Source organism: Neoarius graeffei, chromosome 2 (assembly GCF_027579695.1).
Source record: "Neoarius graeffei isolate fNeoGra1 chromosome 2, fNeoGra1.pri, whole genome shotgun sequence".
Lineage (NCBI taxonomy): Eukaryota > Metazoa > Chordata > Actinopteri > Siluriformes > Ariidae > Neoarius > Neoarius graeffei.
The window spans coordinates 114,493,541-114,565,629 of record NC_083570.1 but is presented as its reverse complement, the minus strand read 5'-3'; the positions used below and the strand labels follow the sequence as shown (position 1 = coordinate 114,565,629).

The following is a 72,089-nucleotide window of genomic DNA, read 5'->3' as shown; positions in this document are numbered from 1 at the left end:
TTTCTGCCTTGCTTGTACAGAGTGCCACTTCATCCTGTGCAAGTCACATTTGGATTTGGGACTGAACCCTGCACAGTGCAAATGGTTGAACACCTAGTTTCCTTGACCTTCCCTACGAGGTTTGAGTTTGGATCACCCTTTCGCCCTGCGCATAAGGTATAATTTATCCCCTTTCCTAATTCATTTACACTAATTTCTACCCTTGGGTCGTCTCCCCCACCTTGATACATGACACTACAGTCTTCTACATCATTGCAGACAGCTTCCATCACAGCTCGCCATGCTTGCGCAGTGTCTTCATCCGTTGTGTTGGCGATCTCGAACACGAATGGTTGTGTAACGGTGTGTGGCAGAGTTGAGCAAACTAGACAATTTGACCTGTTAGCTTGTTTAGCTGTAAAATTAGCATACTGCCAATACAAATTATGAGTTGGATGTCTCCCTCGTCTTGATTCTGTGTCAGTCTGGGTTCCCTGTATCGACCACCACACGAATCCTCCCATGAGCCCCATTAGGATCAAGATACTCAGGCCCACGACTGGACCTAGTTTATAATGATTTACCCCCTTCATTTTGTGTTAACTAGGTCTCCGAGTTAACCCTTGCCCTTCTTGACGTGTATTGGTGCTCAGAGGGCGAGCATGCCCTATCAGCCCTCGTCCCACCTCACCGGAGCTTGGAGAAACTCGGGACTTCTGAAACGAGTTTTACTGACTAGATACTAAATACTCTTCTCTATTGAGGGTGCAACAGCGTAACTGTGCTGTCACGCTCAGTCCCGTGGAACTTGCTCGCCACGTGGTTTAGATCAAAGCAGGAAAGCGGTCATGTAGGGCACCTTCTGAATGATAATCGCTTACCTCTCCTCCTGAGTCTCGGGTTACCACTTGTCCCACCTTATGGTTGGGGTTCTGTCCTCAGATGTACTTAATTAACACTTCTTTCTCCTCAAGCTTTAGTCAGCATCTGGGTCACTTAGGCCTTCTTTTCCCTCCTGCTTAGCCGGTTCAGGAACCCTCCTGCAGTGGCTAGCGTGGATCCACGTCACTCTGCCTGTGACTTTCACTGCCGTTGGGGTCGTGAGCAGGACCTGGAATGGGCTGTTCCACCGTGGCTTGTTCCACTTGGTTCGTCGGAAATCCTTCACCACGATCCAATCCCCTGGTTGTAGATCGTGCAGAGGTCCCTCAGCAGGTTTGGGAAGTGCTTCTTTTACCTGTTTGTGGATAGATTTCAAAGCAGAGGACAACGTTGCACAGTAATTCAACATTGCATCATCACACAGTGTGGTGTCCGGCAGTGTTCCTTGAGCTAGCCCTATCCCCGTGTTGGGTACTCGTCCAAACAGAATTTCGAATGGGCTTAACCCATGTTTAGGCCTAGTTTGCATCCTCATTTGTGTGAGTGCTACAGGGAGGACCTTTGTCCATCCTAGCCCTGTTTCTGCACAAGCTTTGCTTAGTTTATTTTTAAGTGACCCATTTTCCCTCTCTACTGCTCCCGCACTGGCAGGATGATAGGCACAATGTTGTTTCAGGTCTATCCCTAGGAATGCTCCTATTTTCTTTAGGGCTGCATTAACAAAGGGTGTTCCATTGTCACTTGAGATTTTGCTAGGTATACCCCACCTAGGAATTACATCTCTCAGGAGTGCTTTGACTACTGCCTCTGAGTCTTGTTTAGCTGTGGGGAATACTTCTACCCATTTTGAAAACATGTCAACTATTACCAGGCAGTACCTTTTCCCTTCACTAGGTGTCAGTTCAATAAAGTCCATTTGGAGGTGATCAAATGGTTTGTCTGGTATTGGGTGTGCTGCTTGAGTTAGTCTGATACCTTGACCTGCATTATGTTGTGCACATATCAAGCATTGCTTGCAAAATTTTGCAGCATAATTTGAAAACCCCTTTGTGAACCATCTCTTTGTTACTTCTGCTACCATCCCCCCTTTTGACACATGGGTGAGCCCATGTGCCAATTTTGCAAAGAAAGGGAACATGTATTTTGGTAGACAGGGACGGCCCGAGGGACAAACCCAGACCGAGTTTGCAAGGATACAGCCTGCCTGTTTCCAGACTCGTCTCTCGTCCTGGGTGGCAGTGCTCTGAAGGTCCGCTAGCTGTAAACAAGGGGTAGAAACCTGAGGAAAGGCAAGGTTAGAGGGTGAACTGGAAGCCGAGGCTGCACACTTAGCTGCCGCGTCCGCCCTGGCATTCCCTTGAGACACAAGATCAGTATTGTTAGTATGGGCAGCACACTTACACACAGCAATAGCTCTAGGGAGTAGAACAGCATCCAACAACTCAGAGACCAATTTATGATGTGCAATGGGAGATCCTGTGCTAGTGAGAAAATTTCTATGTTTCCAAATGGTGCCAAAATCGTGCACAACGCCAAATGCATACCTACTGTCCGTAAAAATATTGACAGATTGCCCTGCCGCCAATTTGCATGCCTCAATGAGGGCACAGAGCTCTGCAGCCTGCGCCGACAGGTTCGAGGGCAGACGTGACGCCTTGAGGACCTCGTGATCTGAGACTACGGCAAAACCTACTTTGTTCTTTCCCGTCTCTGGGTCTCTGGAGGCTGAACCATCCACATAGAGGATCATGTCTGGATTTTCCAAAGGGTCGCTCTTTAAGTCTGCCCTGGGGGAACAAAAATCGTTAGTGAGAGCAACACAGTCATGTGGCTCTCCATCGTCCTCTGTAGGGAGAAGAGAGGCAGGATTCAGAACAGTACAACGTTTCACAGTGATGTTAGGCATATCAAGTATGACTGTGTTATACTTCAACCATCTCTGTGCTGACAAATGTGACGTCTTTTTCTCCAACAGAAGCAGGGAGACAGCATGTGGGACCAAAAGGGTGAGGTTAGAATACCCCACAATATTTCTGGAGGCAGTTACCGCCTTTTCAGCTGCAGCAACTGCACGCAGGCAAACAGGAAGTCCAGCCGCCACTGGATCCAGCCTGCTGGAGAAGTAAGCTACAGGTCTCAATCTATCCCCGTGTTTCTGCAAAAGAACAGAGGTCATAAAACCCTTCTTTTCATCTACAGTTTGAACAAATGGTTTATTGGGATCAGGCAGTCCCAGTGTGGGTGTGGTCTGCAGGGCGCCTTTTAGGGCCAGGAATGCTTCTTCAGCTTCTGGTGTCCATACGACAGGTGATGAAGCAGTGAGGGACGAACCGTGCACGAGCTCTCTCACTGGACTTTCCAGGATGGAATAATTCGGAATGAATGCTCTGCAATAGGAACACATACCCAAAAATGACAAAACTTGTTTCACAGTGATCGGCTTGGGAATTTTCTGAATAGCTGAGACTCTGTCCGCAGACAGCGTTTTTCCCTCCCCTGTGATATCATGCCCCAAGAAATGCACCTTCTGTTTTGCAAACTGTAATTTTGTGAGGCTAGCCTTATGACCTTCCTTAGCGAGGTGTCGCAGTAGCGTTATGGTGTCATCCTCACATTGAGCTTTAGTTGGGGCACAAATCATTAAATCGTCAACATACTGCAGCAAAGCTGATCTCGGTGACAAAGTTAACGAAGCGAGGCTGTCTCTAAGGCACTGGTTGTATATGGTTGGGGACTCACAGTAACCCTGGCACAAACGAGTGAAAGTGTATGGACGACCATCATACATAAAGGCAAACCAATACTGGCTGTCTTTATGTATAGGAATAGAAAAGAACGCATTTGCTAGATCCACCACTGAAAACCACTTACTGTCAGCGGGCACCTGGCCCAAAATGGTGTATGGGTTAGGGACGTCAGGTGTGCGCGGAACAACCGCAGCATTGACTGCTTGCAGATCTTGGACAAACCTCCACTCATCGGGCTGAGACGATTTTCTTGCCTTCTTAACTGGAAAAATAGGAGTGCGCACTGGAGAGTCCGGGCAAGGGACAATTACACCTGCCTTCAGCAACGAATCAAAGACTGGTTTTATACCTGCAATTGCTTCTGGTTTGAGTGGATACTGGGTCTGCCTAGGCCTGAAATCCGATTTGGGGGTGATCACCACTGGTTCAGCATTCTTTATTAGGCCCACATCATGTTTACCCTTTGCCCAAACGGAATTTGGAACTCCCGCCAATTTGGGGTGCACCTCTGCTGGCGTTATGCCTGTGGAAACAGAGACAAACAGGCCACTACGGCTGGGGTCTCCAGGACCCTGGTCATCAGTGGCTAGTATTACGCTGCGCTTAACATGCACACACACAGCCTGACTTTGCTTGTAGACCCCAAGCCTTTGACAAAACAACACACTAGGGTCCTCTGTTCGGGACCATTCATTGTCATTGGCTGCACACTTCTTGACCCACTTCCCCACGTCTTTCCAATGGGCGGCTCGCGGTTTTGCTAATGAGACATGGGGTATAGAATCAATGATGTCAAAGAAATCATGTTGGCAGCAGTCAACCTCAGAGTCCTCTGTTCTGAGGCCGTGCATAACATGTTTGAGAACACTGCGATTAGCATTGATGCAGCTGTTTGGACAACGAGTAAAATGGACCTGCACAGCACAATAATGTTTAGACCAATATGTAGTTTTGAGGGTCAATCTTTCACACGTGTGGGGGTCTGCAAACCAAGTCTTTTCAAACTCTACATCTTGCCCTTGGTGAACATGTGCTGTACAATGCAAATCTTCCTCTTTCATATAATCTGTGTCAACTGATGAGGTGTTCAAGCGTGCGAGCTGTACAAGGTGTTTTGGAGTTTGTGTGAGCTGATCTGAGCAGAGCCGCCAGACATACACATACAGGGGGCTTCCAAATCCATACTGCACACCGCACATTTCACTTACTTCAATGGTTAGCCCATCTGGAGTGGACATGAGATTTACTCCTAATTTGCACATTAAATCACGTGCTAACAAATTTACTGGACATGTATGTGAGATGAGAAATGAGTGGGACGTAACTATTCCTCCCTCGCTTTCACACGGGAGGTTGACTGAGAAAGTTTCGGTTACAGGTCGTCCTGAGATGCCCACTGTCTGAATAGAATTTGAGCTGAGCGGTGGGTCTACTGGAAGTACCCCATGTTGTATCACTGAGTGTGCTGCTCCAGAATCTACTAAAAAGGTTAACACATGCCCACACACAGTGAGGGGCATACAAGGGAGTTTAGAAAAGGGAGTAGTTGTGTATTTTAACAAACTTAATGCAACTTCAGGTGTATTTATTTGGACTGGTATATCGGGCGTTTCTGTGTAATCTTGCTGTTGCATGCAGGTGCTGCTACTAATGTGTTTAACGTTATGTGAATGCTCCTGTCTATGTGTATGTGTATCATCAGGTGTGTGTGTGTTACCTCCCCTGTTCTCTGTGTGGGGCCCGTTCCCGGAGTCCGCCCATCAGTCTGCTTTGCTGTACTCCTCACAAGGCTTCTGGCTGCTTCTGTGGAGACAATTTCGAGCAATGTGTCCCTTCCGATTGCAGTTGTAGCAGGTTACGCCTTTAATCCAGGACGGGTCGCCCCAGGTCATCCTGCCTCGGCCCCAACCTCGACCTCTTCCTCTTCCTCCTTCTCCAGGCTGAACCGTCTGGAAAAGAGTGAGAGTGGCGGCGTGTAGGTCTTGGTCTCTTTGTGTCGACTTTGTCTTCTCCTTCTCCTTCAGCAGCTTTTCTGCATGCACAGCGTACTGCTCGATCTTGGTGAGACTGGTGGTTTCCCACAGGAGACAGAGCTGCTTTACTAACTTGGCCACTGCTGGATCCATACCGCTCATGAAACTGTTCCGCAGGTGCGCTTCCCAGACCTCAGGATTGCCTTCCACTCCAGCCAGGGTCGCGGGTCTGGTCAGGCCACTGTGTTTCTCATGCACAGCAGTGAGACGGGTGAGAAATGCTGACACCCCTTCTCCATCTTCTTGCTTACACATACTGATCTTAGTCATGTCTATGTTCAAAGGAAAAGCACTATCCAGACGAGCACAGAGAGCAGTGATGGTATCTCTATACTCACTATTGCCAACTGCACTCCAGTCTGGTGTAGTCATTCGCTGGTCAGCTTCCGGCCAATCTTTGGAAACTTTGCTCCAATCTATACCCATCTTGACCATGAGTAGGCGGCGAAGTTCATGGGTGGTCGGTCGGAATTCTCTGCAAAATATCAACAGCTCATTACCAAATGTCTTTCCTCCTACCTCTCTCACATTGGGAAGAGAAGCCATGCTTTCCTTCATGTCCGCTGTCGTCCAGGGTCTGTGGACTAAAAGCACGCCACCAGCTCCAGCCACTTCCACCATTGGAAGATGAAGGACTTCAGACTTTAGATTATGGCCTTGTGGACCCACTGGTGAGCACGTGGTCAGGTCCAGGAGAGTATCTTTTCCATCGCCATATGTAAGACCGGATCTCGTGTGTGATGGAGAAGCGAGGGGAGGTGCTGATGCTGGAGGCGGCTGGTAGGCTGGAGGAGATTCCAGAGGCTCAGTTTTTCCCTTCGTCTCAACTTCTCCCCTTCTCTGTGGGTGAGGCGCTTGTGGGAATGATGCTCCACCTTGCTGAAGAGGCAGTGTGTGTTGGGGTGGTGGGGCAGACTCCAGGTCAGGGTCCATCTGAAATTTCAAACACTGAGAAGAGGGTGAGAGCCCTGCCTGTCGTTTCTCTCTTTTGTACTCTCTCTTAAGTGTTTCTTCTTTCCATGCAGAAAACGCCCTCCAGTCCCCTAAGAACTTAACATTATCTGCAGGCTCTTCTTTTTCCTTCTGTTTCAACTTTTCTTCTAACTGTCCTATCTGCCTGGGATTAAAACTGCCCTTCTCAGGGAATCCTAAGTCCTTTACCCATATGTCAAACTGTGCCAAACAATCCTCGCCATATGAGGTTTTCATAAACTGGATGTTTGGGCTGTCATAGGAACAGCCACTTCTTACTATAGCACATGTAGCTTCAGGCTTACCTGCTCCTTCCTTTCCTTTCTCTAACTTGCTGCTTCTGTTCCCCATTGTACACTGTTATATTAATAGGCTGTGACAACAGTGGCTGAGTTTCTTTATCAGGATCACAAAAAGAACAGGTTGGACTATGTCCAAAAATGCGACACAATAAGCTTTTAGGTGTGTTCTTATTAGTAAACAATTTATCTGACATTTGCCTTAAACCAAAGTACAGTAGGTATCATTTAACACAACAACCTCAAAGACAACTCGCGCATGTGTACAAAATCTGTTTCTCTGTTTCAGAATTTGGAGGAGGACAGTACTCTGTTAATTCATCAATATTTTGTGTGCACACCGGTGTGTCTTTGCGTTTTCGCGATCGAACCTCTCTATCCCGTTCCCCAGACGGGCCAGTTGTTCACACAGAACAAAGAGAGCAAGATTCAATTCCCACGAATCGCTGAACGTGAATCCGTCGAAACACGCACCCGTACTTCCCCTCCTCAAGTAGGCGAGCGATTACCCAGTCGTCACTTAGGCGGATAATTCTCTTACACAACCCAATAAACTACTCGCAGTTTATTGTCTCAAAATTGTGTTTTATCCATTGTCTGCAAACATATTGATGGTACCACAGTTTAGCAGTCCTCCTGAGCTCGGACAAACTTCTGTCCGTCTCTTATATCATTTTAAATACTGTTTCCACTAATTTCTTTACACAAGAATGCAAAGTTATCACTTACTGGTTTGGTGAGCCCTGACGGTCTGGTCTCTCGTCCGAGTTCTCAGCTCCACACCGTAGCCTTGGGAGTGTTCCGTCGTCCGAGGATCAGACGCATAGGGCCCACCCAGGGGATGCCAAATTGTAATGGAAATTTCTAATAAACACTTCAGAACGCTTAACAGTCGTCTTTTCAGTCATTTATTAAAGTAAATTATACAAAGGTATATAAGAAAGAAAGAAAATTAAAGCATCACCTCTAGTGATGTGAGAGTACGCGCGCGCTCTCTGAGTTGTGTTTTAGTGGCTGCTATCTATTATACTCTAAAGGCATTTGCTTACTGCTTGCATCTTCACGTGATTGGCTCAAGATTTTCTATGAAGCTTTGTTAGAGCGTGCACCTGGCGTTCGGGCAGATGGGTAGTTATCAGAACTCAGGCACCCTGCTTATCACCCCCAAGGTCAGGAAAGGTGGTTACATCATGAGAAGATGCAAGCTAGGTTGAACTCAAGCACCCTGCTCATTACCACGAAGGCCACAGAAAAGCGATTACAACATAGGAAAAAACATCTTTCTCAGTATAGGCCACTTGAGCTCAACATACAGAAACACAGAGAATAATAATGTTCATCCATTAAAAATTCCCTCACACTATTTATGGAACAGACCTTTCAGTCGGTTGTAAAGCTCTCTAGGTGTCTCACCAGGCTTTATGTCGGGCTCTCGGAACAGGCGTCGGTATGTCTCCTCATTAATTTCATATTTTTGCAGGATGGCTTCTCTTACCCGATCATAATTCATGGCGCAGTCAGGGTCCATTGCCACATATGCCGCCCTGGCTTTCCCTGTAAGGTGGGGGACCAAAATCACCACCCATGCATCTCTTGGCCAACGGTACGCCCATGCTAGCCGCTCAAATGTAGTAAGATATTGCTCAATGTCCTCCCCTTCCTCCAGTTTAGGGCTGGCACGCCTTGACCACTCAGGTACTGCTACTGCCAATGCCACTCCCCCAGATGACTGGAGTGGTAGTGTCACTGACGCTGATGGTGCTGCCACCGCTGCTGCCCCTGATGGTGGTGTTACGACCGCTGCCGCTGGTGTTGGTACTGGTGCTGCTGCTGCAACCGGTGGTGGTGGTGATGGTGGTGCTGCTGCTGCTGCCACCGCCGCTGGTGGTGGTGGTGCCTCTGCCGCTGCTGGTGGTGGTGGTGCCGCCGCCACTGGTGGTGGTGTGGTGCCCGCTTATCTGCTTCGAAGTCATCACAGAGCTGGTTCAACTGGACCTGGATGCCCCTCCAGCGCTGCTCTTGTTTGAAGGCCTCCCTTTCCTGGTTCTGCAATGACCGCTCCAGGAGCCGTTGCAGAGCAGCCAGCTCTGACTCCTGCATATGACTCCCACCTGGATCCATGACTCCAGTATCCTTGTGATCCTCTGCTGGATCTGCATCCTTGTCCAGGTCATCTCTAATCAGTCGGCAGTAGGCCATCTCTTGCCTTGTCAAATACCGCTTCCCCTCTGACTCCAGTGTCTCTTGGCGTTTGATCCCACTTCTGACACCAAATGTGAGGGACCAAGTGGCCACCTCACTCGCAGGATGCCGATACGGTTGGAAGTCAGGGGTACAAGGAGTAAAACAAGGTGTCCAAAATCGCAAAAACAGGTTTCAGAAATAGATGTTTTTTTATTTATAAGTGCACTTTCCACCAGCAAACCAAAATGTCCAAAAATAATAAAGCTCGGGAAGTATTTAAAATAACAATACAAAAATACTAAACACAAAATCAAAATACTAGGCTTCAAAATCACTTGGCAACAAGACTACACAGCTCTCTCCAGTAAACAGCTCCTCCCTACACACACCCCAACTGCAAAATGAGCGGAGTTTAAATACACCCATCCATTCCCTCAAAATTGGACCAATCATTGAGTAATAGGATGATTGGCCCATACCACTCTAACTGACAGGTAAATACACTCAGTTAAACAAAATCTAACGCATACAAAACAATACCATAGAACCCAAACATAAACCACACACATTATAAACACTATTTACAAACATGATACATATTTTGACACACACAAAAAAAAAATACAACACAATATGCACTTTCACACCCCCTTCACAAACATTCCTCCCCCCCACCCAAAGTCACAATGATTGGAGAAATACTACCAATGTGGCACGCACTTCCGTTTGGCAGTACAGCTATGGTGACAGAGCATGGAGGAAACATGAGACAAGTATGGCGTTTGTGCACATGAATGAACCGGAGATTTAGACAGCTACAGTGGTGCTTGAAAGTTTGTGAACCCTTTAGAATTTTCTATATTTCTGCATAAATATGAACTAAAACATCATCAGATTTTCACACAAGTCCTAAAAGTAGATAAAGAGAACGCAGTTAAACAAATGAGACAAAAAATTATACTTGGTCATTTATTTATTAAGGAAAATGATTCAATATTGCATATCTGTGAGTGGCAAAAGTATGTGAACCTCTAGGATTAGCAGTTAATTTGAAGGTGAAATTAGAGTCAGGTGTTTTCAATCAATGGGATGACAATCAGGCAGAGGTGGAAAAACTGGATTGACAAAGTAAAAGTCCTGCTTAGGTTTTCCTTCTGCCTGTGCTCTCAACACAGGTGATTTCACCAATTAGCTCATCAACCTGGCTTAGGGGATGTGGTAATTAGGATCAGTTGGTTCATTGAATTGGCTGGAGCAAAAATGTGGCAGGGTTTTTACTTTCTGCACCCGGGTTTTTCCACCTCTGCAATCAGGTCTGAGTGGGCACCCTGTTTTATTTAAAGAACGGGGATCTATCAAAGTCTGATCTTCACAACACATGTTTGTGGAAGTGAATCATGGCACGAACAAAGGAAATTTCTGAGGACCTCAGAAAAAGCGTTGCTGATGCTCATCAGGCTGGAAAAGGTTACAAAACCATCTCTAAAGAGTTTAGACTCCACCAATCCACAGTCAGACAGATTGTGTAGAAATGGAGGAAATTCAAGATCCCCAGGAGTGGTCAACCAACAAAGATCACTCCAAGAGCAAGGTGTGTAATAGTCGGCGAGGTCACAAAAGACTCCAGCATAAATCCTAAGCAACTGAAGGCCTCTCTCACATTGGCTAATGTTAATGTTCATGAGTCCATCATCAGGAGAACACTGAATAACAATGGTGTGCATGGCAGGGTTGTAAGGAGAAAGCCACTGCTCTCCAAAAGGAACATTGCTGCTCATCTGCAGTTTGCTAAAGATCACATGGACAAGCCAGAAGGCTATTGGAAAAATGTTTTGTGGACAGATGAGACCAAAATAGAATTTTTTGGTTTAAATGAAAAGCATTATGTTTGGAAAAAGGAAAACACTGCATTCCAGCATAAGAACCTTATCCCATCTGTGAAACATGGTGGCAGTAGTATCATGGTTTGGGCCTGTTTTGCTGCAACTGGGCCAGGATGGCTTGCCATCATTGATGGAACAATGAATTTTGAATTATACCAGCAAATTCTAAAGGAAAATGTCAGGACATCTGTCCATGAACTGAATCTCAAGAGAAGGTGGGTCATGCAGTAAGACAACAACCCTAAGCACACAAATTGTTCGACCAAAGAATGGTTAAAGAAGAATAAAGTTAATGTTTTAGAATGGCCAAGTCAAAGTCCTGACCTTAATCCAATCGAAATGTTGTGGAAGGACCTGAAGCGAGCAGTTCATATGATGAAACCCACCAACATCCCAGAGTTGAAGCTGTTCTGTAAGGAGGAACAGGCTAAAATTCCTCCAAGCCAGTGTGCAGGACTGATCAACAGCTACCGGAAACGTTTAGTTGCAGTTATTGCTGCACAAGGGGGTCAAACCAGATACTGAAAGCAAAGGTTCACATACTTTTGCCACTCGCAGATATGTAATATTGGATCATTTTCCTCAATAAATAAATGACCAAGTACAATATTTTTGTCTCATTTGTTTAACTGGGTTCTCTTTATCTACTTTTAGGCCTTGTGTGAAAATCTAAAGATGTTTTAGGTCATATTTATGCAGAAATATAGAAAATTCTAAAGGGTTCACAAACTTTCAAGCACCACTGTATATGGGTGTAAAGTGTTGCATGAGAGTGGGTACCTCACCCTAATGCCGGAGGTGTTAGACTAAATGCTTGGCACGGAGATATCTGTGTTATGGCTGGTTTGTTTATTAGCGCGACAAGCACTAATTGTTTTTAATGATGAGGGTAATGCAACATGATGAACAATGAGTTTGGGAACACATACCTGAGGGCTGTAGGTCAACTGGAGACAACTTTCATGCTGCAAATAGTGTAGGCAAACTTTAAAAGCTGTGTGTATGTGGGTAGCATGTGTGTAGTGTGCATGTGTATGCATGCATGCAGGCGCTCAATGTCTCTCGTAGGCCCTCCTTGTCTCGCGGTGCTACCATGATACACACAGTTAATCAAAGAAGGAAAAAGTCCACAAATGTCCATAATTCATATATAAACACCATAAAATCTATAAAACACTACACTCGTGAGAAGGGCAAAGCTACCTTCTCACAGGGTCATTGTTATGCTGAAAGATGAAATTCCTCTTCAGGTTTCTAGCAGACAGCTGAAGGTTTTAGGCCAAAATCAACTGGTATTTAGAACTGTTCGTAATTCCCTCTACCTTGACTAAAGCCCCTGTTCCAGCTGAAGAAAAACAACCCCAAAACATGATGCTGACACCACCATGCTTCACCTTGGGTATGGTGTTCTTTGGTGATGTGCAGTGTTGTTTTTGTGCCAGACATACCTTTTGGAATTGTGGCCAAAAAGTTCAACCCTGGTTTTATCAGACCATAACACATTTTCCCACATGCTTTTGGGAGAGTTCATGTATTTTTTTTTGCAAAATTTAGTCGGGCCAGGATGTTTTTCTTTGACCCTACCTCATAGTCCAGACATATGGAGAATATGGGAAATTGTTGTCACATGTAGTACACAACCAGTACTTGCCAGAAATTCCTGCAGCTCCCTCAGTGTTATTGTAAGCCTCTTGGCGAACTCCCTGACCAGTTTTCATCATCTTTTCATCAGTTTTGGAGTGAGGTCGAGTTCTCCGTAATATAAATGTTGTCCCATATTTTCTCCACTTCTTGATGACTGTCTTCACTGTGCTTCATGGTATATCTAATGCCATGGAAATGTTTTTGTACCTTTCTCCTGACTGATACCTTTCAACAGTGAGATTCTTTTGATGCTTTGTAAGCTCTCTGCGACCATGGTTTTTGCTGGAGGATGCAACTGAGTAAATGTCTGAAATTTATTCAGGATTAATCAGAGTCATTTCAATTGATGGCAGGTGTGTACCCCAAAAATCTGAATCCTGTAATTAAATCAAAAGGTGCTTCAATAAAGTATTAGTTTAAGAGTGCGCACACTTATGCAACCAGCTTATTGTACATTTATTTATTTATTTATTTATTTATTATGTTTTCCCCCCTAACAGATTTGTTTGAATTAATTCAATTGAACTGTGCAGGTTATAGGTCACATTAAAGGAGGGAAAAGTTTTGAAATTATTTTTCATGGTCTCATTTTTTTTACATCAGAAAAACCGATCATTTTAACAGGGTGTATACACTTTTTATAGCCACTGTATATACATTATAACCATCAATACTGATATCTTTATCCAAAAATGGTTTTACTGAACCAGATTTCAGATAAAACCACTACATCAGCATCAGTTGAATGCTCCCATATACAAATCATATCCATTTTAGTGACCAGACTGTTAACATTCAAATCGATAAAGCCAAGACCCGACCTTAATTTAAAATTGGCAGGTATGTTAAATTTTATTGCAGTATCTGGGCCTGAATTAGGTTGCACAGAACCAGAGATCAAGAGCAATATAATGATTAGACACCTCTGTTGAGGTGATTTAGTGGGGTATTCTCTCTATGTATTTCTGCTGTAAAATCCTGAAGACAATTTAGAGAGATGACAAAGTTATATTGAAGAGCCATGACACTGATCAGACAGGCCAAGCCTATAGTGTCAAAGGAAGATAACAGATGTGGGGGCGACAGGTTGATCCCTGACGCACAGCCAAATGTGCACATTCCCCTGCATGTTGCATCCAGGTTGAATAGCAAGGGATGGGAGTTGTCAGCCTCATGGAGATTTTCTCCAGAACCACACAAGAATCACAATACAGCAAGGAGCCACAACATTTTAAGTTAAGCCTCACTCACAACCCACCATAAGTGTTTTGGACATGTACGGGTCGCAGAGTTTGGTAGCTCGCAGCCGTGCCGCAGGGTCGCGGTGAATCCGAGGGAAAGTTAGGGTGACTTGCATTTTACCAGTTTCCTGCGCTACGAGCACTTGTGAAGCATGTGTGATGCATGCGATTGTAACATGCTAATCACTCATAACTTGCATGTGACGCAAGCCAGGAGTGGGTATAAAACCATCGTGTCTGTAGCATTCTGCATCTGTCTTTCGACTGAACAACATTGGATATTTTGTGGAAAAAATGTAAAAATTTTCAGTTTAAAGTTTAGAAAATGGGACCCAAGAAGAAGCAAGCAAAAGTGAAGTAACCCAGCCTGAAACAGTAGAGGGGGAGGAGGAAGAATTTGATGATGATAGTAGCAGCACCGGCAAGCCCTGCACGGACAGCGAGAAGTATGCCTTCGAGCCGGCAGAAGGCACAGCACCTCGCCAGAGGGATTTTCAAAGGTAAATACAGATGCTTTAAACATTCATTTCAGTATCTATATGCTGATGTAATAAATATTACTGTGGCAGTGGGGGCGTGGTCAAGCATCAGTCTGTGACCGGAGGGCGGAGTCAGGGAAGGTAAGTGGCAGAATCACTACACCTGAGGTGAATTAACCTGTTTGTGTGTCTTCCCAGGAGCCGCACCCTATTTAAGGAAGAGAGCGAGAGCAGAGCGGGCTGTCTCCCGACCAGAACATGTGTGTATGTGTATATAGAAATATATGAATAAACGTGTGGAAGCAGAAAAGCTGTCAATAAAAGCGTGATCGAGAACACAGTACTGGCCTGCCGTGCTTCTGTGCTCCACCCACATAGAACGCTTGTTACAATTACATATGCTCATTTTCATGTATGTTTCAACTAACGACACCCAGAAGTGAGGACACTGCAATCCCACCTTCTTGATATCAAACAGCTGTTTTGATAATTTCAGTCAGGATTTCGTGCCAACCATAGCACTGAAACAGTGCTGATTAAAGTTATAAATGACATACGTCTTAATACTGATGCAGGCAAAACATCGGTCCTGGTGTTACTGGACCTCAGTGCAGCTTTTGATACTGTCGATCACAACATACTGCTATATCGACTTGAACACTGGGTTGGGTTGACTGGTAAAGTTATCAACTGGTTAAAATCATACTTAAAAGATAGAAGCTTCTTTGTTACCATGGGAAATTGTACCTCAACATCAATGTCCTTGACCTGTGGTGTCCCCCAGGGGTCGATTCTTGGACCATTACTATTCAACCTTTATATGCTCCCACTTGGACAAATTATCAAGAACAACTCAATTTTGTATCACTGCTATGCAGATGACACCCAAATTTATTTTGCTCTATCACCTAATGATTATGCCCCCCTTGAATGTCTCTACCAGTGTATCGACCAAATCAACGACTGGATGTCACAAAATTTTCTTCAGCTGAACACAGATAAAACAGAAGTAATTCTCATCTCATTATCTCTAGCCGCTTTATACTGTTCTACAGGGTCGCAGGCAAGCTGGAGCCTATCCCAGCTGACTACGGGCGAGAGGTGGGGTACACTCTGGACAAGTCGCCAGGTCATCACAGGGCTGACACATAGACACAGACAACCATTCACACTCACATTCACACCTACGGTCAATTTAGAGTAACCAGTTAACCTAACCTGCATGTCTTTGGACTGTGGGGGAAACCGGAGCACCCGGAGGAAACCCACGCGGACACGGGGAGAACATGTAAACTCCGCACAGAAAGGCCCTCGCCAGCCACAGGACTCGAACACGGACCTTCTTGCTGTGAGGCGACAGCGCTAACCACTACACCACCGTGCCGCCCAGAAGTAATTCTATTTGGGAAAAAAGATGAAAGACTCAGGATTACCACTATTCTTGACACAAAGGGGATTAAAACAACATATATGGTTAAAAATCTTGGTGTTTTCATTGACAGTGAGCTAAACTTTGACAGTCACATGAAAGCAATCACTAAAACGGCATTTTATCACCTAAAAAACATTTCCAAACTAAGAGGACTTATGTCAAAAAATGATCTAGAAAAACTTATACATGCCTTCATCTCTAGTAGGGTTGATTACTGCAATGGCCTTTTCACAGGCCTGCCAAAAAAGACCATCAAACGACTTCAGGTGATTCAAAATGCAGCGGCTAGGGTTTTCACATGAACAAAAAGAACAGAGCACATTACTCCAATTCTAAGGTCCCTTCACTGGCTTCCAGTAAGCTACAGAATTGACTTTAAAGCATTGCTGCTGGTGTACAAATCCCTAAATGGTACAGGGCCCAATTACCTCTCTGATATGTTGCAGTGGCCTAACCCAATCAGATCTACCAGATCGCAGCAGCAAAATTTACTGGTAAAACCTGTTGTTAAAACAAAGTGTGGTGAAGCAGCTTTTAGCTACTATGCAGTACAGCTATGGAACCAACTCCCAGAGGACATCAAAAATGCTCCTGCTGTTGGCAGCTTCAAATCTAGACTAAAGACCAAGCTGTTCTCAGATGCTTTCTGCTAACTGATTAATATTGTCATCTTTACATGTTTTTAACTTTCTTAACTTTTACAGTCTCTGCATGTTTTAAACTTTAGCCTTTTTAACTTTTATTCTATTTTATTCTGCTGTTTTTTTTACTGAACTTTTACTTCATTTTATTATTTTATTTCTACTATTGTTTAATTCTTATTATTTTTCTTCCCCATTTATTTTATGTAATTTTATTTTCTATTGTTTACTGTTTTGCTTTTACTTGTGTAAAGCACATTGAACTGCCACTGTGTATGAAATGTGCTATATAAATAAACTTGCCTTGCCTTGCCATCATCGCTGTCAGGCCATTATGCCATGCTCAGTGATCAGGACAACGACATCCTGGCACCCCGTCCCACCACTCAGCAGGAGTAGGAGCAGGACAGTAGTTCAGAGTCAAGGTGTGTTTCAGTGCTCAAACTGTTGGGCTATTTATTTGGGATTTTTTACAATGTAAAAAATGTAATGTACAATGTAATGTACAATGTAATAAAATGCATTATTCCCTTATAATCATGTTTTATTATTTGACGTTTGCATGGTAAATTAACATATACTCAAATAAAAACAACAAATGAGATGGTCTTCTTCCCTTCTACAATGCTACACACTACATGATCAGTTCCTTGGTTCCTCCCCAATATATATACCCAGAGTCTTGCCCCTCGTGTCACGTGCGGGTCACATGCGCTGCGTGCAGGTCGCGTGTGCTGCGTGCAGGTCACGTGTGCTGCGTGCACACCACACATAGGGGTAGAAAGTGAGATGTATTCTGTCTTGTGGGCCACACAAATAACAAGTGTGGAATACATGTGTAATACTTCTGAGGCACGTCACTCATACAATGACTGTACAATGACTCATGCATCTTACTGTCATCACAAAAAGCCCCTACGAGCCATGCTGCTGACTTGGTTCAGGCGTACAAAAGGAGTATGGGTTCTGTACATAATGTATGTGTTCTTGATTTGTCGCAAGACCCGTAGAATTTGCATGCGCAGGACCAAAAGTCCCCCCATGGCAGTCTGCGACCTTCTATGGCGCTGAACACACGCAAGTGTCGTGCAAGTCTCAAGCACGGTTTTGCTAATTTTTTTTACCGTAGACCACCCGTAGCAGCCTGTATGTCGAGTTGTGAGTGAAGCTTTAGATTAGTGATGCTTAGCAATGAAGGCTGAAGCTGTAGCCGATAGTGAAAGCTGAAGCTGTAGCCGATGGTGAAGGCCAAGACTATAGTGGTGGTGGTTAGCAGTGAAGACTGAAGCTGTAGTTGGTTGTAATTAGCAATGAAGGCCAAAGCTACATAGTTTTTGGTGAAAGATGAAGCTATAACTGATATCAGCAAGAGCAATAGCTACCAGTAACACAAAAGGCCTGCTTTACAGTTTCAGAAATCGTCACCAGATTTCCACTCACCCACCAACACAGCATGGTTGACCCAAGCCAATTCTAATTATAATTACTGTCTCTGCAGATGGTGGCTATTCCCTGAGACTGAGTCCAAGTAAGCTGGCTCAAACAGTACAGACCATGAGCAGCACAAGCAATTCAGAGTAAAAAAATATATATATATCCCAGAAAATCAGATATAAACTTCGACAAAATGGGTTTATATTCCATTCCATGAACTCCAGACTCAATAAAAGATACTTTAAAAGTGAATAATCAAAAGATTTAAAAAAATCAAAACCAACAACAACAACAAAAAATCAAACAATGACCAAAAATGTAGGACAAGACAAAATTGCTGCCATCTTGGAGGAACGAAACCGTAAGAGGAAGTAAGGAAAATGAGACTCTTAACTCAGACAATCAAGTGTTTACTGAATGATTAATTAATGAAAGATTAATTAAGTATTACAAATACCTAGGTCCTGCTAGGGCATATGATACTCCCCCACCCCCAACTCTAGGATCAAAGACACTGTTTAAATCCATAAAGAATTACATAAATTGTGTATGTATAACAGTAAATATATATCTACAGTACAAATCGCATTTATATATTATCTGTACCAAGATACAGTATACAGTATTTCATGTCAAACTTTGATTTATTTTGAATGAAACAAAAAACAACAAACAAACAAGCAGGAAAAAGGTAACTTGGAGCATCAGATGAAATGTTCCCTCTTTTCTGTATTTTATGTTTAGCTGAAGCAGGCACTTTATTGTTGGTGACAACTGATTGGGAAAACTGGCAAAGCGTTACAGTTGTGTTGCTATTAAATCTACGGAATTGGTCTGAGTCAGTGCCATATCCATGCAATGAGGGTTAATGTTTAGAACCTTAGAGGGATCTGTCTCTTGAAATCTTTAACCATCTAATGTGACACATTTTGGTATGTCTCATGTTGCCATCCTTTATACATTTTAATTTTATTTCTCTTTTCAAGTTCCAGCATGAAGTTGTATTCAGCACCCCCTCTGTGTGGGGTTGAGTTCATACTTTGACGATATGCTTTATCATAGTAATGGTACCATCTTCCATCAGTCCTTGCCCCAAATCCAAAGACATTCACCTGTGAGAGAAAAAGACAATTATTGATTTAAAACCCATGATTTCAAAACATACTAAAGAGGGTGGCATGGTGGTGCAGCAGTTAGTATTGCTGCCTCACAGCTCCATTGTCCCAGCTTTGATTCTGAGCTCAGGTTATTGTCTGTTTGGACTTCCTGGCCAGGTTCTCTCCTCTGCAATGTCCATTACTAGTGCATCTCAAACAAACAATTAAAATATCATGAAAAAGTTCTTTTTTCCATAATTTAATTGAAAAAGATAAACTTTCATATATTCTATATTCATTACACATAAAGTGAAATATTTCAAGCTTTTTTGTTTTAATTTTGATGATTATGGCTTATAACTAATTAAAATCAGAAATTCAGTGTCTCAAATTATTAGAATATTTCCGAAGTTCAATCAAAAAAGATTTTCCAACACAGAAATATCCAACTTCTGAAAAATATGTTCACTTTCACAGTCAGTATTTGACTGGGGCTCCTTTACCATGAATTACTGCATCAGTGCAGTGTGGCATGGAGGTGATCAACCTATGGCACTGCTGAGGTGTTATTGAAGCCCAGGTTGCTTTGATCATGGCCTTCAGCTCATCTGTGTTTTGGGGTCGGGTGTTTCTCATCTTCCTCTTGACAATAGCCCAGAGATTCTCTCTGGGGTTCGTCAGGTGAGTTGGCTGGCCAATCAAGCACAGTAATATCATGGTCAGCAAACCATTTGGTAGAAGTTTTGGCACTGTGGGCAGATGCTAAGCCCTGCTGGAAAAGGAAATCAGCATCTCCATAAAGCTTGTCAGCATGACCCATGAAGTGCTCTAAAATCTCCTGGTAGATGGCTGTGTTGACTTTGGACTTGAGGAAACCCAGTGGACCAGCACCAGCAGATGATACGGGACCCCAAATCATCACAGACTGTGGAAACTTCACAATGGACATCAAAAACATTGGATCCTGTACCTCTCCACTCTTCCTCCAGACTCTGGGACCTTGACTGCCAATGAAATTTAAATTTTACTTTCATCTGAAAAGAGGACTTTGGACCACTGAGCAACAGTCTGGTTCTTTCTCTACTTAGCTCAGGAAAGATGTTTCTGACATTGTCTCTGGTTCAGGAGTGGCTTGATATTAGAAATGTGACAGTTGTAGCCCCTTTCCTGAAGAAGTCTGTGTGTGGTGGCTCTTGATGCACTGATATCAGCCTCAGTCCACTCCTTGTGAAGATCTCCAAAGTTCTTGAATTGACTTTTCTTGACAATCATTTCCAGGCTGTGGCCATTCCTGTTGCTTGTGCACCTTTTCCAACCAGCCTTTCCAGCAATGACCTTCTGTGGCTTACCCTCTTTGTGGAGAGTGTTGATGATTGTCTTCTGGACAACTGTCAAATCAGCAGTCCTCCCAATGATTGCGGTTGTGTGGACTGAACAAGATCAAGAGATGCATGGTATTTCTTGTGTTTTACTCAAATTTGAAATGAAATACTCATATTTAGAGATTTTTAATCTTATTTTTTGCACTGGAGAAAATAATTATAAAAAATTAAAATAGAAAAAAAGACTGAAACATTTTAAATTTGTGCAATTGTGCAATGAGTCTAGTATATATTAAAAGTTCATCTCATCTCATCTCATCTCATCTCATCTCATCTCATCTTCTTCCGCTTTATCCGGGACCGGGTCGTGGAGGCAACAGTCTAAGCAGGGAAGCCCAAACTTCCCTTTCCCCAGACACCTCAGCCAGCTCCTCGGGAAGAACACCGAGGCGTTCCCAGGCCAGCCGAGAGACATAGTCCCTCCAGCGTGTCCTGGGTCTTCCCCGGGGCCTCCTCCCGGGGGGACATGCTTGGAACACCTCCCCAGGGAGGCGTCCAGGAGGCTTCCAAAAAAGATGCACGAGCCACCTCAGCTGATTCCTCTCGATGTGGAGCAGCAGCGGCTCTACTCCGAGATCCTCCCGAGTGACTGTGCTTCTCACCCTATCTCTAAGGGAGCGCCCAGCCACCCTGCGAAGGAAACTCATTTCGGCCGCTTGTATCCGCGATCTTGTTCTTTCGGTCATTACCCAAAGCTCATGACCATAGGTGAGAGTCGGAACGTAGATCAACCGGTAAATTGAAAGCTTCGCCTTTTGGCTCAGCTCCTTCTTCAGCACGACGGACTGGTAAAGCGACCGCATCACTGCGGAGGCTGCACCGATCCGCCTGTCGATCTCACGCTCCATACTTCCCTCACTCGTGAACAAGATCCCGAGATACTTAAACTCCTCCACTTGAGGCAGAACTTCTCCACCAACCTGGAGAGGGCAAGCCACCCTTTTCCGGTTGAGAACCATGGCCTCGGACTTGGAGGTGCTGATTCTCATCCCAGCCGCTTCACACTCGACTGCAAACCGCCCCAGTGCATGCTGAAGGTCCTGGTTTGAAGAAGCCAACAGGACAACATCATCCGCAAAAAGCAGAGATGAAATCCTGTGGTTCCCAAACAGGATTCCTTCTGGCCCCTGGCTGCACCTAGAAATTCTGTCCATAAAAATTATGAACAGACCCGGTGACAAAGGGCAGCCCTGCCGGAGTCCAACATGCACTGGGAACAGGTCTGACTTACTGCCGGCAATGCGAACCAGACTCCTGCTCCATTCGTACAGGGACCAGACAGCCCTTAGCAAAGAGCCCCGAACCCCATACTCCCGAAGCACCCCCCACAGAATACTATGGGGGACACGGTCGAATGCCTTCTCCAGATCCACAAAGCACATGTGGACTGGTTGGGCAAACTCCCATGAACCCTCGAGCACCCTATGAAGGGTATAGAGCTGGTCCAGTGTTCCGCGACCAGGACGAAAACCGCATTGTTCCTCCTGGATCCGAGGTTCGACTATTAGTCGAATTCTCCTCTCTAGTACCCTGGAGTAAACCTTCCCTGGGAGGCTGAGAAGTGTGATTCCCCTATAATTGGAGCACACTCTCCGGTCCCCTTTCTTAAAAAGAGGGACCACCACCCCAGTCTGCCACTCCAGAGGCACTGTCCCTGACCGCCACGCGATGTTGCAGAGGCGTGTCAACCAAGACAGCCCCACAACATCCAGAGACTTGAGATACTCAGGGTGGATCTCATCCACCCCCAGTGCCTTGCCACTGAGGAGCTTGCAAACCACCTCAGTGACTTTGGCTTGGGTAATGGATGAGTCCACCTCTGAGTCATCAGCCTCAGTCTCCTCAGTGGAAGACATGATGGTGGGATTGAGGAGATCCTCAAAGTATTCCTTCCACCGCCCGACAATGTCCCCAGTCGAGGTCAACAGCTCCCCACCTGCACTGTAAACAGTGTTGGCAGAGTACTGCTTCCCCCTCCTGAGGCACCAGACGGTTTGCCAGAATTTCTTCGAGGCCGACTGATAGTCCTTCTCCATGGCCTCCCCGAACTCCTCCCAGTTCTGAGTTTTTGCCTCCGCAACTGCCCGAGCTGCAGCACGCCTGGCCTGCCGATACCCATCAGCTGCCTCGGGAGTCCTGGAGGTTAACATGGCCCGATAGGACTCCTCCTTCAGCTTGACGGCATCCCTTACTTCTGGTGTCCACCACCGGGTTCGGGGATTGCCGCCACGACAGGCACCGGAGACCTTTCGGCCACAGCTCTGAACAGCTGCATCCACAATGGAGGTAGAGAACATGGTCCACTCAGACTCAATGTCCCCCGCCTCCCTCAGAAGCTGGGAAAAGCTCTCCCGGAGGTGGGAGTTAAAGACCTCCCCAACAGAGTGCTCGGCCAGACGTTCCCAGCAGACCCTCACCATACGTTTGGGCCTGCCAGGTCTGTCCAGCTTCCTCCTCCGCCAGCGGATCCAACTCACCACCAGGTGGTGATCAGTTGACAGCTCAGCCCCTCTCTTCACCCGAGTGTCCAAGACATAGGGCCGGAGATCAGATTAAATGACTACAAAGTCTATCATCGACCTCCGACCTAAGGTGTCCTGGTGCCATGTGCACTTATGGACACCCCTATGCTCGAACATGGTGTTCGTTATGGACAAACCGTGACTAGCACAGAAGTCCAATAACAAAACACCACTCGGGTTCAGATCAGGGAGGCCATTCCTCCCAACCACGCCCCTCCAGGTGTCACTGTCGTCGCCCACGTGAGCATTGAAGTCCCCCAGTAGCACAATGGAGTCCCCAGTCTGAGCACTCCTCAGTACCTCTCCCAGGGACTCCAAGAAGGCCGGATACTCTACACTGCTATTTGGGCCGTAGGCACAAACAACAGCAAGAGCCCTCTCCCCAATCCAAAGGCGCAGAGAGGCGACCCTCTCGTTCACTGGGGTAAACTCCAACACATGGCGGCTGAGCTGGGGAGCTATAAGCAAGCCCACACCAGCCCGCCGCCGCTCACCACGGGCGACTCCAGAGAAGTGGAGAGTCCAGCCCCTCTCGAGGAGCTGGGTTCCAGAGCCCAAGCTGTGCATGGAGGTGAGCCCGACTATCTCTAGCCGGTACCATTAAAAGTTCACTTTTTAAATAACTGATGGAAAATATTGAACTTTATGATATTCTAATTGTTTGAGATGTACTAGTCAAGATTCCACTCAATTCTGTGGTTTACTCTGATAGGCCCCTTAAATAATACTTTATGAAGCACATTTTGCTTGTAATACCATAGTGTATTGAGGTAAAAGTCTACTGTGGCAGCGGGGGTGTGGTCAAGCGTCAGTCTGTGACTGGAGGGCGGAGTCAGGGAAGGTAAGTGGCAGAATCACTACACCTGAGGTCAATTAACCTTTGTTTGTGTGTCTTCCCCAGCAGTGGTGGTTGGTAGTCTGTCAAACAGGGTAGGCTGGTCGGTTATGATATTTCCAGATTTTAAAAGAAAAAAGAAAACACACATAAATTTTGCCCATACTCTTGCCTCTGATCTGGCCGATTGTTGGCAGGGTCACAAACTGTGAAATAACAGGTTCTTTTGGCCCATTAGCCTACTGTCCAATATACATGATGGTAGTGTTGGGGGGTATATTTTAACATTTTGTATTTTAAAATTGTGGCATGTTGTTTAAAAATTGATCATTATTGAAAGCAGCTCTTTGTCAGGAACATCAGCAGTAACAGCAGAGTCTTCCGGAAACCACTGACCTTGGGGAGCCAAACATAGAGCTGGGTGCCACACATTTCATTCAATGACACTTTCCCTATATTTTACTTATTTTGACTGAGAAATGTTTTATTGACAATTTTGATAACCCTTCACTTTTAATCTTGGCCTGTAGTGTGAAATGTTCTCGGCTGTGTTTTTGTTTAAAAATGTTTTCCAAATTGTAGAAGTGTTTAATTCATATCCAGAAAAATATATATTCCAATATAATAATAATAATAATTAATAATAATAATAATAATAATAATAATAATAATAATAATAATAATAAGTTCAACTTATATAGCGCCTTTCAAGAAACCCAAGGGCGCTTTACAATTATAGACAAAGAAAAAAAATAATAACAATAATAAATAAATAAATGAATAAATGAATGAATAAATAATAAAAAATAAAAAGTCCACCAAGTAGGAGTCAGGATGTAATTCCAGTGGTGTAGCAGCCACAGTACCACCAAAAGGCGCATGAAAACGAGTCCCACATCTCCAGCATAGCTGCCGTGATGCCGTCAGCCACATCACTCAAACACCACGGCATGGATCCACAAAGCGAGCAGAGAAGCTCCGCCACGCAGAGCGCTGGTGTGTCCCAAACCGCCTGCACAGCCGCCGCGACACCACCGAGCAACATCGCTCGGAACATCACGCCAAGCATTAAAGCGCAGAGCACTGGACAACCATGAATGTTAAATGAGCAGCGAGCTCACTGCAGTCCATAGCTGGGAGCGCAGGCATCGCCCACAGCGAACCAAGGCCTAGAGGGAACCGACGCCCAAAACTGGGTCCGGAGCTACACCACAACCGGCGGACAAAACACTCAAACAAACATCAAACGACACAAACACACAGAAAAAATAAATAAATAAATAAATACAATGAAAATTGAAAAAGAAATAAAATAAAAATAAAAAACTCTGGTGAGAAGCGGCAGCCAGAATGCGCATGACGTATATATACTCAGCATAAACATTTTAAATAGATTCTATATTTTTGGTCCATCCATGACATATTACTAAAGTAGCCTATTTACTGTTGTTGATGTGGGTCACTTGCTGTTAGCCAATTCACTTTCTCGTACCAGGAGAGCTGAAAGGAATGAGTATTATTCCCTACCTTTTTCACCAAGTCAATTTGAGGCGTTGGTCTACCCTGCTCTTTAATTTTAATTTTTTCCTCAAAAGGAAGACTGGCAAATGGCTTTGCCAAAATTAAATCAGTAATGCTTGGCATCCGTGTGCAGCTTTCTTGCTAGCTGACTAGCCCCCTCAAGTTCAAGTTCAGTCACTCAAATAAATGAAATTTCTGGAACTAAGATAGCAAACTTGACAACACTATATTTACACTTTATTTACAATGAAAATATATACAAACTAAAAAAGCTGGTAGAAACCGTATGTAATGAATGAAATCGAAATGTAAGCTGATCTCTTACAATACACCACAGCACTTGCGAATCCGCATGGGACTGAACTGAAATTCACTGCTGCCTGTCTATAGTTGAAACGAGCTGTCAATCAAAGAAAATATCCAGCCGCTTTCACCAATCACCAGTCTCCTCACAGAAATTGCCATGTCCCTCCCACTGTGAGGCTCGGAGTCTGTGGGCGGGCATTTTCGCAGTATTTGTCCAATAATCGTCTTGCATTTTGAGATTGACAAGCGCATAGCTCCCAAATGCCATTGAAGTCCACTGAGGCTGGGAGTCCGGGGGACTCCGTGGGCAGGCATTTTCGCAGTATTTGTCCAATAACCATCTTGCATTTTGAGATTGAAAAGCGCATAGCTCCCAAATGCCATTGAAGTCCACTGAGGCTGGGCTGCATCGCGCTGTCACGAGGGGGAAAACTCACACACACATTAGGCGAACTAGGGAAAGTTATAACGGAATGATTTCGCACTGTAGTTGGGTTGAGCACATATATTTCTATGATTCTGGATCTGAAATAGCAATGTTATACGGTCGGCTATAACATAAGCCTAGAGCAATTCATCCTAAATGATGTTCATCATTTTTAGAGGAGGCTGAGCCTCCCTCGTTGTCTTAGAGCAATCGCCCGTGTTCCCCAGTGACCGCACCCTATATAAGGAGGGAGAGAGAAGAGGAAGGGAGCTCTCTCCCAAACCAGACGACTAATGTGTGTGTGTCTGGGTGACTGGGAGGGTGTGTGTTAAATGCTGAAAAGCTAAATAAAAGAGTTTTGACAACTCAGTTCTGGCCTGCCGTACTTCTGTGCTCCACCCACCTGCTCAAAGTCTTACATCTACACTGTAGCCCATCTGGATTCTGCAATTTTATTCCACTCTTGCTTGCAAAAATGCTCAAGATCTATCAAATTGCAAGGGGATTTCCAGTGTACAGCCCTCTTCAAGTTTTTTTTCCCCCCACTGTCAGAGTGCAGGCACTTACAGATGTAATTGCAGGAAGAAGCAATGAACAAACAGTTTAGAGCCAAATCGAAAAGGAGAAATCATAGTCAGTAGGTGGGCAAGGGTTGGTCGATCAGCAAATAGAGTAACGTAGACAAAACCAGGAAGAAGAAACGTGAGAAGGATAGCGAGAGTTAAAATAATGAGAGATCAGGCAGATAATACAAAAGCTTGGTATGGACTGGAAAAGCAGAATGATACTTCGCAATGAGGCAGAGTTTGAGAGGGGCTTAAAGTGCATATTCTGGACCAATGTCGTTTTTTTTTTAATCTGAAAGCATGTCCCTTTACACACTCATCCAGAAGGGTAATTTTGCACAAGGCCATCTGTATACAGGAGAAAAAAATAAAATAATTTGCATCTGGAAAAATCCCAAGGGAGTCTGGAGCCAGATTAGTGATGTTAGCTGTGGAACCGCCAGTAGGCTGTGCGAGCTTTGCACGGTTTCAGTGCACGGCCTATGTAGACCAAGCACTCCCATTTCTCTCTCATTGTCCGGTCTTTTTGAAATCAATGAGTATTAATCCCATCAAGATTGGTGTTGCTACACCCTCCTACGATACATCTGTTAACCATTTAAATAATTACGTGATAACATTGAAGAAATTTGCAGAAAACCACCAGGTCGTTTTCTCATAAACAAACCAGCGCTGACATAGGATTCAGAAGGAGGTGTCCTGCACGCGGAGTCACAAAAATCAATATTTCCCGGGAAATCCAAATGCCAAGTTTTGTCAGAGGTAGACAAATTCGCCTCAAATGGCTTGATTTCAACTGAATTTTTCTGGTATTGCGCAAGGTAAAAAATTGCACAAAATGCAAAATGTGACAGATATTTGACCAAAGTTTAATATAAAATAAGGGAATTACATTAATCTTGTTCCTGAATTTACCCGTGATATGCACTTTAAGTAGCATGGTGGTAATTGACCTAATGACAAACAGTTGAGTTCAGTACTCTGGTGACAGGGGGTGCTGTGGATCTTGGTCATTGTAGTCTTTGGTGGTCTTGTTTGTAGTTTGGTTAGCGCTGTTGGTTTCAGCACTCCTACTGACAGAACCCTCCCCAAGGAGCTATACTTTTCTTGGGACGCCCTCTGCCCTTAGGTGTGGGTTTGTCGGGATTTTGAGCATGGAACTCCTGTTTCATCAGGGGCATCCTTAGCACATACCTAGCTTCTCTTTTCAGGCCCATAGCCTTCCCAATCTACCAGATATTCAATTTGACCTGTTGTGCGTCTGGAGCCGAGCAGTCAATTTATCTGGTAGATGGGTACTCCCTCCAAACTTAATGGTTGCGGTCATTGTAGTCTTTGGTGACCATGTTTGTAGTTTGGTTACCACTGTTGGTTTCCATGCTCCTACTGACACCCATGTTTCAAATGGATTTAACTCTGGGCTCTGAATGGACCATCTTTTTCTTCTGAAGTCATTCATTCGTTTATTTTACTTGGATCAGTGTTTCGTTTTTGAAAGTATTTATGCTGAAATAGTTTGGCATTTGGAGCCATGCATGATTCCTCAATCTTGACTAGAACTCTGGTCATTGAAGAGAAGCAGCTCTGTAGCATGATGCTGCCACCACCATGCTTCACTGGAAGTATGGTGTCCTTTGGGTAAAAAGCTGCCATGCTTTTAAGCCAAAAATAGAGAGTATTTTTTAGAATTATTCCTATCAAGTTCTTCCTTGATATCAGCAGACCATGATACGTGGCACATGGTGATTTGTGTGGGCTTGGATTTTAATTTTATATATTTTATGTGAGTAACGGCTTCTTTTTTGCCACACTGTTCTTTCACCCAGATATGAAGAATATGAGGGATTGTTGTACATGCAGGGAGTGACCAGTACTTGCCAGATATTCCTGCAGCTCTTTTAAAGTTGCTGTAGATGTTTTGAAAGAATTCCTCATCAATCCTTTCTTGTATTTTCAACCCATTTTGGAAGAACATTGCGTTCTTGCTAATATCACTGTGTTGCCCCATTTTCCTGACTTCATTTATACCCCACTCCTAGTCAGCACTTTTTGACAAAGCATTCTATCAATTTCCAATATGGCTTGTAAACATTTTTCTGTATTCATTTTTTTTTATTTTTACTGATGAAATATAACATAATTTGGTGTCCAGGGATCTCTCATGAAGACACTCTGGCAAATGTGCAGAACAACTATGGTAAAGTGGTGGTTTTACCTGGTCACAAATATGCAGGGCCAACACGAGTGTGAGGAAGCCAGTGGAAGGATATCTCCCATGTTCTCTTGACCAGTTCTTGTAGACATATCTCATGAACTCAGGACTCATGATCATCACCTATAACAACAACCAGGGAGGACATTGTCAAAAGAAAATGTATTGTTTTTTGATGTTTATACAATATGAATATTTTAATGCACCAGGCATTGAAACAGCACTAATCATAGTAAATCACTGACTGCTTTAATGAATCATTTAAGAGGCATATCATCTTATCATGGAAAAATTAGTTTTCAAGTAACCCCAGGCCAGATAATTATCAGCCTGTCCCAGTATTTAATTATGCTGAGTAGCATGACATTTAGTCTGGCTTGGGTAGCTCTAAACATTTAAGGAATTAGTTGTCATTTTGTAATATGAAAAGCATTAAATGGGTTATTATTAAAGATGTTTACTCACCTTGTCTTTGTTTGCTTGTATTGTACGTTTAACATTGGTATATGTGCTAAAACAACACAACAAAAAAAGTCATCATATCAAAACAAGAACCTGCTAGAGTAGCATGATGTACAGATCAGTTTCACTTCACAGCAGTTGTGTGCCCTCACCGTGTAATGTTTTTGGTGGTGAAGATACTAATGAGCCACTCCATGTCCAAAACTTTAAATGGCAGCAGCACCAGATGGGTGGAGTTGTCCAAGTCCATAGCACTCTCAGGGTACATGGCTCGGTGTGTGGTTTTCAATCCAACATCCCTCTCATAGCCTTTAGTGGGACCCTGATTCATCCTATGTCATAATATAACACTTTGCCAAGGTTTTACATCTGTATGTACAAAAACTAATGGTCTTTCTGTTTATCAAAGTAGAGATAATGACAAATTTAGGTAAGCAGGTAAGTTGGTGTGTGGATGCATAAGAAAGTTGGGTTGATAGGTACTTTCTTTGGGTGGGGATGCAATTTGTAGGGTAGGTGGTTGGGTAGATCAGTGAGTGGGTTGGTAGGTAGAATAAGTAGATAGGAAAGCAGGCAAGTGGGTTGGGTAGATGGTTCAGTAGAAAGGTAAGGCAATCAGTGGGTGTGTTTTTTGGATGCATAAATAGGTAGATCATGTGGGTGGGTCCATAGGAAGGTAGGATTAGTAAGTAGGTAGGTAATCATTGTAAGTTCTTCGATCAAACAGTGCAGCCTATTTGTTGGTACCTCAAATAGTGAAGACTTCAGCAGGGACAGAAGTAATGACTGCATTCATCATGAACAGTCTTGCACTCAAGTATCAATCAATGAACAGCTGATAACTTCAGTAAAATAGACTTCATGTTAAAACTCTCATGAATTTCCTGGTGACACAATTTCACATTTTTACCATATAGGAGGCAGTTATAGAAGTGAGCTATTTATATTCAAGCTATCCATTATTACCCAGATAAGGATGGGTTCCTCTTACAGTTTCTTTCTCATGTAATTTCAAGGAGTTTTTTCCTTGTCACCGTCATTTCAGGCTTGCTTATTATGGATAAATTCATGAATTCATATTTTAAATTTTATATCCAGAAGTTATCTTCTTGTTAAGCCATTGTGCAACAGGTGTCTATAATTAAAAGTGCTATACAAATGGAAGTCAATTCATGTCAACTTTATTTGTACAGCGCTTTTAACAGGCATTGTCAAAAAGCAGCTTTACAGAAAATTAAAACTTTAAACATATGAGCTAATTTTATCCCTAATAAATTTATTTATCCCTGATGAGCAAGCCTGAGGCAACAGTGCTAAGGAAACACTCTTTCACACGACATGAGGAAGAAACCTTGAGAGGAACCAAACTCAAAAGGGAGCCCATCCTCATCTGGGTGATAACAGATAGCATGATGAAAATAACTCACTTCTATAACTGCGTCCTATAAAGTCACCAAGTACAACTGCGCAACCAGGATATTCATTATAGTTTGAGCATGAAGTCTATTTTGCTAAAGTTATCAACTGTTCATATAGAGCATAAAATTGACTTGAATTGACAAGCACCTGATAATGAAGTCATGAGAATCTATTAGTTGACCATAATGGGATCCGATCAGGTTGTCCGAGTTGCCCACCACAGCGCAGGTTCTGCAGCGGTCAGGACCAGCATCATTGTAGTGCTCCTTATCAGGGAAGTGTAAGAATAGAGGCTGCACAACATCTCTGTATTTCATTTTATGGTATGGTTGTAGCTTCTGAGAAAATATAAAAGAGTGTCCTGCTTTAGTATTTGCATGGATATAGCAACCTCATTTAACCTTCTGTACTGCAGTAGAATTCGAGAACAATGCAGCATTTCACTAAGAAGAGCAAAGAAGTTCCTTTTGTCTTTTGTAAACAGAGTTATCCATCTATCTATCCATCCATCCATTATCTGTAGCTGCTTATCCTGTTCTACAGGGTTGCAGGCAAGCTGGAGCCTATCCCAGCTGATTATGGGCGAAAGGCAGGGTACACCCTGGACAAGTCACCAGGTCATCGCAGGGCTGACACAGAGACAAACAACCATTCACACCTACAGTCAATCTAGACCCACCAATTAGCCTAACCTTCATGTCTTTAGACTGTGGGGGAAACCGGAGCACCCGGAGGAAACCCATGCAGACATGGGAGAACATGCAAACTCCACACAGAAAGGCCCCTGTCGGCCGCTGGGCTCAAACCCAGGACCTTCATGCTGTGAGGTGACAGTGCTAACCACTACACCACTGTGCCGCCCCTATTTGTGATATCATTTTGTAAATAATTACACAGCAAGTTATTTATCAAACACTACTAAACCACATAGATCATAAGAAGTCGGCTGAGAAGTTCATAATTTCACCAACAAGATAAATCAAAAGATTATGATTTGTTTTCTCTCTCTCACTTGGGTTTGTGTTTCATGCTGGAAGGTGTACAGTGGTGCTTGAAAGTAGTGAACCCTTTAGAATTTTCTATATTTCTGCATAAATACAATATAAAACATCATCAGATTGTCACACAAGTCCTAAAAGTAGATAAAGAGAACCCAGTTAAGCAAATGAGGCAAAAATATTACATTTGCTCATTTATTTATTGAGGAAAATGATCCAATATTACATATTTGTGAGTGGTAAAAGTATGTGAACCTTTACTTTCAATATCTGGTGTGACCCCCTTGTGCAGCAATAACTGCAACTAAATGTTTCCGGTAACTGTTGATCTGTCCTGCACACCAGCTTGGAGGAATTTTAGCCCATTCCTCCATACAGAACAGCTTCAACTCTGGGATGTTGGTGGGTTACCTCACATGAACTGTTCACTTCAGGTCCTTCCGCAACATTTCGATTGGATTAAGGTCAGGACATTGACTTGGCCATTCCAAAACATTAACTTTATTCTTCTTTAACCATTCGTTGGTAGAATGACTTGTGTGCTTAGGGTCCTTCTCTTTCTGCATAACCCACCTTCTCTTAAGATTCAGTTCGTGGACAGAGGTCCTGACATTTTCCTTTCAAATTCGCTGGTATAATTCAGAATTAATTGTTCCATCAATAATGGCAAGCCATCCTAGCCCAGATGCAGCAAACCAGGCCCAAACCATGATACTACCACCACCAACATGTTTCACAGCTGGGATAAGGTATTTATGCTGGAATGCAGTGTTTTCCTTTCTCCAAACAGAACGCTTCTCATTTAAACCAAAAAGTTCTATTTTGGTCTCATCCATCCACAAAACATTTTTCCAATAGCCTTGTGGCTTGTCCACATGATCTTTAGCAAACTACAGATGAGTAGCAATGTTCTTTTTGAAGAGCAGTGGCTTTCTCCTTGCAAACCTGCCATGCACACCATTGTTGTTCAGTGTTCTCCTGATGGTGGACTCATGAACATGAACATTAGCCAATGTGAGAGAGGCCTTCAGTTGCTTAGAAGTTACCCTGAGGTCCTTTGTGACCTCCCCGACTATTACACACCTTGCTCTTGGAGTGATCTTTGTTGGCCGACCACTCCTGGGGAGGGTAACAATGGTTTTGAATTTACTCCATTTGTACACAGTCTGTCTGACTGTGGATTGGTGGAGGCCAAACTCTTTAGAGATGGTTTTGTAACCTTTTCCAGCCTGATAAGCATCAACGACGCTTTTTCTGAGGTCCTCAGAAATCTCCTTTGTTCATGCCATGATACACTTCCACAAACATGTGTTGAAGATCAGACTTTGATAGATCCCTGTTCGTTAAATAAAACAGGGTGCCCACTCACACCCGATTGTCATCCCATTGATTAAAAATACCTGACTCTAATTTCACTTTCAAATTAACTGCTAATCATAGGGGTTCACATACTTTTGCCACTCATGGGTATGTAATATTGGATCATATTCCTCAATAAATAAATGACCAAGTATAATTTTTTGTCTGAGCACCTCTCAGGTGCTCAGACTGGGGACTCCATTGTTCTACTGGGGGACTTCAACACTCATGGGGGCGACGACAGTGACACCTGGAGGGGCGCAATTGGGAGGAACAGCCTCCCCGATCTGAACCCGAGTGGTGCTTTGTTATTGGACTTCTGTGCTAGTCATGGTTTGTCCATAACAAACACCATGTTCGAGCATAGGGGTGTCCATAAGTGCATGTGGCACCAGGACACCTTTGGTCGGAGGTCGATGATCGACTTTGTTGTCATTTCATCTGAACTCTGGCCCTATATCTTGGACACTTGGGTGAAGAGAGGGGCTGAGCTGTCAACTGATCACCACCTGGTGGTGAGTTGGATCTGCTGGCAGAGGAAGAAGCCGGACAGACCTGGCAGGCACAAACGTATGGTGAGGGTCTGCTGGGAATGTCTGGCCGAGCACTCTTTCGGGGAGGTCTTTAACTCCCACCTCCAGGACAGCTTCTCCCAGCTTCCGAGGGAGGCGGGGGACATTGAGTCCGAGTGGACCATGTTCTCTGCTTCCATTGTTGACGTGGCTGTTTGGAGCCATGGCCACAAGGTCTCCGGTGCCTGTCATGGTGGCAATCCCCGAACCTGGTGGTGGACACCGGAAGTAAGGGATGCCATCAAGCTGAAGGAGGTGTCCTATCGGGCCATGTTCACCTCCGGGATTTCTGAGGCAGCTGATGGGTATTGGCAGGCCAGGCATACCACAGCTCGGGCAGTGGTGGAGGCAAAAACTTGGAACTTGGAGGAGTTCGGTGAGGCCATGGAGGAGGACTATTGGTCGGCCTCAAAGAAATTCTGGCAAACCGTCCTGCACCTGAGGAGGGGGAAGCAGTACTCTGCCAACACTTTACAGTGCGGGTGGGGAGCTGTTGACCTCAACTGGGGATATTGTCGGGCGGTAGAAGGAATACTTTGAGGATCTCCTCAATCCCACTGTCATGTCTTCCATTGAGGAAGCAGCGGCTGATGACTCAGAGGTAGACTCGTCCATTACCCAAGCTGAAGTCACTGAGGTGGTTTGCAAGCTCTTCAGTGGCAAGGCACTGTGGGGTGGATGAGATCCGCCCTGAGTATTTCAAGTCTCTGTATATTGTGGGGCTGTCTTGGCTGACACGCCTCTGCAACATCGCGTGGCGGTTGGGGACAGTGCCTCTGGAGTGGCAGACTGTGGTGGTGGTCCCTTTTTTTAAAAAAGGGGACTGGAGAGGACTTCCAGTCTGCTTCTCTACTCCCTCATGCTGCTGCTCCGCAGAAATGGGAGATATACCCAAGAGAGACATTTGGAGATTTCCAAATTTGTTTGGAGAATTTGGGAGAAATTTGTTGGAAATTTGTTGGAGATGTATCACATTCTTCAACATAGATGTGCCAGAAAGTTCCAGGTTTACATTACCCAGGCAATGCCAGGGAAATGGACAACAAAGAACGACGAGAGCTGTGTCGCTAAATCTGAAGCCAAAACACCGCAGCGGGATCCCTTCGTGGAGCCCTTGCTGGTCGCCCTCCCCTTACTGTTAGGCACCATATCCAGGATTAATACAAGGAAAGGGGGAACATGGAAGATGATATTTTTACTATGTCCACATTTAAGGAACTATTAGACCATCAGAAGGAGTTATTCACAAATATGATCGAGCTTCAAGAGAAAAACTTTCGAACTTTCCTAGAAACAATCCTGAAATCAACAAACAAGAGACTTGACTGCCTTGTTAAGGAAGTACAAGAAATAAGAGATAGCTTCCAGTACTCTAAGAAGGACACAGAAGAAGGGAAATCATCAAGCTCACAGCAAGAACAGAGGATTAAGGAAATCGAAACACAACTCTCCCAACTCAAGGCTGACTCTACAACAAGTGTCAACTAAATGGATTATCTAGAGAACCAATCAAGATGCAACAATCTCCTCATCAATGGAATTCCCGACTCAAAGGAGGAAAGCTGGGAGGAAAGTGAACAAAAAGTAAGAGATATACTCAAGGAGAAGCTCAAATTAGACCCATGCAAAATTGAGATTGAATGGGCACATAGAAATGGCAGGTTCCAGCAAGGTGGAAGTCCATGACCTATTGTCGCCAAGCTCCTAAGGTATAAGGATAGATTGTCGATCTTGCAGAGAGCAAAAAAACTTGAAAGAACAGGTATCTATATCAATGAAGATTTTTCTGACGTTGTTCGCCAGAAACGAAAGAACCTCCTACCTGAGATGCAGTCAGCAAGAGAATGTGGAAACATTGAATTCCTCAGATATGACTGCCTTGTCGTCCATCCTCCCAAACCCCTTTTCCACCAAATCAGTTCCAGGGCTGGTTCGGGGCCAGTGCTGGTGCTGGTTCACAACTCGTTCAACTTGCGAGCCAGCTGAGAACCAGTTTGCTTTTCCATAGCTCACGGTGCTAAGGGAAGACACGTCATTACATCACTGTATACGTCAGTTACGTCGCTGTATACGTCATTACGTCGCTGTATATGTCAGTTACGTCGCTACATTTGCATAAACCTTGGCACGAATATTGAAGCAAAAACAACATGGAAGAAGCAGCAGCAGCAACAACAACAATAATAATAATGGCTGACTTCGCGTTTGTACAGCTGCTGCTTCTTGTCGCTTAAAAATGGCGATCTTTTGTGGTCTTGTTATTGTTGTCGGTCTTAACAACTCCGCCCCCCCCGCTGATGTAAGCGGTTCTTTCCTCTGGTCCAGCAGAGAGTTGGTGCTAGCTTGGAACCGTTTTTTCTGGCCCCAGAGCCAGTTCTTTGTCAGTGGAAACAGAAAACCCGGTTCCAAACTAAGCACTGGCCCTGAACCAGCCCTGGAACTGCTTTGGTGGAAAAGGGGCACCAGAGGCCCACTCAGAAGTGTTAATGCTTAAGATGTCTAGTCGCAACAAAACGGTTACAGCATCACTTTTTAGTATATTACCTGAAACAAACTATGGACCCTATAACTTCACAACTACGACAAATGTCTTGTCCTAAGTGCAAGAAAGTAGTACACTCCCATAATAATGCAACAATTTGCTCCTGCTGTATGAAAATATTTCATAAGAAATGTACCCCAGTTACCAAGTTGAATCAGAGGCACTGGACAACATGGATCTGTAAGTACTATAGCGATCTTTTTCCCTTTTCACATATGGAGGATAGCGAATTATGCACGCACTTAAATAACTTCAATAGTACAATGTATAATTATGAAGATTGTAACTTGATTTTTAATCCCTTCATGCTTGACACTGAAAAGGAAACAAGCTTCACTGACAGCTGGGATCCCAATTTAAATTTTTATAGTAACATCTTAGATTCAAATATGGATACGCCATGTGAATACGAGTCTGAAAATTCGTTTAACACCTTGTGTATGAAGCAAGGTCATGATACTCACGCTTTCTCAACTTTACATCTAAATATCAGAAGTCTTCCTCAAAATCATGACAATTTAATTCACTATCTATCTACCCTTAATCATGAATTCTCTATCATTGGGCTATCTGAAATATGGCTTAATCAAAGTACATCACAACTTTATGACTTTCCAAACGATACCTTAGTGCATTGTTGTAGATCAAACAGAGTTGGTGGGGGAGTATCTCTTCTTATCCGAGAAAATATAGAGTTCATACAAAGGGACGATCTAACTATACATACACATGAGGAAAATGTAGAATCCCTTTTTATGGAACTTCCAGCATTCTCCTCTCCCACTGTAAAAAATTTGATATTAGGATGTGTATACCGACTGCCTGACACTGATATTAAGGACTTTACTAGTCATCTTGCAACAACATTAGATGCAATAAATAAGGAAGGAAAAACATGTTTACTTCTTTTTGATTTTGATATAGATCTGCTCAAAAATGAGTCATACACTAACTGCTGATTTTCTAAATATGTTGTTCTCGTGCAGCATTTATCCCACCATCTCAAAACCAACAAGAATAACTAATAAATCAGCTACCTTAATAGACAATATCATAAACTCATTGACTGAATCGTACACATCAGGCGTGCTTGTAATAGATATTTCTGACCATATTTTACATCATAAAGTGTAAAAGTAGCGTGAATAAAACTAAAAGTCAGAAAAGTCGTTCACACAAATTTACTAGTTCTAATATTACAAAATTCAAAAATCTAATAGTGGCAGAAACGTGGACAACTTTTACAATCACACAAATGCAAACGATGCCTCCAATCATTTTATTCATGTCTTCACTTCTCTTTTTGAAAGATGTTTCCCTATCATTACTTATTCCAGATTTAATGTAGACAGAAACAAACCTTGGTTCACTCCTGCTCTACACAAATCATCCATTAAGAAAAATAAACTGTATAAAAAATACCTAAAAAATTCTAATCCAACTTCTTTCGGATATCCAAAATAAATTATTATCATAAAAAATTAAAGATACAACAAATAACATAAGTAACACATGGAAATTGATAAACGAGCTTCTCAATAAAAAAAAGAAGTTGAATGTTCTTCCCAACAAACTTTATGAAGGTACATCTGAAATATCCAACCTGCAAGAGATAGTCGATAGTTTCAACAACTTTTTTGTTAATATTGGACCCTCCCTAGCAAAAAAAATTGACAAGAGTGATTTTTCTCCTTTATCTTTCATTAGTGACGTCTACGCATCTTTTAGCTCCTTTGAAATACCTACTATATCCAAAATTCAAAACATTATTTGTAATCTTAAGGCTTCAGCTCCAGGTAACGACGAATTAAGCACCTCTTTAATAAAGCAAGTCAGCATCACAATATTAGAGCCCCTCACACATATTCTTAAAATGTCTTTGGAGACTGGTATAGTCCCAAATGATTTAAAGATAGCAAAAGTCATACCTCTTTAAATCTGGAGACCCCTGTTTATTGTCAAATTACCGGCCAATATCTATCTTGCCGGTCTTTTCAAAGGTTCTTGAGAAATTAGTATACAAAAGAATGTTGCAACACCTGGAAGAGAATAGCATACTTCACGAACAGCAATATGGATTCTGAAAACATCACTCAATGTACGTGACCCTCTTGAATTTAGTAGATAAAATCACCTTGGCTATAGAAAAGAATGAATTCACCATTGGAGTTTTTTTTTTGATCTATCGAAGGCCTTCGATACGGTGGACCACGAAATATTGATGGAGAAACTTAACTGTTATGGTTTTCATGGCTATGTTTTCACCTGGTTAAAAGATTACTTATCAAATAGAAAACAGTATGTTTCCAATAATATCTATTCTTCAAATACAAAACCAATCTTCTGTGGCATCACGCAAGGTTCTATTCTGGGTCCCCTGTTATTTCTCATCTATATCAACGATTTAGCTTATGTATCTGATAAAATACATGCACTATTATTTGCAGATGACACTAACTTATTTACATCACACTCAAATCTTGATGTATTAGTAAATAGAATGAATTGCGAATTAGATAAAATAAACAAATGGTTCCAAGCAAATAAATTGTCCTTAAATGTTAAGAAAACAAATTTTATTATTTTTATGGGGAAGAATAAAAAATACAATAAAGGAAATGTAAAAATAGCTATTAACAACATACCCATTGATCAAGTAACGCGCACACGTTTTTTAGGTGTCACCATTGATGAAAAACTTACTTCGAAAAAACATATCGACCTTATTTGCCAAAAAATTTATAAAAACATAGGTATCATCAGAAAAATTGCAAATCTGCTATCTTCGAAAACATTCATCATACTATACTATAGTTTGATATATCCCTATCTAGCATATTGTAACATAGTATGGGCTAGTACATACTCTACTTCACTAAAGCCACTACTCCTTCTTCAAAAACACTTCGTCCGGATCGTTTCAAATGTCTTGTACACATTCCCTTTCGCATCGTTGTTTAGTAATTTAAAAGTAATAACTGTATACGATATAAACAAGCTACAAATGTATCTTTTTGTCCATAAAATAATTAACTATAGTTCTTCTATACCAAATCAATTTAAGGGTCTTTTTAACTACAACTCAGATTTTCACCAATACAGTACAAGGCAGCGGAAAAATTTGAAACAGATCCAAGTAAAAACCCAGCAACAAATGTTCTCCATGATGTTCAGGTGCCCACAAATTTGGAATAGTTCAAATCGGAATTTACAGCTCTGCAAATCATTATCCATCTTAAAGAACATGCTAAAAAAATTCTCTACTACACAAGCAGTCATTTACCTAATTTCTTATTCATTTTTTTTAATTTCTTCCTTATATCTTGGTTGTATTTCTTAAGTTGTTGTATTTTTTGTTTAGTTATTATTTATCAAATTGATATCACTGGCTTGTTAACTTAGGTGCCGAATTTTCACTAATTAGTCATTTGTTATTTCTTTACTTATTACTTTCATTAATTTACTTAATATTAGTTATTATATATTTATTTGTTATCATTTAGTTATGGTTATTAGTTGTTGTTTTAGTCTTTTGTTTCATCACCTTTAGTTATTATAATTAATCTGTTGTAATAATAAGAAACATGGGGAAGGACTTTTATAGACCTTATTGGTCTCCACCTTCCCCAGCACAATCCAAATGTATTTTGTTTAGATGTCTTTATGTATTGTTTTTATTTGTGCGAAATAAAGAAAAAAAAGAGTGCGCACCAATTATAGGGGAAATCACACTTCTCAGCCTCCCAGGGAAGGTTTACTCCAGGGTACTGGAGAGGAGAATTCGGCCAATAGTCGAATCTCGGATCCAGGAGGAACAATGTGGTTTTCGTCCTGGTCGTGGAACACTGGACCAGCTCTATACCCTTCATAGGGTGATCAAGGGGGGTTCATGGGAGTTTGCCCAACCAGTCCACATGTGCTTTGTGGATCTGGAGAAGGCATTTGACCATGTCCCTCGTGGTATTCTGTGGGGGGTGCTTTGAGAGTATGGGGTTTGGGGCTCTTTGCTAAGGGCTGTCCGGTCCCTGTACGAACGGAGCAGGAGTCTGGTTCGCATTGCCAGCAGTAAGTCAGACCTGTTCCCAGTGCATGTTGGACTCCAGCAGGGCTGCCCTTTGTCACCAGTTCTGTTCATAATTTTTATGGACAGAATTTCTAGGTGCAACCAGGGGCCAGAGGGAATCCTGTTTGGGAACCACAGGATTTCATCTCTGCTTTTTACGGATGATGTTGTCCTGTTGGCTTCTTCAAACCAGGACCCTCAGCATGCACTGGGGCGGTTTGCAGTCAAGTGTGAAGTGGCTGGGATGAGAATCAGCACCTCCAAGTCTGAGGCCATGGTTCTCGACCGGAAAAGGGTGGCTTGCCCTCTCCAGGTTGGTGGAGAAGTTCTGCCTCAAGTGGAGGAGTTTAAGTATCTTGGGATCTTGTTCACGAGTGAGGGAAGGATGGACCGTGAGATCGACAGGCGGATCGGTGCAGCCTCTGCAGTGATGCGGTCATGATGAAGAAGGAGCTGAGCCAAAAGGTGAAGCTCTCGATTTACCGGTCGATCTACGTTCCGACTCTCACCTATGGAATTGAGCTTTGGGTAATGACTGAAAGAACAAGATTGCGGATACAAGTGGCCAAAATGAGTTTCCTTCACAGGGTGGCTGGGTGCTCCCTTAGAGATAGGGTGAGAAGCACAATTACTCGGGAGGAGCTCAGAGTAGAGCCGCTGCTCCTCCATATTGAGAGGAATCAGCTGAGGTGGCTCGGGCATCCCTTTCAGATGCCCCCTGGATGCCTCCCTGGGGAGGAGGCCCTGGGGAAGACCCAGGACATGCTCGAAGGACTATGTCTCTCGGCTGGCCTGGGAATGCCTCGGTGTTCTTCCCAAGGAGCTGGCCGAGCTGTCTGGGGAGAGGAAAGTTTGGGCTTCCATGCTCAGACTGCTGCCTCCACGACCCAGCTCTGGATAAGCGGATGAGATGAAATGAGATGAGAGGAGATATTTTTGTCTTGTTGAATTAACTGGTTTCTCTTTATGTACCTTTAGGATTTGTGTGAAAATCTGATGTTTTAGGTCATATTTGTTCAGAAATATAGAAAATTCTCAAGGGCTCACAAACTTTCAAGCACCACTGAATATTCATCTTCAGCCATCTTCAGTCCTGCAGGTTTTGTGCCAAAATAAATTGGTATTTTCAGCTGTTCATGAGTTATTCTATGAAACCGGTGCCATTTGTGTCTGCAACGTTTGATGACATGCATAAGGCGCCAAAAATGTGACAAATTGTGTTTCCAAACTGGGAAATTATTAACTAAAGTGTTCTTGAGAAAATACTATTTTTAAAGATTAAAATACAATTATTCAATTATTTTTCATTCGTCCATGGCCATTTTCACATGTCCCTATTGACCAACATAAGATTAGCATCTAAAACATCACCAAATAAATGTTCCATTTTTGTCAAACCTATATTATTTTCAGAATTATGTGTCCCTGTTTACATAAGATATTTCTATTCAAATAAAAAAATGTATATTTTGAAAAAAGTTTATGATTTGTATGCGTCCCTCTTTTTAATTCATCACCCCATCATACTAACTTATTTTGTCTATAAGTAATGGACAGTTGCTTTAGATTAGATCACCAAGAGGAAGTGACATCATTTGAGCCATTGAAGCAACAAGAAGCAAAAGCAGGCAAGTTCTGACTTTCATTTTTGTTGTTTATTTGCTGCTTGTTTATGTTGCACCAGGTCCATCATGCTCAAGCCAACCACCCTGTGATGCAAAAAAACCCTGATTTATTATAGTTGTTACACAATTAATGCAAAGAAAATTCAATTTCAAATTGAATGCACCCTGTATTTCCTGGAGAGGAGTTGGACTCTCTTCTATGCTGGAGTTGCCAAGAGTGAGTGGCTCTGGGCAGGGGTGGGGCTATTGGTAGCCCCCCAGTTTGGTTTGCTAACATCGGAGTTCTCCCCAGTAAATGAGAGGGTCATTTCCCTGCGCCTTCGGGTTGGGGAACAGTCTCTGACTATCATCTGGGCTTATGTGCCAAATGGTAGTTCAGAGCACCCGGCCTTCTTGGAGTCCTTGAGTGGGGTGCTAGACAGTGCACCACAAGGGGACTCCATTGTTTTACTGGGGGACTTCAATGCTCACATACATGGGCAATGACAGTGAGACCTGGAGAAACGGCCTGTCTGATCTGAACTTGAGTGGTGTTCAGTTGTTGGACTTTTGTGCCATGCACGTGGGGCAGTGGGAGTGTGGCCAAGCAGCAGTCTGTGAATGCAGGGCGGGGTCAGGGAAGGTAAGTGGCTAAGTCATTCCACCTGCTGTCAAATAATGTGTGTGTAATGTGTGTGTGTGTGTGTGTGTGTGAGAGAAACATCTTCACCCTAAAAGCAATTAAACTAAATCATAATTTAAGTTGAAAGTGAAGACTATTCAGACCCTCCAGGATTTCGCGATTTGCAACTTCAACGCAAATTCAACCAATCCCCGTGAATTCAGGGCGGTGTTGCAATTATATCCAATCACCACAACTTTCCCGCAAATTTGACCAATCGTTGGCGTCGTCTTGAGGTGATGTCGACAAACTACCTTCCGGCTTACTTCCAGTGTTGCCAGAATGGGCCGTTTCAAGTGCATTTTGGTGGGTTTTGAACATATTTTGGGCTGGAAAACGTCAGCAGTATCTGGCAACACTGCTTACTTCCGTGTTTCCGTTCAAGAGAAGCAGCATGTGTGAGTCAGTGTTTATGTAGGCTTAAATTCTGTTACTGAAAGTGTGTTATGTTTACAGTGAAGGACTGTGTGCACTTTACATTATTTTTTTACTTAATACAAGAAATTAATGGATGCCAACATTTTTGCCAAAATGGTATTTTATTTTCCATTGTTTAGGCAGCTTCAGCATCATACTGTGAGATTCTGTTCAATTTTTTTTTCTTCTCTGAAGCCTGAGCCATTTATATTATTAGTTTATAATTATTGTTTAATTTAGTCTTCAGGAGAGACTGCCTGCACACAGTACTAGTATTAATATTTTTTTTTTCTTACATGAAAGCTGAGGCATTTATATTATATTTTAAGGTAACTTCATGTTGTGCTGTGAGGTTCTATGCACTTTAACTTTTGAACCAACAGGTGCATTTGGATAAGTAAAGCCTATTTTTCTGCATTTTTGTAGTCCTGGTAATCTTTTATATTGGTAAAGTTGTTTATCGGACCATTTCTCAGTGTCTTTGTTCTTTTAATCAATAGTTTTTCAGTAATAACTTAATATTTAACATATCACTCAATTTTAATCACAAAAAGAGAAAATTGCAACAATTTCTCGCAACTTTCACTTCCTCCCGCAATGTAATCGCAACAAAAACCTAAAAAACACTGCAACTTTCATCACAATTTTTTTGGAAAAACCCCTGCAACATCAGACATTTTAGCCCACAACAATCACAAAAAAGGCCCGCAAAATCCTGGGGGGACTGACTATTTGGAGCTGCAACAGATTTCATTTATTTGTCATCATTTCTCTTCGTTGTTGCGCCATCTCAGGTGCTGTGGAAAGTTCCAGAAAAGGAATGTTGACACAATGACATGCTTGTTCCTTTTCAGGTTTGCTTCCTCAACGCAGCATTATGGCTTCCCTTTAACCAGCCTAATTTAGTTCAATTCAATCAAGTTAACTATACCAGCAAGAAAACGCACCAACTGGAATATAAAAACAACCCAGCATGTTGTAGATACAGTGGGGCAAAAAAGTATTTAGTCAGTCACCAATTGTGCAAGTTCTCCCACTTAAAAAGATGAGAGGCCTGTAATTTTCGTCATAGGTATACCTCAACTATGAGACACAAAATGAGAAAAAAAAATCCAGAAAATCACATTGTCTGATTTTTAAAGAATTTATTTGCAAATTATGGTGGAAAATAAGTATTTGGTCAATAACAAAAGTTCATCTCAATACTTTGTTATTTACCCTTTGTTGGCAACGACAGAGGTCAAACGCTTTCTGTAAGTCTTCACAAGGTTTTCACACACTGTTGCTGGTATTTTGGCCCATTCCTCCATGCAGATCTCCTCTAGAGCAGTGATGTTTTGGGGCTGTCACTGGGCAACACAGACTTTCAACTCCCTCCAAAGATTTTCTATGGGGTTGAGATCTGGAGACTGGCTAGGCCACTCCAGGACCTTGAAATGCTTCTTACGAAACCGCTCCTTCATTGCCTGGGCGGTGTGTTTGGGATCATTGTCATGCTGAAAGACCCAGCCACGTTTCATCATCAATGCCCTTGCTGATGGAAGGAGGTTTTCACTCAAAACCTCACAATACATGGCCCCATTCATTCTTTCCTTTACACGGATCAGTCGTCCTGGTCCCTTTGCAGAAAAACAGCCCTAAAGCATGATGTTTCCACCCCCATGCTTCACAGTAGGTATGGTGTTCTTTGGATGCAACTCAGCATTCTTTCTCCTCCAAACACGACAAGTTGAGTTTTTACCAAAAAGTTCTATTTTGGTTTCATCGGACCATATGACATTCTCCCAATCCTCTTCTGGATCATCCAAATGCTCTCTAGCAAACTTCAGATGGGCCTGGACATGTACTGGCTTAAGCAGGGGGACACGTCTGGCACTGCAGGATTTGAGTCCCTGGTGGCGTAGTGTGTTACTGATGGTAGCCTTTGTTACTTTGGTCCCAGCTCTCTGCAGGTCATTCACTAGGTCCCCCCGTGTGGTTCTGGGATTTTTGCTCACCATTCTTGTGATCATTTTGACCCCAAGGGGGGAGATCTTGCGTGGAGCCCCAGATTGAGGGAGATTATCAGTGGTCTTGTATGTCTTCCATTTTCTAATAATTGCTCCCACAGTTGATTTCTTCACACCAAGCTGCTTGCCTATTGCAGATTCAGTCTTCCCAGCCTGGTGCAGGTCTACAATTTTGTTTCTGGTGTCCTTTGACAGCTGTTTGGTCTTGGCCATAGTGGAGTTTGGAGTGTGACTGTTTGAGGTTGTGGACAGGTGTCTTTTATACTGATAACGAGTTCAAACAGGTGCCATTAATACAGGTAACGAGTGGAGGACAGAGGAGCCTCTTAAAGACGTTGTTACAGGTCTGTGAGAGCCAGAAATCTTGCTTGTTTGTAGGTGACCAAATACTTATTTTACTGAGGAATTTACCAATTAATTCATTAAAAATCCTACAATGTTATTTCCTGGATTCTTTCCCCCCATTCTGTCTCTCATAGTTGAAGTGTACCTATGATGAAAATTACAGGCCTCTCTCATCTTTTTAAGTGGGAGAACTTGCACAATTGGTGGCTGACTAAATACTTTTTTGCCCCACTGTATACATCACACACACACAGATAAAAATAAAAAAAAATAAACAAAAAAGAGCAGTATGGATTAATTAATTCTTACCAGCCACCAGTCAAGTGTGAGAGTGCTAAGATTGCTGTTTCTCCTGCTCATAAGTTTTGGCACCTGGCCGTCATAGCGCTCTGCGAACCATGGATCCTTCTTTATGCACTGCATACATGCACATGTTTTCAACAGAAAGCTATTCCATGAGATGTTCTGACCAAAACTGAAGCGGTACAGTATCAAGCAGGTGACGCACAACAATGCTAAAAATATTAGAATCCTGATGTTCATCTTCCAAATAAATTATTAATTTTCATAAATTAAAATGCACTGATGTCTCTCACGCTCCTGTGTTTAACGTTTGATGTGTTTCCTCCAACTGCATAAGCAAAGGTCACATTTGGTGCTCATGGTTTGTCATGTGCCCCATTAGTGGGTGTGGCCACACTACTACCACTGGTAGATGACACTCTATCCTATTTGTGTGTGTGTGTGTGTGTGTGTGTGTGCAAATATTCCAAGGAAATGTGAGCAAATGTGCCTTCCAGGTTTAGGTTTATTTATTTAGCACTCATAAGAACAATGCTGCAAGGAGGGAACGAAGCCCGAAGGGCTTGTACAAGAGTTCCACCCCATCAATAATCAGCATCAATCATTATGATGATGGCTAACAAATTGAATGAATGAATGAATTAATTAATTTATTTATTTATTTTATCTCTTTATTTTATTTCAAACATGTTTTAAAAAAATATGTAACTATTTGTACATACAAAGAAAGAAAACGAGAAATTAAAAAATAAATAAATAAAATAACAGAGCTACGACATTACAAAACACTGCACATGGTTCGAAAAAGGAGTGGGAAGCAGTACAATACTTCAAAATTAACCATAATTAACAATAATTAACAATATTTATAACAAATATAACAAAATTAACAATAATTCAAATTAACTTCAAAAAGTAAGGAAACAATGTACAAAATAGTCATTGTAAAATGGAAAATATAGAAACGATACAAAAAAAGAATCTAAGTGAATAATAAGGAGACAAGGTACATGATGAAAAGAAAAATCAAGGATGGATAATAATCATCGAAAAAGGACACACAAAAAGACACAAAACAAATTAAAAAAAATAAATAAAAGTGAAGAAGTGAGGCAATGGAGAGGGTAGAGAACAGATGCGATGACTGAAGGATTCATGAAAAGGTAAAATGTATTTTAAGCTGCTTTTTGAAGAGTGAGAGAGAAGATATGGATCTTAATGGGAGAGGTAGTTCATTCCATAGCTTAGGGCCTCTATAAGATATGTTGAATTGATGGTGTGATGTACTAGAAAAGGGTAAGTATAGATTATTATTGTCACTATGTCTTGTGTGATATAAATGGACATCTGATGTGTCGGAAAATAATTTTTGAAAAGTGTCAGGGAGATCTTGTTTTTTGTAAATAAACTTGTGAATGAATAAACATATTTGGTACATATTCAGTTTTTGAATTGGCAATAAAGAATATTTTTTCAAAAAGTGGTGCAGATGGAGCATATCTGTTAGAATATGAAATGAACCTTAGGAACTTCTCCCGAGTCGGAATCCCCAAAGAGATTCTGACTGATCAAGGCACCTCGTTTATGTCACGCACACTTAGCAAACTGTATGGGTTATTGGGAATTAAGCCGATCCGCATCAGCGTTTATCACCCACAAACGGACAGTTTAGTCGAACGGTTCAATCGCACACTCAAGAATATAATTGAAAAGAATGTTCACGAGGATGCACACAATTGGGATAAATGGCTCAAACCCCTGTTATTTGCAGTGCAAGAGGTCCCACAAGCCTCCATGGGGTTCTCCCCATTAGAATTATTATATGGGCGTAAGTCGCGCGGCATCCTAGATGTACAACCCCGATTCCAAAAAAGTTGGGACAAAGTACAAATTGTAAATAAAAACGGAATGCAATAATTTCCAAATCTCAAAAACTGATATTGTATTCACAATAGAACATAGACAACATATCAAATGTCAAAGTGAGACATTTTGAAATTTCATGCCAAATATTGGCTCATTTGAAATTTCATGACAGCAACACATCTCAAAAAAGTTGGGACAGGGGCAATAAGAGGCTGGAAAAGTTAAAGGTACAAAAAAGGAACAGCTGGAGGACCAAATTGCAACTCATTCAGTCAATTGGCAATAGGTCATTAACATGACTGGGTATAAAAAGAGTATCTTGGAGTGGCAGCGGCTCTCAGAAGTAAAGATGGGAAGAGGATCACCAATCCCCCTAATTCTGCGCTGACAAACAGTGGAGCAATATCAGAAAGGAGTTCAACAGTGTAAAATTGCAAAGAGTTTGAACATATCATCATCTACAGTGCATAATATCGTCAAAAGATTCAGAGAATCTGGAAGAATCTCTGTGCGTAAGGGTCAATGCCGGAAAACCATACTGGGTGCCCGTGATCTTCGGGCCCTTAGATGGTACAGCATCACATACAGGCATGCTTCTGTATTGGAAATCACAAAATGGGCTCAGGAATATTTCCAGAGAACATTATCTGTGAACACAATTCACCGTGCCATCCGCCATTGCTAGCTAAAACTCTATAGTTCAAAGAAGAAGCCATATCTAAACGTGATTCAGAAGCGCAGATGTCTTTTCTGGGCCAAGGCTTATTTAAAATGGACTGTGGCAAAGTGGAAAACTGTTCTGTGGTCAGACGAATCAAAATTTGAAGTTCTTTATGGAAATCAGGGATGCCGTGTCATTCGGACTAAAGAGGGGAAGAATGACCCAAGTTGTTATCAGCGCTCAGTTCAGAAGACCTTGCATTTTCCAACATGACAATGCCAAACCACATACTGCATCAATTACAGCATCATGGCTGCATAGAAGAAGGGTCCGGGTACTGAACTGGCCAGCCTGCAGTCCAGATCTTTCACCCATAGAAAACATTTGGCGCATCATAAAACGGAAGATATGACAAAAAAGACCTAAGACAGTTGAGCAACTAGAATCCTACATTAGACAAGAATGGGTTAATATTCCTATCCCTAAACTTGAGCAACTTGTCCCCTCAGTCCCCAGATGTTTACAGACTGTTGTAAAGAGAAAAGGGGATGTCTCACAGTGGTAAACATGGCCTTGTCCCAACTTTTTTGAGATGTGTTGTTGTCATGAAATTTAAAATCACCTAATTTTTCTCTTTAATACATTTTCTCAGTTTAAACATTTGATATGTCATCTATGTTCTATTCTGAATAAAATATGGAATTTTGAAACTTCCACATCATTGCATCCTGTTTTTATTTATAATTTGTACTTTGTCCCAACTTTTTTGGAATCGGGGTTGTACTGCGGGAAAATTGGGAGGAGGGAATTTCACCGAGCAAAAATGAAATCCAATACGTCATTGACCTGCACGCAAAACTCCACACACTCTCACACCTAACCCAGGAGAATTTGCGGCAGGCCCAAGAACGGCAAACCCGCCTGTACAACAGGGGTACGTGCCTTCGGGAGTTCACACCAGGAGATAAAGTACTCGTACTGTTGCCCATGTCAAGCTCCAAATTGGTCGCCAAGTGGCAAGGACCCTTTGAGGTCACACGGCAAGTCGGGGACGTTGATTCTGAGGTGAGGCGAATTGACAGGGGTGGGGTGCTACAGATTTACCACCTCAATCTGCTCAAACTCTGGAATGAGGAGGTCCCCATGGCGTTGGTGTCGTTGGTTCCGGAGAAATTGAAGCTGGGGCCGGAGGTTCAAAAAGAGACATTGACATCGCTTACTGTACCTCTCCGGTCCCCTGTGGAGACCACCTCTCTCCGACCCAACTCACAGAGGTTGCCCAGTTGCAGACCGAATTTTTGGACCTGTTCTCGCCCCTACCCGGCCGCACCCGCCTCATAGAACACCACATTGAGATGCCCCCAGGGGTGGTAGTGCGCAGCCGCCCTTACAGGCTACCCGAACACAAGAAAAAAGTGGTTCGGGAAGAACTCGAGGCCATGCTCGAAATGGGCATCGTTGAGGAGTCCCACAGTGACTGGAGCAGCCTGGTGGTCTTGGTTCCCAAGGCCGATGGGTCGGTCCGGTTCTGTGTGGACTATAGAAAAGTCAACGCGGTGTCTAAATTCGATGTGTATCTAATGCTTCATATTGATGAGTTGCTGGATTGACTAGGCATGGCTCACTTTTATTCGACACTGGATTTAACAAAGGGATATTGGCAGATCCCCTTGACGCCACTATCCCAGGAAAAAAACGGCCTTTTCCACACTGTTTGGCTTACACCAATTTTTCAAACTTCCTTTTGGGCTGTTAGGGGCACCCGCTACGTTCCAGCGGCTTATGGACAGGGTTCTCCGCCCCCATGCCACCTATGCGGCCGCATACTTAGACGATATTATAATCTATAGTAACGACTGGCCGCGGCATCTACAACACCCGAGGGCCGGTCTTGGGTCGCTGAGGCAAGTGGGTCTCATGGCCAACCCGAAGAAGTGTGCGATTGGGTGGGTGGAAGTACGGTATCTGGGCTTCCACTTGGGCAATGGGTAGGTGCGTCCCCAAATTAATAAGACAGCAGCCATTGCGGCCTGCCCGAGGCCCAAGACCAAAAAGGGGGTGAGACAGTTCCTGGGACTGGCTGGCTACTATCGTAGGTTCATACCTAATTATTTGGACATCACCAGCCCGCTGACTAATCTCACTTAATAGGGGGCACCAGATCCGGTCCAGTGGACGGAGCAATGCCAGCGGGCTTTCTCTGAGGTGAAGGCTGCACTGTGTGGGGGGCCACTGTTACACTCCTCTGACTTTTCTCTCCCCTTTATGTTGCAGACGGACGCGTCGGATGGAGGGCTGGGGGCTGTTCTGTCCCAGGAGGGGGAGGATCGCCCCGTGCTGTACATCAGCAGAAAGCTGTCGGTGCATGAGGGGATCTGCAGCACAATAGAGAAAGAGTGCTTGGCCATCATGTGGGTGGTCCTTGCCCTCCGCAACTACCTTCTGGGGTGCCCTTTCACCCTCTGTTCGGTCCATGCACCCCTCCAGTGGCTCCACCGCATGAAGGATGCCAATGTGCGGATCACCCATTGGTATCTGGCACTCCAGCACTTTAACTTCAAGGTGATCCACAGGCCGGGGACGCAGATGGTCGTGGCAGATTTCCTCTCCTGTTGGGGGGGGGGGGTCGGCTGCAGGCCAAACCGCTGCCCGGCCTGAGTCGGGCGGTGGGGGTATATGGCAGTGGGGGCGTGGTCAAGCATCGGTCTGTGACCGGAGGGCGGAGTCAGGGAAGGTAAGTGGCAGAATCACTACACCTGATGTCAGTTAATGTGTGTTTGTGTGTCTTCCCCAGTGACCGCGCCATATATAAGGAGAGAGAGAGCAGAGGAAGAGAGCCCTCTCCCCAACCGGACGACCTGTGTGTGTGTGGCTGGGAGAGTGTAAAAATCACTGAAAAGTGACAGTAAAGAGGTTTTTTAGAACTCAGTTCTGGCCTGCTGTCCTTCTGTGCTCCACCCACCCGTCCGAATTTCTACAGTAATAAAATGCATTATTCACTTATAATCATGTTTTATTATTTGATGTTTGCATGGTAAATTAACATATACTCAAATGAAAACAGCAAACAAGGTGGTCTTCTTCCCTTCTACAATGCTACACACTACATGATCGGTTCCTTGGTTCCTCCCCAATATATATACCAAGAATCTTGCCCCTCGTGTCACATGTGGGTCACATGCGCTGCATGCAGTTCGCATGCGCTGCGTGCAGGTTGCGTGTGCTGCGTGCACACCACACATACTGTAGGGGTAGAAAGTGAGATGTAGTCTGTCTTGCGGGCCACACAAATAGCAAGTGTGGAATACATGTGTAATACTTCTGAGGCACGTCACTCGTACAATGACTGTGCGTCACTCATGCATCTTACTGTCATCACAAAAAGCCCCTACTAGCCATGCTGCTGACTTGGTTCAGGCATACAAAAGGAGTATGGGTTCCGTATGTAATGTATGTGTTCTTGATTTATCACAAGACCCATAGAATTTGCATGTGAACGACCAAAAGTCTCCCCATGGCAGTCTGCGACCTTCTATGGTGCTGAACACACGCAAGTGTCGTGCAAGTCTCAAGCACAGTTTTGCTAAATTTTTTTACTGTAGACCACCCATAGCAGTCTGTACGGCGGGTTGTGAGTGAGGCTTTAGATTAGTGATGCTTAGCAATGAAGGCTGAAGCTGTAGCCGATGGTGAAGGCCAAGACTATAGTGGTGGTGGTTAGCAGTGAAGACTGAAGCTGTAGTTGGTTGTAATTAGCAATGAAGGCCAAAGCTATAGTTTTGGTGAAAGCTGAAGCTATAACTGATAGCAGCAGGAGCAATAGTTACCAGCAACACAAAAGGCCTGCTTTACAGTTTCAGAAATTGTCACCAGATTTCCACTCACCCACCAACACAGCATGGTTCACCCAAGCCAATTCTAATTATAATTACTGTCTCTGCAGAAGGTGGTTATTCCCTGAGAGTTGAGTCCAAGCTGGCTCAAACAGTACAGACCATGAGCAGCACAAGCAATTCAGAATTAAAAAAAAAATCCCAGGAAATCAGATATAAACTTTGACAAAATGGGTTTATATTCCATTCCATGAACTCCAGACTCAATAAAAGATCCTTTAAAAGTGAAAAATTGAAAGATTAAAAAAAATCAAAAATAAACAAACAAAAAAAAAACAACATCAAACAATGACCAAAAACATAGGACAAGACAAAATTGCTGCCATCTTGGAGGAAGGAAACAGGAAGAGGAAGTAAGAAAAATGAGACTCAAAGACATTCAAATGTTTACTGAGGAGCATTAATGAGGAATTAGACAGTGTGGAGAGTTACCCGTATCTTCTGTCTTAAAAATCACTAGATATTTCAATGATGAACCTGTTGCTTGCTACATGTTATTGGGATGTATACAGTCCTCCAGTTACTGCTATTTCTCAGTGAGAAAACCTTTTGTGGACCCCCAATTTAGTTGGGATAGGCTCTAGCTTGCCTGCGATCCTGTAGAACAGGATAAAGCTGCTAGAGATAATGAGATGAGATGAGATGAATTAAGTATTACAAATACCTAGGTCCTGCTAGGGCATATGATACTCCCCCACCCCCAACTCTAGGATCAAAGACACTGTTTAAATGCATAAAATATTCTAGAAATTGTGCATAACAACAGTAAATGTATACCTACAGTACAAATAGCATTTATATATTATCTGTACCGATATACAGTGTACAGTATTTCATGTCAAACTTTGATTTATTTTGAATGAAACAAAACTGTTTCCGGTTGAGAGTACGTTGTGCGCGTTCTGGCTGCCGCTTCTCACCAGAGCTTTTTTATTATATTTCTTTTTCTATTTTTTTCTCTGTGTTTGTGCAGTTTGATGTTTGTTTGAGTGTTTGTCCACCAGTGGTGGTGTAGTTCCGGACCTAATTTGGGCGTCAATTCCCTCCAGGCCTTTGTTCACCATGGGCGATGCCTGCGCTCCCAGCTATGGACTGCAGTGAGCTCGCTGCTCATTTTACATCGTGGTTGTCCAGCGCTCTGTGCTTTAACGCTTGGCATGATGTTCCCAGCAATGTTGCTCAGTGGTGTCGCAGCGGCTGTGCAGGCGGTTTGGGACACACCAGCGCTCTGCATGTCGGAGCTTCTCTGCTCGCTTTGTGGATCCATGGTGTGGTGTTCCGAGCGATGTTGCTGGCGGCGTCACGGCGGCGGTGCTGGAGATGTGGGACTTGTTTTTGTGCGCCTTTTGGTGGGACTGTGGCTGCTACACCACGGGAATTACATCCTGACCGCTACTTGGTGGACTTTTTATTTATTTATTTTTGTATTATTTTTTATTTATTTAGTTTTTCTTTCCTTGTTTATAATTGTAAAGCGTCCTTGGGTTTTTTGAAAGGCACTATATAAATTTAACTTCTCATCTCATTATCTCTAGCCGCTTTATCCTTCTACAGGGTCGCAGGCAAGCTGGAGCCTATCCTAGCTGACTACGGGCGAAAGGCGGGGTACACCCTGGACAAGTCGCCAGGTCATCACAGGGCTGACACATAGACACAGACAACCATTCACACTCACATTCACACCTACGGTCAGTTTAGAGTCACCAGTTAACCTAACCTGCATGTCTTTGGACTGTGGGGGAAACTGGAGCACCCAGAGGAAACCCACATGGACAAGGGGAGAACATGCAAACTCCACACAGAAAGGCCCTCGCCGGCCACGGGGCTCGAACCCGGACCTTCTTGCTGTGAGGCGACAGCGCTAACCACTACACCACCGTGCCGCCCTAAATTTAACTTATTATTATTATTATAAAATCAAAAACAACAAACAAACGAGCAGGAAAAAGGTAACTTGGGAGCACCAGATGAAATGTTCCCTCTTTTCTGTATTTTATGTTTAGCTGAAGCAGGCACTTTATTGTTGCTGACAACTGATTGGGAAAACTGGCAAAGCATTACAGTTGTGTTGCTATTAAATCTAAGGAATTGGTCTGAGTCAGTGCCACATCCATGCAATGAGGGTTAAAGGTTAGAACCTTAGAGGGATCTGTCTCTTGAAATCTTTAACCATCTAAAGTGACACGTTTTGGTATGTCTCATGTTGCCATCCTTTATACATTTTAATTTTATTTCTCTTTTCAAGTTCCAGCATGAAGTTGTATTCAGCACCCCCTCTGTGTGCGGTTGAGTTCATACTTTGACGATATGCTTTATCATAGTAATGGTACCATATTCCATCAGTCCTTGCCCCAAATCCAAAAACATTCACCTGTGACAGAAAAAGACAATTATTGATTTAAAACCCATGATTTCAAAACATACTAAAGAGGGTGGCATGGTGGTGCAGCAGTTAGTATTGCTGCCTCACAGCTCCATTGTCCCAGCTTTGATTCTGAGCTCAGGTTATTGTCTGTTTGGACTTCCTGGCCAGGTTCTCTCCTCTGCAATGTCCATTACTAGTGCATCTCAAACAAACAATTAGAATATCATGAAAAAGTTCTTTTTTTCATAATTTAATTGACAAAGATAAACTTTCATACATTCTATGTTCATTACACATAAAGTGAAATATTTCAAGCTTTTTTGTTTTAATTTTGATGATTATGGCTTATAACTAATTAAAATCAGAAATTCAGTGTCTCAAATTATTAGAATATTTCTGAAGTTCAATGAAAAAAGATTTTCCAACACAGAAATATCCAATTTCTGAAAAATATGTTCACTTTCACAGTCAGTACTTGACTGGGGCTCCTTTACCATGAATTACTGCATCAATGCAGTGTGGCATGGAGGTGATCAGCCTGTGGCACTGCTGAGGTGTTATTGAAGCCCAGGTTGCTTTGATCATGGCCTTCAGCTCATCTGTATTTTGGGGTCGGGTGTTTCTCATCTTCCGCTTGACAATAGCCCAGAGATTCTCTCTGGGGTTCAGGTCAGGCGAGTTGGCTAGCCAATCAAGCATAGTAATTTCATGGTCAGCAAACCATTTGGTAGGAATTTTGGCACTGTGGGCAGATGCTAAGTCCTGCTGGAAAAGGAAATCAGCATCTCCATAAAGCTTTTCAGCATGAAACATGAAGTGCTCTAAAATCTCCTGGTAGATGGCTGCATTGACTTTGGACTTGAGAAAACCCAGTGGACCAGCACCAGCAGATGATATGGGACCCCAAATCATCACAGACTGTGGAAAGTTCACAATGGACTTCAAAAAAATTGGATTCTGTACCTCGCCACTCTTCCTCCAGACTCTGGGACCTTGATTGCCAATGAAATTTAAATTTTACTTTCATCTGAAAAGAGGACTTTGTACCACTGAGCAACAATCCGGTTCTTTCTCTACTTAGCCCAGGAAAGATGTTTCTGACATTGTCTCTGGTTCAGGAGTGGCTTGATCTTAGAAATGTGACAGTTGTAGCCCCTTTCCTGAAGAAGTCTGTGTGTGGTGGCTCTTGATGCACTGACATCAGCCTCAGTCCACTCCTTGTGAAGTTCTACAAAGTTCTTGAATTGACTTTTCTTGATAATCCTCTCAAGGCTGTGGTCATCCCTGTTGCTTGTGCACCTTTTTCAACCAGCCTTTCCAGCCACCTTCTGTGGCTTACCCTCTTTGTGGAGAGTGTTGATGATTGTCTTCTGGACAACTGTCAAATCAGCAGTCCTCCCAATAATTGCGGTTGTGTGGACTGAACTAGATCAAGAGATGCATAGTATTTCTTCTGTTTTACTCAAATTTGAAATGAAATACTCATATTTTGAGATTTTAAATTTTATTTTTTGCACTGTAGAACATAATTATCAAAAATTAAAATAGAAAAAAGATTGAAACATTTTAAATTTGTGCAATTGTGCAATGAGTCTTGAATATATTAAATGTTCATTTTTTTTAAATAACTGATGGAAAATATTGAACTTTATCTCATCTCATTATCTCTAGCCACTTTATCCTTCTACAGGGTCGCAGGCAAGCTGGAGCCTATCCCAGCTGACTACAGGCGAAAGGCAGGGTACACCCTGGACAAGTCGCCAGGTCATAACAGGGCTGACACATAGACACAGACAACCATTCACATCCACATTCACACCTACGCTCAATTTTAGAGTCACCAGTTAACCTAACCTGCATGTCTTTGGACTGTGGGGGAAACCCACAAGGACATGCAAACTCCACACAGAAAGGCCCTCATCGGCCATGGGGCTTGAACCCGGACCTTCTTGCTGCGAGGCAACAGCGCTAACCACTACACCACTATGCCGCCCTATTGAACTTTATGATATTCTAATTGTTTGAGATGCACTAGTCAGCATTCCACTCGGTTCTGTGGTTTACTCCGATAGGCCCCTTAAATAATACTTTATAAAGGACATTTTGCTTGTAATACCATAGTAAGTGCATTGAGGTAAAAGTCTACACTGTAGCCCATATTGATTCTGCAATTTTATTCCACTCTTCCTTGCAAAAATGTTCAAGATCTATCAAATTGCAAGGGGATCTCCATTGTACAGCCCTCTTCAAGTTTTTCCCCATTGTCAGAGTGCAGGCACTTACAGATGTAATTGCAGGAAGAAGTGATGAACAAACAGCATAGAGCCAAATCGAAAAGGAGAAATTGGAGTCAGTTGGTGGGCAAGGGTCGGTCGATCAGCTGATGGAATAACGTAGACAAAACCAGGAAGAAGAAATGTGAGGAGGATAGCGAGAGTTAAAATAACGAGAGATCAGGCAGAGAATACAAAGGCTTGGTATGGACTGGAAAAGCAGAATGATACTTCGCAATGAGGCAGAGTTTGAGAGGGGCTTAAAGTGCATATTCTGGACCAATTTCATTTTTTTTATATGAAAGTATGTCCCTTTGCACACTCATCCAGAAGGGTAATTTTGCACAAGGCCATCTGTCTACAGCAGAAAAAAAATAAAATAACAAAAAATGCGTCTGGAAAAATCCCAAGGGAGTCTGGAGCCAGATTCGTGATGTTACCTGCGGAAGTGCCAGCAGGCTGCGAGAGCTTGCACAGTTTCAGTGCACAGCCTATGTACCGTAGACCAAGTGCTCCCATTTCTCTCTCATTATCCGGCCTTTTTGAAAACAATGAGTACTAATCCCATCAAGATTGGTGTTGCTACACCCTCCTATGATACATATGTTAACCATTTTAATTATTATGTGATAACATTGAAGAAATTTGCAGAAAACCACCAGGTCGTTTTCTCATAAACAAACCAGCGCTGACATAGGATTCAGAGGGAGGCGTCGTGCACTCGACATCACAAAAATCAATGTTTCCCGGGAAATCCAAATGCCAAGTTTTTTTTGAGGCGGACCAATTCGCCTCAAATGGCTTGATTTCAACTGAATTTTTCTGGTATTGCGCAAGGTAAAAAAAATGCACAAAATGCAAAATGTGACAGATATTTGACCAAAGTTTAATATAAAATAAGAGAATTACATTGATCTTGCTCCTGAATTTACCCGTGATATGCACTTTAAGTAGCGTGGTGGTAATTGACCTGATGACAAACAGTTGAGTTCAGTACTCTGGTGACAGGGGGTGCTGTGGATCTTGGTCATTGTAGTCTTTGGTGGCCATGTTTGTAGTTTGGTTAGCGCTGTTGATTTCAGCGCTCCTACTGACAGAACCCTCCCCGAGGAGCTATACTTTTCTTGGGACGCCCTCTGCCCTTAGATGTGGGTTTGTTGGGATTTTGAGCATGGAACTCCTGTTTCATCAGGGGCATCCTTAGCACATACCTAGCTTCTCTCTTCAGGCCCATAGCCTTCCCAATCTGCCAGATATTCAATCTGACCTTTTCTGCGTCTGGAGTCGAGCAGTCAATTTATCTGGTAGATGGGTACTCCCTCCAAACTTAATGGTTGTGGTCATTGTAGTCTTTGGCGGCCATGTTTGTAGTTTGGTTAGCACTGTTGGTTTCCATGCTCCTACTGACACCCATGTTTTCAAATGGATTTAACTCTGGGCTCTGAATGGACCATCTTTTTCTTCTGAAGTCATTCATTCATTTATTTTACTTGGATCAGTGTTTCGTTTTTGAAAGCATTTATGCTGAAATAGTTTGGCATTTGGAGCCATGCATGATTCCTCAATCTTGACTAGAACTCTGGTCACGGAAGAGAAGCAGCTCTGTAGCATGATGCTGCCACCACCATGCTTCACAGGAAGTATGGTGTCCTTTGGGTAAAAAGCTGCCATGCTTTTAAGCCAAAAATAGAGTATCTTTTCGAATTATTCCCATATAGTTCTACCTTGATATCAGCAGACCATGATGCATGATACGTGGCACATGGTGATTTGTGTGGGCTTGAATTTGTATATATATATATATATATATATATATATAATTTTTTTTTTTAATGTGAGTAACGGCTTCTTTTTTGCCACACTGTTCTTTCACCCAGATATGAAGAATATGAGGGATTGTTGTCACATGCAGGGAGTGACCAGTACTTGCCAGATATTCCTGCAGCTCTTTTAATGTTGCTGTAGATGTTTTGAAAGAATTCTTCATCAGTCCATCTTGTATTTTCAACCCATTTTGGAAGAACATTGCATTCTTGCTAGTATCACCGTGTTGCCCCATTTTCCTGACTCATTTATACCCCACTCCTAGTCAGCACTTTTTGACAAAGCATTCTATCAATTTCCAATATGGCTTGTAAACATTTTTCTGTATTCATTTTTTTATTTTATTTTTACTGATGAAATATAACAGCATTTGGTGTCCAGGGATCTCTCATGAAGACACTCTGGCAAATGTGCAGAACAACTATGGTAAAGTGGTGGTTTTACCTGGTCACAAATATGCAGGGCCAAGATGAGTGTGAGTTTCAAAGTAACCCCAGGCCAGATAATCATAAGCTTGTCCCAGTATTTAATTATGCTGCGTAGCATGACATTTAGCCTGGGTTGGGTAGCTCTAAACATTTAAGGAATCAGTTGTCATTTCTTAATGTGAAGAGAATTAATGGGGTCATCAGAGTGTCTTGCAAAAGTATTCATCCCCCTTCGTGTTTGTCCTGTTTTGTTGCATTACAAGTTGGAATTAAAATGGATTTTTTGGGGGTTAGCACCATTTGATTTACAGAACATGCCTACCACTTTAAAGGTGCATTTTTTTATTGTGACATGAACAATGATTAAGATGAAAAAACAAACATCTGGAGTGTCCATAGTTATCCACCCCCCAAAGTCAATACTTTGTAGAGCCACCTTTTGCTGCAATTACAGCTGCAAGTCTCTTGGGGTAATGTCTATTAGCTTAGCACATCTAGCCACTGGGATTTTTGCCCATTCCTCAAGGCAAAACTCCTCCAACTCCTTCAAGTTAGATGGGTTGCGTTGGTGTACAGTAATCTTCAAGTTATGCCACAGATTCCCAATTGGATTGAGGTCTGGGCTTTGATTAGGCCATTCCAAGACATTTAACTGTTTCCCTTTAAACCACTTCAATATAGCTTTAGCAGTATGTTTAGGGTCATTGTCCTGCTGGAATATGAACCTTTGTCCTAGTCTCAAACCTCTGGCCAACTCAGACAGGTTTTCCTCCAGAATTGCCCTGTATTTAGTGCCATTCATCTTTCCTTCAGTCCTGACCAGCTTTCCTGTCCCTGCAGATGAAAAATATTTCCACAGCATGATGCTGCCACCACCATGCTTCACTGTAGGAATGGTGTTTTCAGGTTGTTGGGTTTGTGCCACACATGGTGTTTCCCATGATGGCCAAAAAGATCAATGTTTGTCTCATCTGACCAGAGAATCTTCTTCCATGTGTTTGGGAAGTCTGCCACATGCTGTTGGGCAAACTCCAAACATGCTTTCTTATTTTTTTTTCTTTAAGCAATAGCTTTTTCTGGCCACTTTTCCATAAAGCCCCACTCTGTGGAGTGTACGGCTTAAAGTGGTCCTATGGACAGATACTCCCATCTCTGCCGTGGATCTTTGCAGCTCTTTCAGTGTTGTCTTTGGTGTCTTTGTTGCATCTCTGATTAATGCCCTCCTTGCCCAGTCTGAGAGTTTTGGTGACCGACCTTCTCTTGTCAGGTTTGTAGTGGTGCCATATTATTTCCATTTTGCTGTAATGGATTTAATGGCACTCCCTGGGATATTCAAAGTTTGGGATATTTTTTATAACCTAACCCTGATCTATACTTCTCCACAACTTTGTCTCTGGCCTGTTTAGAGGCTTTTTGGTTTTCATGTTAGTTGCTTAGTCGTGTTGCTGAGTCAGGGTCCTTCCAGAATAGGTTGATTTATACAGACATCATGTGACAGATCATGTGCCACTTTGATTGCACACAGGTGGATCTTAATCAACTCATTATGTGAATTATGAAGTTAATTGGTTGGACCAGCTCTTATTTAGGGGGTTCATACGAAAGGGGGTGAATACCTATGCGCACTCCAGATTTCTGTTTTTTCATCTTAATTATTGTTTGTATCACAAAAACAAAAAAATAAAAAATAAATAAATAAATAAATAAATAGCACATTTAAAGTGGTAGGCATGTTGTGTAAATCAAATGGTGCTAACCCCCCAAAAAATCCATTTTAATTCCAGCTTGTAATGCAACAAAACAGGACAAACACCAAGGGGGATGAATACTTTTTCAAGACACTGTATTAAACATGTTTACTCACCTTGTCTTTGTTTGCTTGTATTGTACATTTAACCTTTGTATATGTGCTAAAAAACAAAACAAAAAAAGACACCACATCTAAACAAGAACCTCCTGTACTGCTTGTGTAGTATGATGTACAGATCAGTTTCACTTCACAGCAGGTGTGTGCCCTCACCATGTAATGTGTTTCGTGGTGAAGATACTAATGAGCCACTCCATGTCCAAAACTTTAAATGGCAGCAGCACCAGATGGGTGGAGTTGTCCAAGTGCATAGCACTCTCAGGGTACATGGCTTGGCGCATGGTCTTCAAACTAACATCCCTCTCATAGCCTATAGTGGGACCGTGATTCATCCTATGTCACAGTATAACACTTTGTCAAGGTTTTACATCTGTATGTACAAAAACTAATGGTCTTTCTGTTTATCAAAGTAGATATAATGACAAAGCAGGTAGCCTGCATAAGAAGGTTGGGTTGATAGGTACTTTCGTTGGGTGGGGATGTAATTTGTAGGGTAGGTGGTTGGGTAAATCAGTGAGTGGGTTGGCAGATAGAATAGGTAGATAGGAAAGCAGGGAACTGCGTTGGGTAGATAGTTCGGTCGAAAGGTAAAGCAATCAGTGGGTGAGTTTTTTGGATGCATAAATAGGTAGATCATGTGGGTGGGTACTTAGGTAGGTAGGAGTTGTGAGTAGGTAGGTAATCATTGTAAGTTCTTAGATCAAACGGTATTTGTTGGTACCTCAAATAGTGAATGCTTCAGCAGGGATAGAAGTAATGACTGCAATAGTCATGAACAGTCTTGCACTCAAGTATCCATCACTGAACAGCTGATAACTTCAACAAAATAGACTTCATGTTAAAACTAATGAATTTCCTGGTGACACAATTTCACATTTTGACCATATAGGACACAGTTACAGAAGTGACTTATTTATAATCAAGCTATCCATTATTACCCAGATAAGGATGGGTTCCTCTTTGAGTCTGGTTCCTCTTACAGTTTCTTTCTCATGTCATTTCAAGGAGTTTTTCCTTGTCACCATCATTTCAGGTTTGCTGATTCAGGATAAATTCATGAATTCATATTTTAAATTTTATATTGAGAAGTTATATCTTTCTGTAAAGCCATTTTGCAACAATGTCTATCATTAAAAGCGCTATACAAATAGAAGTCAATTCATGTCAACTTTATTTGTATAGCGCTTTTAACAACAGACATTGTCAAAAAGCAGCTTTAAAGAAAATTAAAGACTTTAAACATATGAGCTAATTTTATCCCTAATAAATGTATTTATCCCTGATGAGCAAGCCTGAGGCAACAGTGCCAAGGAAACACTCTTTCACACGACATGAGGAAGAAACCTTGAGAGGAACCAGACTCAAAAGGGAGCCCATCCTCATCTGGGTGATAAGATAGCATGATTATAAATAACTTGCATCTATAACTGCATCCTATAGAGTCACTAAGTACAACTGTGTAACCAGGAAATTCATTATAGTTTGAGCATGAAGTCTATTTAGCTGAAGTTATCAGCTGTTCATATAGAGCATAAAATTGACTTGAATTGACGAGCACCTGATAATGAAGTCATGAGAATCTATTAGGTGACCATAATGGGATCCGATCAGGTTGTCTGAGTTGCCCACCACAGCACAGGTTCTGCAGCGGTCAGGACCAGCATCATTGTAGTGCTCCTTATCAGGGAAGTGTAAGAATAGAGGCTGCACAACATCTCTGTATTTCATTTTATGGTATGGTTGTAGCTTCTGACAAAATATAAAAGAGTGTACTGTTTAATATTTTCATGGATATAGCAACCTCATTTAACCCTCTGTATTGCAGTAGAATTCGAGAACAATGCAATATTTCACTTAGAATAGCAAATAAGTTCCTTTTGTTTTTTGTCATCTTGTAAACAGAGTTATAGTTAAGAAAAAAGAAAAGAAAATGACAATTTCAAGTTTGTTTTCTTTGAATGAATTAATTGTATTTTAATATGATATAAAATATGTATGCATAATTGTGGCAGCGGGGCATGGTCAAGCGTCGGATTGTGAATGGAGGGCGAGGCCAGGGAAGGTGAGTGGCAAAGTGATCACACCTGTCATTAAATGATGCTCTGTGTGTGTGTGTGTGTGTGTGTGTGTGTGTGCAGTAATGGCAGATAGCTGATAAACAGGGAGAGAGCGTAGAGCTGGTGTTTATCTACCGCCCGGAGCATGTATGTGTGGTTGTTCTACAAAACCAGTGCAAAGTGACACAGAAGTGCAAGCTGTAAAGTTATTCATCTCATCTCATCTCATTATCTCTAGCCGCTTTATCCTGTTCTCCAGGGTCGCAGGCAAGCTGGAGCCTATCCCAGCTGACTACGGGCGAAAGGCGGGGTACACCCTGGACAAGTCGCCAGGTCATCACAGGGCTGACACATAGACACAGACAACCATTCACACTCACATTCACACCTACGGTCAATTTAGAGTCACCAGTTAACCTAACCTGCATGTCTTTGGACTGTGGGGGAAACTGGAGCACCCGGAGGAAACCCACGCGGACACAGGGAGAACATGCAAACTCCGCTCAGAAAGGCCCTCGCCAGCCACGGGGCTCGAACCTGGACCTTCTTGCTGTGAGGCGACAGCGCTAACCACTACACCACCATGCCGCCCTGAAAAGTTATTCTTCAAATAAAATAAAAACACTGAGTTCACATCACTACCTGCCTGTCTGCGCTTCAGCGTTCCACCCACTCTCAGAAACTGTTGCAGTAACATCCACAAATATTAAAATACAGTGCTTTAAATATTAAAATACACTGCCTGTCATAAAATGATGCTCTGTGTGTGTGTGTGTGTGTGTGTGTGTGTGTGTGTGTGTGTGTGTGTGTGTGTGTGTGCAGTAATGGCAGATAGCTGATAAACAGGGAGAGAGCGTAGAGCTGGTGTGTTTATCTACCGACCGGAGCATGTGTGTGTGGTTGTTCTACGAAACCGGTGCAAAGTGACACATAAGTGCAAGCTGAAAAGCTATTCTTCATATTAAAAAAAAAAAAGAAAACCACTGAGTTCACCATCACTACCCGCCTGACTGCGCTTTAGTGTTCACTCTCAGGGACTGTTCCAGTAACATCCACAAATGTTAAAATACACTGCTTTATATACACACTAAACCTCTGTAGAAAGGTCTAGTTTGGACTTCATTTTTGAACAATACTGTAGATCAAGTCAAGTCAAGTCAAGTTTATTTGTATAGAGCTTTTAACAATAAACATTGTCACAAAGCAGCTTTACAGAATTTGAACGACTTAAAATATGAGCTAATTTTATCCCTAATCTATCCCCAATGAGCAAGCCTGTGGCAACAGTGGCAAGGAAAAACTCCGTCAGATGACATGAAGAAACCTCGAGAGGACTCAAACTGAAAAGGGAACCCATCTTCATTTGGGCAACAACAGACAACATGACTATAACATTAACAGTCCTAACATAAAGTCAGCTTCGTTGATGCTATAAACCCCCCACCGATGGAAACCCGAGTGCAAAACCGTTCACGACAACCACAGTCCCAAAGTCAGCAAGTCAACTGCAGTCCTAAAGTCAGCAAGTCAACTGCAGTCCCCAGCCACAAAAGCACCACCACACGAGTCCAGAGAGTCCTCCAGGCGTGACCCCAACTGTCCACATGGGGCCGCCCTCCACAGGAGCGATGCGATGAGACTCCAACCAAACACAGGGCACCAGGATGGATCAGGCAGGTCTGAGGAGCAGAAGAGGTCAGCTTCTCAATCCCAGGACCGACATGTAACTAAGAGAGACAGATTTTTTTGGGGGGTGAGGGGGGAGAGAAAACACAGGTTGTTAGGTATGCCCAATGTCACCTGAATAAGTAGGAACAGTATACATATTACACTGAGTACAAGCAGGGACTCCAGCAACTAACTATGGCAGCATAACTAAAAGGGGGGAGCCAGAAGGTAACACAGGAATGAGGGAGCCCTGGGACATAAAGCAGCCAGCCACTACACTGTCAACAAACTCGAGTGAGCAAGCGAGTGGGGGACTGACAGCATCCATACATCCCAGTTTACCAAAACACTCTATGGCTGAGGACCTTCCAGATCTACACCTTTACCTCATAAACACCATTAACATAAGGCTTGACTAAACAGATATGTTTTCAGCCTAGACTTAAGCGCTGAGACTGTGTCTGATTCCTGAACAGTACTTGGAAGGCTGTTCCATAACTGTGGGGCTTTGTAAGAAAAGGATCTGCCCCTTGATGTAGCTTTCACTATACGAGGTACCAGCAGATAGCCTGCACCTTTTGATCTAAGTAGGCGTGGCGGGTCATAGAGGAGCAGAAGTTCACTCAGGTACTGTGGTGTGAGACCATTCAGTGCTTTAAAGGTCAATAGTAGCATTTTATAATCAATATGAAATTTGATTGGGAGCCAGTGCAGTGTGGATAAGACGGGGTGATGTGATCATATTTTCTAGTTCTAGTAAGGACTCTTGCTGCTGCATTTTGAACTAACTGGAGCTTTTTTATGCACTTATTGGAACATCCAGACAGTAAGGGATTACAATAATCCAACCTGGAGGTAACGAAAGCATGAACTAGTTTTTCCGCATCATGTAGTAACATTAAATGTCTTATCTTAGCAATATTTCTGAGATGAAAGAAAGCTATCTGGGTAATGTTATCAATGTGAGTTTTGAATGAAAGACTGGGGTCAATAATCACTCTGAGGACTTTTACTGCTGCACGTGAAGAAACAGAAAGGGGGCAGAGCCTTTTCTTACAAAGCCCCACTGTTATGGAACAGCCTTCCAAGTAATGTTCGGGAATCAGACACAGTCTCAGCATTTAAGTCTAGGCTGAAAACATATCTGTTTAGTCAAGCCTTTTGTTAATGGTGTTTATGAGGTAAAGGAGTAGATCTGGAGGGTCCTCAGACATAGAGTGTTTTGGTAAACTGGGATGTATGGATGCTGTCAGTCCCCACTCGCTTGCTCACTCGAGTTTGTTGACGGTGTAGTGGCTGGCTGCTTTATGTCCCGGGGCTCCCTCATGCCTGTGTTACCTTCTGGCTCTCTCCTTTTAGTTATGCTGTCATAGTTAGTTGCCGGAGTCCCTGCTTGTACTCGGTGCAATATGTATACTGTTCCTACTTATTCAGGTGACATTGGGCATACCTAACCACCTGTGTTTTCTTTCCCTCCCCCCCACCCCAAATCTGTCCCTCTGAGTTACATGGAGTCAACAGGAAATCTTTTGGTGGAGAGGGTGGAGACCTCGACTGGCTATCATAGCCTGCAGGGAATCGGCCGTCAGACATTCTGTCGCATGTCCCAGACCCGGTGAAATGTAACTGAATTGTCTTGGCCAGCCCTAAGGGTCCCATCTGCATCTCATCATTGCTGAGGAGTGTGCTCCCATCACCCAATCAAGCATCCAGCCAGAGCAGGTCATGATATATTTTACCATATTAACATGCCATTGTTGTGTGTTATGCCTGATGTAAAGACTCTCGTCTCTGTGAGCCTACCACACAGATTTAATACTTGTCATTTTTAGGGCATACCTAACAACGTGTTTTCTTTCTCTCTCTCCCCCCCCCAATCTGTCCCTCTGAGTTACATGTTGATCCTGGGATTGAGATGCTGGCCTCTTCTGCCCCTCGGACCTGCTTGATCCATCCTGGTGCCCTGTGTCTGGTCCAAGTTTTATCGCACCGCTCCTGTGAAGGACGGCCCCATGAGGACAGTTGAGGGTTATACCTGTTAAAATTGTTCATATTATAGTCAGGCTGTCTGTTGTTGCCCAAATGAGGATGGGTTCCCTTTTGAGTCTGGTTCCTCTCGAGGTTTCTTCCTCATGTCGTCTGAGGGAGTTTTTCCTTGCCACCATCGCCACAGGCTTGCTCATTGGGGATAGATTAGGAATAAAATTAGCTCATGTTTCAAGTCGTTCAAATTCTGTAAAGCTGCTTTGCAACAATGTTTTTGTTAAAAGCGCTATACAAATAAACTTGATTTGATTTGATTTGAAAGGCCATCCAGAGTTACTGTGTAATCAGAAAACTTACTTCTAGCTGCATGTGGTCCTAGTACAAGTACTTCAGTCTTGTGAGAGTTAAGCAGAAGGAAATTAATAAGCATCCAGTGTCTAATGTCCTTTACACATTCCTCAATTCTATTAAGCTGGTGTCTCTCATCAGGTTTTGCAGAAACATACAACTGTGTGTCATCAGCATAACAGTGGAAACTAATACAATGTTTACAAATAATATCACCCAGAGGTAACATATATCAAGAAAAAAGCAGTGGACCCAAGACAGAACCTTGTTGAACACCAAATCTTACCTCAGTATGTCTAGAAATATCACCATTTATATCAACATACTGATAACGATCAGTTAAATAAGACCTGAGCCAGGAGAGGGCCGCTCCCTTAACTCCCACAACATTTTCTAGTCTACACCAGATAGATCATAAGAAATCAGCTGAGAAGTTCATCATTTCACCAACAAGGTAAATCAAAAGATTAGGATCTCTCTCTCTCTCTCTCTCTCTCTCTCTCTCTCTCTCTAACTTGGGTTTATGTTTCATGCTGGAAGGTATATCTTCATCTTCAGCCATCTTCAGTCCTGCAGGTTTTGTGCCAAAATTAATTGGTATTTTCAGCTGTTGATGAGTTATTCTACGAAACTGGTGCCATTTGTGTCTGCAATCTTTGATGACATGCATAAGGCACCAAAAATGTGACAAATTGTGTTTCCAAACTGGAAAATTGTTAACTGAACTGTTCTTGAGAAAATACTATTGTTAAAGATTAAAATACAATTGTTAAATAATTTTTTCATTCATCCATGGCCATTTTCACATGTCCATATTGACCAACATGAGACAAGCATTGTTAGGACTGGGACTGTTTTGGCCTCTAGAGGCCGCTGTTATTTCCTTTTCATGTCATGTTTGTTTTGGCCTCTAGAGGCCGCCACTGTTCCTGTGTTTTGTGTTTGTGTTAATTGCCTGTTTAGTCCTGATTATTTTCACCTGTGTTCAATTTAGTTTGTGTATTTATACCCCCTGAGTTCAGTCCTCTTGTCATGGAGTCTTTGTGCTGTTATGTTTATCTCCAGTTTCCTCTGTACCGTGTTCTTTGTTTTGCACTTTGCTTTTCTTTTGGACCTAGTAGTTACTGTGTTTTTGGATCTTCTGAGCTTTGGTATTTTTGCCTTTTCTTTTCTGTTTTTTTTGGCTTTTGTTTTGTACTTTTGGATATTTTATTTTTCCCTTTGTCTTCTCAGCTTTGGATTATACTTTTTGTTTCTTTTGCCCTGGATTGTATAAAGTGTATATAGTATAAATAAACTGTTTTTGCTACTTTCTACTTTCGCCTCACGCCTCTGCACTTGAGTCATTCCCCTGGTGGCCTAGTGGGGGTTTGCTGGATCATTACACCAGCGACTCGGGTTCAATTCCCAGCAAAACCCTAACAGAAAGACTCCGTCATGACCGACTCAGCAGAGGCTGCTTCAACTGTCTACCCGGCCAACCTTCAGGGAATTATGGCAGCTTTGACACGCTTCGGAGTGACCATGGACGCTCATGGACGTACGCTCACCAGCCAATGTGAGGCCCTTGCTCGCCATGAGGAACTGCTTCAGCAAATTGGGAAAACCCTGGCACAGCTGACATCTCTGCCTGCATCTCCTCATCCTGACCCAGCTCCCGCTCCTGCTCCAGTGCCTCCTGCCATGCTGCCTTCACCTCGCGAACCCAGCCTTCCTGCACCACAGAGGTATGACGGCAAGCACAGTGAGTGCCAAGAGTTCCTTACCCAGTGTCAACTCACCTTTGAGCTTCAGCCTACCACCTACACTACGGATCGCCGCAAGATTGCCTTTGTGATAACCTTATTAGCTGGTAAGGCGCGAGCCTGGGCTACTGCTATCTGGCAGAGACAGGGACCTGAGTGCCTTGATTTCCAGCTGTTTTCTGAAGAGATGCTTCGGGTCTTCGATCAGGCAGACATCAGTACCGACGCAGCCCGAAAGCTCATGTCCATCCGGCAAGGAGGAAGTGTCGCAGATTACGCCATCTCGTTCCGGACGCTCGCAGCAGTAAGTGGATGGAACGAGACTGCCCTGGTGTCAGCCTTCCACCATGGTCTGTCTAACCCCATCAAGGACGGTCTGGCCTCTATTGGATGCCCAAGTGACCTCGAAACCCTCATCTCACATGCTATTCGTCTGGACAACAGGATGAGAGAACGCCACCAAGCCTTGAGCCCCCCCCAGCCTCCCTACCTCTACCTGGAGACCGTCTACCTCTTTCAGTGACTGTCCAGAACCCATGCAAGTGGGTCGTACTCGCCTCTCCGCATCTGAGAGGGAGCGCAGAAGGAGGGACAAGTGCTGCATCTACTGTGGCAAGCCTGGTCACTTCCGAGCATCATGTCCCGAACTCTTGGGAAAAGGACCGCCCCGTCCAGCTGAGGGAGGATTGTGACGGGGCCTACCCTCTCTCCCGGTCTCCCTGGCCAAGGAATCTACATCCCGGTCTCTATCTCCTGGGGTGAGTCTGTCCACTCTTGTCAAGCTTTGTTAGACTCAGGGGCGGCTGGGAACTTTATGGATATTCACTTCGCCCAAAGCATCAATATTCCGACTGCACCTCTTGAAGTCCCACTGTCTGTGTCTGCCCTCGATGGCCAAGCGTTAGGTGATGGAAGAGTCACCCAAGTTACTTCTCCAGTCTTCCTCCAGTCTCAAGGTCACAAGGAAGAAATATCCCTGCACCTGATTCCTTCACCTGAGTTCCCAGTTATTCTAGGCCTTCCTTGGCTTACTCGCCACAACCCTCGCATAGACTGGGTAACAAGCCAGGTTGTGGAATGGGGCCCTGCATGCCATGCCTCTTGTCTGCTCTCTAGCTCTCCTGTGTCTCCTGCTGAGCCCCCTGATCTCACCGAGTTATCTCAAGTTCCCACAGGGTACTGGGATCTCAAGGAGGTATTCAGCAAGAGCCGGGCCGCCGTTCTTCCTCCGCACTGGGCCTACGACTGTGCCATCGACTTGCTCCCTGGGACTACCCCTCCTCATAGCAGACTGTTTTCCCTCTCTCAGCCAGAATGCAAGGCCATGGAGGAATACCTCAAAGACGCCCTGGTCTATGGGTTCATTCGACCCTCCACCTCACCTGCTGGTGCCGGCTTCTTCTTTGTCGGCAAGAAGGATGGGGGGCTCCGACCATGTATTGACTACAGGGGCCTGAACAAGATCACTGTGCGCAACCGATATCCCCTTCCGCTGATGTCCACTGCTTTCGACCTGCTCCAAGGCGCCACCGTCTTCACCAAGTTGGACCTACGGAACGCATACAACCTCATCCGTATCCGACAGGGAGACGAGTGGAAGACTGCCTTTAACACCCCGTCTGGGCACTACGAATACCAGGTGATGCCCTTCGGACTCACCAACGCACCAGCTGTTTTTCAGGCCCTAATCAACGACGTCTTAAGGGACATGATTAACCTATACGTTTTTGTCTACCTCGACGACATCCTTATCTTTTCCAAGACTGTGCAGGAGCACCGCCACCATGTCCACCAGGTTCTCCAGAGGCTGCTACAGAACAATCTGTTCGCCAAGGCCCAGAAATGCGAATTTCATGTTCCCGAGGTCTCCTTTCTGGGATTTATTGTACGGACAGGCCAACTCCAAATGGACCCTGCCAAGACCCTGGCCATCCGGGACTGGCCTACTCCCAAGTCCGTTAAGGAGGTTCAGCGGTTCTTAGGATTCGCTAACTTCTACCGCAAGTTCATCAGGAACTTCAGTTCTGTAGCAGCACCCATGTCGGACCTCACCAAAGGGACAGGTGGATCTTATGTCTGGTCTCCTCAGGCGGAAAAGGTGTTCAAAGACCTCAAGGACCGCTTCTGCACGGCACCCATTCTGGTCCTCCCGGACACCTCCCAACCATTCATCGTGGAGGTGGACGCCTCGGACAGTGGTGTCGGCGCGGTGCTCTCTCAACGTTCGGAAGGAAAGCTGCACCCCTGCGCTTACTTCTCCCACCGCCTGAGTCCTGCGGAGTCCCGGTACGATGTGGGGGATCGAGAACTGCTAGCGGTCAAACTGGCCCTTGAGGAGTGGAGGCACTGGCTGGAGGGAGCGCAACATCCATTCCTGGTTTGGACTGACCACAAGAACCTGGAGTACCTCCAGCAAGCCAAGAGACTGAACCCTCGACAGGCTAGGTGGGCCCTGTTTTTCAGTCGGTTTGACTTCACCCTCTTGTACCGCCCCGGCTCCAAGAACACCAAACCTGACGCACTGTCCAGGCTGTTCTCTGCCACTAACAGGGAGAATGAAGTCGGGCCTATTATCCCTGTGTCCCGGATTGTGGCCCCTGTCCGCTGGGGTATTGAGGATTATGAGGATCAACCCCACTTTCCATGTTTCCCTGTTGCGGCCCGTACTGACGTCTACATATGCCCCTGCCCCTAGGAACCCCCCACCCCCCCGCATCTTCCAGGGTCAGACTGTGTTCACTGTGCATCACCTGCTTGACTCCTGCCGGGTCCGCGGCGGGTTGCAATATCTGGTGGACTGGGAGGGCTATGGTCCTGAGGAGCGCTGCTGGGTTCCTGCTCGGGATGTGCTAGATAAAGAACTGTGTCGGGACTTCCATTCGGCCTATCCGGATCGCCCTGGGAACGTGAGGAGATGCTCCTAGAGGGGGGTGTCCTGACTGTTTTGGTCTCTAGAGGCCGCTGTTATTTCCTTTTCGTGTCATGTTTATTTTGGCCTCTAGAGGCCACCACTGTTCCTTTGTTTTGTGTTTGTGTTAATTGCCTGTTTAGTCCTGATTATCTTCACCTGTGTTCAATTTAGTTTGTGTATTTATACCCCCTGAGTTCAGTCCTATTGTCACGGAGTCTTTGTGCTGTTATGCTTATCTCCAGTTTCCTCTGTACCGTGTTCTTTGTTTTGCACTTTGCTTTTCTTTTGGACCTAGTAGTTACTGTGTTTTTGGATCTTCTGAGCTTTGGTATTTTTGCCTTTTCTTTTCTGGTTTTTTGGCTTTTGTTTTGTACTTTGGGATTTTTTATTTTTTCCCTTATATCTTCTGAGCATTTTTGGATTATTACTTTTTGGATTTTTTGTGTATATTTTGTAAATAAACCTTTTGATACTTTTTTCTACTTCTGCCTCACGCCTCTGCATTTGAGTCATCCCCCTGGTGGCCTAGTGGGGGTTTGCTGGATTATCACTCCAACGAACCAGGTTCGAATCCCAGCAAAACCCTAACAACAAGACCACTGATAATCTCCCTCGATCTGGGGCTCCATGCAAGGTCTCACCCCGTGGGGTCAAAATGATCACAAGAACGGTGAGCAAAAATCCCAGAACCACACGGAGAGACC

At 43.4% G+C, this 72,089-nt stretch overlaps 3 protein-coding genes across 3 annotated transcripts in view; all 3 read right to left on the bottom strand.

Moving 5' to 3' along the window:
- The window catches only part of LOC132882122 (uncharacterized), a 7,051-nt gene extending 1,560 nt beyond the window's left edge, over window positions 1-5,491 (bottom strand). Inside the window, exons 1-2 of the mRNA XM_060915384.1 lie at window positions 3,958-5,491; window positions 1-3,870 (exon numbers count right to left, since the gene is read on the bottom strand). The exon at window positions 1-3,870 is cut by the window's left edge and continues 1,560 nt beyond it. Of these exons, the coding sequence (XP_060771367.1) occupies window positions 956-3,870; window positions 3,958-5,242 (4,200 nt within the window). The 5' untranslated portion in view covers window positions 5,243-5,491 and the 3' untranslated portion in view covers window positions 1-955. The remainder of the gene's footprint in view (window positions 3,871-3,957) is intronic.
- Window positions 5,492-18,263: 12,772 nt separating this feature from the next.
- On the bottom strand, window positions 18,264-45,845 carry LOC132882121 (CMP-N-acetylneuraminate-beta-galactosamide-alpha-2,3-sialyltransferase 1-like). The gene is made up of 6 exons (XM_060915383.1): window positions 45,500-45,845; window positions 30,747-30,937; window positions 29,333-29,512; window positions 29,184-29,229; window positions 28,722-28,841; window positions 18,264-18,962 (listed from the first exon to the last, which is right to left on the bottom strand). Exons 1-6 carry the CDS (start codon window positions 45,731-45,733, stop codon window positions 18,765-18,767), a joined length of 969 nt encoding a protein of 322 aa, XP_060771366.1. The 5' UTR covers window positions 45,734-45,845; the 3' UTR covers window positions 18,264-18,764.
- A 5,338-nt stretch (window positions 45,846-51,183) lies between these two features.
- Window positions 51,184-62,419, bottom strand: LOC132870727 (CMP-N-acetylneuraminate-beta-galactosamide-alpha-2,3-sialyltransferase 2-like). The gene is made up of 4 exons (XM_060904536.1): window positions 62,223-62,419; window positions 60,824-61,003; window positions 60,668-60,713; window positions 51,184-51,243 (listed from the first exon to the last, which is right to left on the bottom strand). The coding sequence occupies exons 1-4, from the start codon at window positions 62,396-62,398 to the stop codon at window positions 51,184-51,186; spliced, it is 462 nt and encodes a 153-aa protein (XP_060760519.1). The 5' UTR covers window positions 62,399-62,419.
- Window positions 62,420-72,089: the final 9,670 nt, after the last annotated feature.

Bases quoted from the DNA above. Each gene is read 5' to 3' on its own strand.
- LOC132870727 (XM_060904536.1), bottom strand. From the start codon at position 62,398: ATGAAATACAGAGATGTTGTGCAGCCTCTATTCTTACACTTCCCTGAT. The intron at 61,004-62,222 runs GTCAATTCAAGT...ACTGTGACATAG, and splicing joins GACTTCATTATCAGGTGCTC to GATGAATCACGGTCCCACTA. The intron at 60,714-60,823 runs GTGAGGGCACAC...TTTGTTTTTTAG, and splicing joins ACCACGAAACACATTACATG to CACATATACAAAGGTTAAAT.
- LOC132882121 (XM_060915383.1), bottom strand. From the start codon at position 45,733: ATGAACATCAGGATTCTAATATTTTTAGCATTGTTGTGCGTCACCTGC. The intron at 30,938-45,499 runs GTAAGAATTAAT...ATATTTTCTCAG, and splicing joins TCACACTTGACTGGTGGCTG to AAGCTACAACCATACCATAA. The intron at 29,230-29,332 runs GTGAGGGCACAC...GTGTTGTTTTAG, and splicing joins ACCACCAAAAACATTACACG to CACATATACCAATGTTAAAC.